Source organism: Euphorbia lathyris, chromosome 4 (assembly GCF_963576675.1).
Source record: "Euphorbia lathyris chromosome 4, ddEupLath1.1, whole genome shotgun sequence".
Lineage (NCBI taxonomy): Eukaryota > Viridiplantae > Streptophyta > Magnoliopsida > Malpighiales > Euphorbiaceae > Euphorbia > Euphorbia lathyris.
Window position 1 is genome coordinate 81,978,908 of NC_088913.1, and position 72,089 is coordinate 82,050,996.

The 72,089-nt window shown below is 34.5% G+C and overlaps 3 protein-coding genes, 1 non-coding gene and 1 pseudogene across 5 annotated transcripts; 2 read left to right on the plus strand and 3 right to left on the minus strand.

Annotated features, from left to right (window-relative positions):
* Positions 1-12,354: 12,354 nt before the first annotated feature.
* On the minus strand, positions 12,355-13,442 carry LOC136226905 (protein EMB-1-like). Its single transcript, XM_066015587.1, has 2 exons — positions 13,230-13,442; positions 12,355-12,806 (listed from the first exon to the last, which is right to left on the minus strand). The coding sequence occupies exons 1-2, from the start codon at positions 13,348-13,350 to the stop codon at positions 12,643-12,645; spliced, it is 285 nt and encodes a 94-aa protein (XP_065871659.1). The 5' UTR covers positions 13,351-13,442; the 3' UTR covers positions 12,355-12,642.
* A 16,004-nt stretch (positions 13,443-29,446) lies between these two features.
* Positions 29,447-29,519, minus strand: TRNAF-GAA (transfer RNA phenylalanine (anticodon GAA)). The gene has a single exon. It is a non-coding gene; the product is annotated as a tRNA-Phe (tRNA).
* A 25,760-nt stretch (positions 29,520-55,279) lies between these two features.
* Positions 55,280-55,822, minus strand: LOC136226907 (late embryogenesis abundant protein EMB564-like). The gene has a single exon (XM_066015588.1). It carries the CDS (start codon positions 55,766-55,768, stop codon positions 55,484-55,486), a length of 285 nt encoding a protein of 94 aa, XP_065871660.1. The 5' UTR covers positions 55,769-55,822; the 3' UTR covers positions 55,280-55,483.
* A 3,738-nt stretch (positions 55,823-59,560) lies between these two features.
* LOC136226669 (phosphatidylinositol N-acetylglucosaminyltransferase subunit C) lies at positions 59,561-64,159 on the plus strand. 2 transcript variants are annotated; one of them, XM_066015286.1, is made up of 5 exons: positions 59,561-59,744; positions 60,771-60,891; positions 61,017-61,128; positions 62,711-62,886; positions 63,056-64,159. In XM_066015286.1, exon 5 carries the CDS (start codon positions 63,185-63,187, stop codon positions 64,094-64,096), a length of 912 nt encoding a protein of 303 aa, XP_065871358.1. In that variant the 5' UTR covers positions 59,561-59,744; positions 60,771-60,891; positions 61,017-61,128; positions 62,711-62,886; positions 63,056-63,184; the 3' UTR covers positions 64,097-64,159. The 2 variants fall into 2 exon arrangements, with proteins under 2 accessions (XP_065871358.1, XP_065871359.1); XM_066015287.1 differs by lacking the exon at positions 61,017-61,128.
* Positions 64,160-70,468: 6,309 nt separating this feature from the next.
* The window catches only part of LOC136227268 (large ribosomal subunit protein uL6-like), a 22,943-nt pseudogene continuing 21,322 nt past the window's right edge, over positions 70,469-72,089 (plus strand).

The window sequence follows — 72,089 nt, forward strand, 5'->3', positions numbered from 1 at the left end:
AAAAATTAAGTATAATGTTCTAAAAAAAATCAGTAGATATCTGGATCATTTTTGCATTTTTGTATAATATAATTTATAACTCATGTTCGAAAAAATATAACACATGTTCTAAAAAAATATGTCATATGTTCTAAACTTCATAGTTCGTATTTTAAAAGTTAAAATATATGTTCTAACGTATGTTTTAAAAAATATATTTTCTTATATAAATAAAATATTAATATTAAATTTTATTAAAATATATAATATATTTTTATTTAAAAAATATAGTATTGGATTTTTTTTAGCATCAGATGCACTTAATAATATATAAATAAGAATTGTATAACGAACAAACTAAAGCAAACGTATTTTTATTTAAAAATTAGAGTATTAGATTTTTTTTAGCATCAAAAGCACTTAATCTATATATATAATATAAAACAGTAACGATGGAGCCGATGTGTCACTTCCTCCTTTTTTACTGATAAAAAATATAATAAAAAATATAATATATTAACTTTAATTATATTATTATATTTATTTATAAAAAGATTATTTTATCCGTACTATATCTAAGAGTTCTACATAATTTAAATTAATCCCTAAAATCTCTCTAATTCTCAGCATATCTATATCTAAAAGTTATACATAATTTAAATTAATCTCTAAAATATCTCTAATTCTCTGCATATCTATATCTAAAAGTTCTACATAATTTAAATTAGTCCCTAAAATCTCTCCAATTCTCTGCATATCTATATATAATATAAAACAGTAACGACGGAGCTGAGGTGTCACTTCCTCCTTTTTTACTGATAAAAAATATAATATATTAACTTTAGTTATATTATTATATTTATTTATAAAAAAATTATTTTATCCGTACTATATCTAAGAGTTCTACAGAATTTAAATTAATCCCTAAAATCTCTCTAATTCTCTGCATATCTATATCTAAACGTTTTACATAATTTAAATTAATCCCTAAAATCTCTCTAATTCTCTGCATATCTATATCTAAAAGTTCTACATAATTTAAATTAGTCCCTAAAATCTCTCTAATTCTCTGCATATCTATATTCTATATATAATATAAAACAGTAACGATGGAGCTGAGGTGTCACTCCCTCCTTTTTTACTGATAAAAAATATAATATAAAATATAATATATTAACTTGAGTTATATTATTATATTTATTTATAAAAAGATTATTTTATCTGTACTATATCTAAGAGTTCTACAGAATTTAAATTAATCCCTAAAATCTCTCTAATTCTCTGCATATCTATATCTAAAAGTTCTACATAATTTAAATTAATCCCTAAAATCTCTCTAATTTTCTGTATATCTATATCTAAAAGTTCTGCATAATTTAAATTAATCCCTAAAATCCCTCTAATTCTCTGCATATCTATATTCTATATATAATATAAAACAGTAACGATGGAGCTGAGGTGTGACTTCCTCCTTTTTTACTAATAAAAAATATAATATATTAACTTTAGTTATATTATTATATTTATTTATAAAAAGATTATTTTATCCGTACTATATCTAAAAGTTCTACAGAATTTAAATTAATCTCTAAAATCTCTCTAATTCTCTGTATATCTATATCTAAAAGTTCTACATAATTTAAATTAGTCCCTAAAATCTCTCTATTTCTTTGCATATCTATATATAATATAAAACAGTAACGATGGAGCTGAAGTGTCACTTCCTCATTTTTTATATCATTAATTGTAATTATTAATTATATTTTTGTTAATATTTATATATTAAGATGAATCCGTGCATCGCACGGGTCAAAAACTAGTAATATATAAATAAAAGAATTGTATAATGAACAAACTAAAGCAAGTGTATTTTTATTTAAAAAATATAGTATTGGATTTTTTTTACTATCAGAGCCACTTAATAATATATAAATAAAGAAATTATATAATAAACAAACTAAATAAGTGGCCTAAGGGCAGATGGCATGCACGTGTCTCTCTTTCTATGCCCTAATCCCAGGTTCAAATTCCTCGCTATGTTCTTAGTGCGGCCATTGATGTGAATTGAATTAGGTTTTGAATCCTAGGAAGTTAGATGTAGATATTGTACTAACTAACAAATTAATATATCATTTAATACTAGGATAAATTAAAAGAATAAAAATAGTGGAAAATTATGAGTAATGGAGTTGTGCAGTAGGTGGGTGACGGAAAATGTAGGAGATGAGTGAATTTATGTCATTCTTTTAATTTCTTTTCGCAGCTACAATACCAACTTCAATATATTTATCATCCAGCATAATTATGCTTGATTTTGATTCTTGTTTAGCCAATTGAACAAAATTAGCTCGATACATCAGAAGATTTTGATCACTATTGCTGAAAAAAATAGGACAATTTCATGTACTAGATAACTGAGATTTTGACGGAAATTCATCAATTTCTAGTCGGAGTTTAGACTTCAACGAAGGAGAGAGATAGAAACCATGAACCGTTTAAGATTTGTTAAAAAGAGGCGTGAGAAGAAGGAGAGAGACATGAGAAGAAGAGAGATATAATTGTTTAGGATTTTAATTAATTATTTGTTTAATTAAATTAGGATGATGTTTGGTAACTAGTGTAAGTCTATCATTCCCTTAGAATAAAAAGTAAGGGAGTCCCTCTTTATAGCCTCACTATATATATATATATATAATATCCATACAAATCTAAACTCTATATAGATATAACAACTTTGATTTGTTAGTCTTATAGAATAATTTCTTCCATAAACACCTTCCTTTTAAAATGACTATATTTCTACCTCTTCTTACTATTTTCTGTTTTCATCTAAGCTGTTGTGTCCCTTTTCTTATCCCCAATGTCATTGTAGACAAAAAAAACAACAACATCAATGTAGGTTATTACACTAATATAAGCAATGTCATAGAAGCCGCCCCAACAAAATCCATGTACCATTATGTTATATACATTAAGTAAGGTGTATATAACGAAAATTTACATGTTTCCGCAGGAAAATCAAATATTACTTTGGTTGGCGATGGAAAGGGGAGTACTATAATCTATGGTTCTTTAAATGAAAAAAGATTAGGTAAGAGTATTAAAAAAAATTGCTACTCTAAAAATCGACGGCTTTGGTTTTTTAGCGGTCAATCTCACTATGAGAAAAACTGTTGGAGTGGAAGGTGGACCAGCTTTAGCCACTTATTCAAGTTCAAAAAATTCTGCATTCTATCATCTTAGCATTGAAGGGTTTCAAGACACATTATATATCAAGACTGGTCCTTAATTTTATCGTGAATGCGATATTTATGGAACCGTGGATTTTATATTTGGAGAGGGGCCAGCTATTTTCCAAAAATGTCAAATATTGGCTAAGCAATCTCAAATAACAGACCAATACTATAACGGCCAATGGTGTTGAAACACATTTCCACAAGATTTTGATTTGACAAAATAATCCATGATTAAGAGACAATTAAATTTAAGTGCTTTGATTTAATTGTACTAATATGTTTGTTCAATGTTGAGTATAAATGTATATATCAAAAAGTAAAGACAGGACGAAGTCAGCATGACATCACGGCTCAAAGCAGAGTAGAGTGGAACTTAGCATAAAAGAAGATAAGTTGTCTTCAGAACAGAAGCTTAAAGATCAAGCTAATTTATCTCATTAATATGTACGACCTTATACGTGACATCTCACTTTGGTGTACAGCCGGTAGAAATGACCGGTCAACGACTGGTCAACGCTCCACCTCATCATTTTCATTCAAATAATTAGTAAAGTAGGATCCACAAATTAAAAAAAAATCAAATTTTATCATTTTCCTCTTTTACCCTCATCTTTTCATATCTTCATCTTCTTCTCTCTATTTCTTTCTCACTCTTCAAATTTTTTTCTCTCTCTAACCTCTCTCTCTTTAAATTTATTTCTTTCTCTAACTCAACTCTCTCTCTTTCTAACATGATCTGAAAGTGAAATTGAACCTTAATAGTGCAAAAGATTGGACTCCAATTATGTTATGGTGTTAAGATTAAATTGAACAGATAAAAAATAATTGAGTAAATGCATAACATGGAACCTGTACACACGCAACTGTGATGAATCCACTTTCATTACACATAAATATATAATAATATATATTTAACAACTTTAACAAAAATTTATAAAGAGGAAGAGAGTTGATTTCAAATTTGAATCAGGTATGACTTTTATTTGGTTAGCTCGATTTGCTGCAAATATTGACACAATTACTTGGAAAATTGCTTCAACAAGGATAAAAGCAATCTTTGCTGTAAATATAGGTCTAGTTCCATTACCACAACCTCTCTCTCACCCTGAAAATTCATCTAAGGTTTGAGACATCTTCGGTTGCTGAATCAAAAGAAAAGTTATCTAAAAAATCTAAAAATAACACGAATCTAAAAAATTGTATAACCGGCGGATCAGAAACTTGAGATGGTGGAAGGAGAAGATTTCGAGAGAGGAGGATAGTTTGCAGAGATGGCGTCGTAAAGATGCCGAGGACGGTTTGTAAAAATGATATCGTTTTTGGTGGGGCGATGGATGGAGAAGAGATGACAAGAAAACCGCAAAATTTGAAGTGGTGATTAGATATATGATTAAAAAGAGAAGAAGGTGATTATATATATGATTAAGAGAAGAAGGTGATAGATCATGGTATAAACTAACACTACAAGAAACTGAACTTTTTGTGGGGAAATATTAGTGGGGAAAATTAATTCCCCACTAATTGTAATACATCTGTGGAGAGTTAAAAATTTCGCCACAAAAGATAAACATTTGTGGTGAATTTATAATATCGCCACAGTTAATTCTAAATTGTGGGGGAGTTCTATATTTCCCCACAAAATATGATATATATAGTGGAGATTTTTGTATTCCCCATTAAACTATATAAATATTAGTGGCGATTGAATAAAATCTCCACAAAAACTTAAAAAAAATAGCGGGATTTTTTAGCGCTTAAACTAATTTTAGGCAATTTTACATTGTTAGAAAGAAAAAAAAAGTCAAAGAATTCCACGACCTAACTCTGAAACCCTCTCTCCCTCTCTGGCTTTCTCTCTTTGCAGTAGGTAGAAATTCCAGACGATTCACCGTTCTCTATCGTTCAATGGGTCTGCTTCATTCAACACCTCTGCGCGCATTATCTCCTCAATTAGAGGTATGAATTTGATTATTGAAATGATTTTTTCAGTTTAAGTTCCCTTTTATATGATTTAGGGTTAAGGAGATTAAAAGCTTAAGTATTGTGTGCAGGACAATTCCTGTTAACATCTTGCTTATGCAGTTGAAAAAACATCTTTATGTCTCTGTCTCTACCTTTTTCATTCTTCAGTTTTCATTCTGATTATGCTTGGGTTGTTTTTGTTTCATTTTGCATAGTGATACTAAAGATATATATGCCTCTAGAGAGGTAATTAATTTACTAATTATCAAGAGTTAAACCCATTTAAAGAGGGTTAATAAGTTCTGATTATTTATGTGGAGTACCAGATTACAGGAGAGAATGTAGGGGAAACAAGACTTGTATCAGGCATGCACCATCTCAAGGCTGAAATGGTTTGCCAAGCTGATGCTTTTGTATCATTACCAGGTAATTAATAAATATAAAAACTAGCTTATCATTTTATTACATAATAGTAATTCATTTGATATTGTAGAATTCTGAACCAGATAATCAATGTAATGTTCAAGATTATGGAACAATTGGTAATACAAGTTGGGGACACGTGAAGCAGGGCTTGGTACCAGGTGACTCAGCAATAGCAGAAATGTTAAAAGATCAAATGAGAAATGATGGAAATGGTGGCAAGGAACATTAGGTAATTTGAGTTTCTTGGTCGTTGCTTGTTTCTAAGTAACCAAATAGAACTTAAAAATTCAAAATAATCAATTGGATTTTTACTTGAAACTTTAGATCTCTATTCCTCAATTGAGATCTTCAAATTCATCTTAATCTACAAATTAGTATATGTACACAAACTATATAATTTCATTAACCTATAAAGTCCAAAGTCCACTTCCTCGACTAAATATAGGAAGAACACTGACTTGAGCTTTCTTAAAGAGAGAAGGCAGGTTGGCTGAGTCTTTCCTTTCCTCTTGTTATGTTTTCGCCATATGGATTCTATTATGATATTGCATTCCCGCCTTCTTAATCTTCTGCTAGGTATTCTAACCATCAGGTAAAATGTGATTACTAGAATACCATCTACAGTTAAAGAATGTATACTAGTTAAGTGGTCAATAAGTCTTTTTTTAAGGGCTCCTTATCTAAAGCAGTGTGCCTCTGCGTTGCAGAAAGCTTATGCCGAAGGCAGCGGGGCTCGGGGATACAGTCATCTTAATCATGACAACGAAGTAAAATGGCAACTATGTAAAATCTGACTTGATGTGTCTGCCCCAGATCGCACAACAGCAACCTAGCGCTAGAAGAGTGCGTGGTGACGAAGCCTCGTGATTGTCCAAGTAGGGAGTTTGGAGCTGTACTGTCCCTGGATTGAACATATTTTCAACCTTACCTTCATGTAAGGTTACACAGGCTTCTTTAGTTTAACGTTGCAGAGTTGATTTGAAAAGGGCTTTAAAAATGAAATCTCATTTCTTATCATTTCAGTTTGAGTTGGCTAATTGTAAGGATTTGTGTACCTTCACAAATACACGGGGTGAGCTTTCCTCACTCTCTACTTTCTAACTTTCTTAGTCTTCCTAAGCATACTTACTGCTTTACTAGTTTGTGACTAAAAGAGGCCAAATTCCTCAACTAAATATAGGAAGAATGCTGACTTCAGCTTGTTCAGCAGAGATAACTTGCTAAAATGATTTTGTTTACCAAAAGGATTAAATTACCCATATAGATTTTGATTGGACGAACCATTCTATATGATTGAACGAACAAGATTTTATTTCTAGATAATTGGAAATCAAGTTTACCCGTATAGTTTACCTGAGAGGTGAAATACATTGGGGGGAATGTGTTTCTTATAGCCCAAATTTTGTGTCATTTGCAGATGATTGAAGAAATGATTTTCAATATGAGTTACGATCATTGCTCCATATATAGCATGGTATATGTATATCTTTTAAATGAATATTTATCCCTAAATTACATTAATTAGATAATATGCATTTACACCAATATTTTGACTTGATTGAAAATCCTGCAGCTCATTCCATATAAATTTATTAAAAGATTTGGGGATGAACTCACAGATGTTGCTGATTTCATTGTCCATAATGGCCGTGCTTTGAAAGTAGGGCTGTCAAAAGCACAAAATAATATATGGTTTGCCGATGGATAGCAAAACTTTACAGAACATCATTCAATCGGCAATGGACACTTTCTAGTATTTGGATATACAGGCTTATGCAGTTTCAATGTTTTCATATTTTGATGCAACTACTTTTGAAACTGAATATCCATGTGATAATGAAGGCTCGAGTTATGATGAGATCTGTCTAACAAGAAATGAGGTTGAAATGCTAGATGATAGCCCTTCTAAGATGTTGAACTCTGGTCCATCTAGTGGTTCTTTTGAAATCAAACTTTCTGACGCAGGTGCAAATAAAAGACACTCCGGTGAAACACACTCTAAATCGAAGCAGAAACTTCAATTGAAGAGAAGTAGAGGTGCTGCTTCTATGGTCAGTCCATATTTTGAACATCTTAGCATAAAGAACAACAGGCTGAAGTTGGATCGGTTGGTTTACACAATTGACATTAACGACAATGAAACAAAAGGAGATAAATTGGGGAAACAACAGAGTTAGAACAGCTGTTGACTACGGAACAGGGAATCGATGGAGTTAAATGTGATCTGGTAAGATCTTTACAGCATTTGGATTCTCTTTCCCACCAAATGTTGCTCTCAAAATGCTTTTCTCTTGTATTTAGTTCTTTCCTAAATATTGAATTTATCAAGTTCGGGTGAAATAGAATCATCTGCTGAATGTGAAGGCAAAGAAATAGAAATTGTTACAGAGTAGAAAGTTCAAATGTGCAAGGTTACCCCAAAAAGTGAGAGGGCAATGACTTCTGCTAGGAAGTACATGCCTAAAAATCATTCTTTATGGTTACATTGTATAATTTTCATTATACCAGACTGGTAAGCCTTTATATGAGATGTCAATGAATGAAGCCTTTCAATTTTTCCAAATTGAAATAAGATTTGGCTGTAGCTCATCCTACATTATACTGCAGTATGTGTCGATTAATTTTTCCTTCTGTAATTTATAATTTGCTTTTGTTTTTTGGTTCGCGCGGAAATGGGGCACTTAGTTATTTTGTGGTAGCTAAAGTAAAAAAATAAATAACTTAGCTTAGGGCTTAATCTGCTTTAATTTAGAAATTAAACTAAAACCTCTTTTATTCATTCATTCTTAAAAAGTATTTGGCTTTGTTTTTTTATAAGTTAAATTTCTTGCTTATATGTTCGTACTTTGTTGTTCGCATGCTTCAGACCATTAATGTTCCTCTCTCTGAAAATATGTATTACGTATTTATGAGTGGTCTGAATCACATGCTTGTGTGGTTATTTGTTTAAGTCACCTAATGTTTTCTTTACTTGTTGATATTTCTTAAGATATTAACTGAGGTTACTTGGTATTTAAAGGTCTATGGGTTAGTGAAAGTACATGACGCCTTTCTTCATAGGCCTAGAAACAAGCCGCTTTTGACAATAGAGTTTTGTTACCCGTAAAGGGTTTTAATCACCATATTAGTAACTTTTATCTGCTTTAGTTGGTCCATACTCCATGCTGTGTAATTTTAGGTTATTTATCCTAGTTTGCTTTATATTTTTATATAACCGTTTCTCCGTAATAGATCATGGACCATGGTAACGAGTTGGTTAACATTAATATGTTTTGCCTTTTACAGGTGGGCAATCATGTTGCTTCTATTGATCCATTTGTTATAGCTTATTACTTCTGCCAAATGTACTTTTAGATGCTTAGAACTTAAGGTGGACCATTTATGCTACTGATTGATGTTTTATTAATCCAGTAACTTCTGCATTTTCCGGTGGTGATGGAATTTATCAGGTACTGTCATGAGATTGGTTGTGGAGCTACTGAAGATTCTACTAATCGATAATGTGGTTTCAGGGGCCAGTTGCATCTATGGGTGTGCCAGACTATAGACCATGACGAGACTCTCTTTAGACGACAAGTCTTTATTATCAGGTTTTAATTATTTCTATTACAAAATGGCTCGCCATTTGGTTTTATAGATTCAGCAGAGTTTACATTTGGATTCTCTAGTGCATTATTTATGATTATATATGAATGATTACTGGTTCAGTTTATGACCTTATTTAGATTTTTATGCTAAAGGATGATTAAGGTTTAGAGGTTGGATGATTGCCATATGTTTAATGTTTTGCATAGATGGTAAAATATGTGAAAATTGTAAGTCAATTTGTTCAGTGTATTTCTTATTGTCTATCTTCTTATATTTGGGTCAAAAACCAATAATTAATGTCAGCCACTGGGAATTAGCAAGATCTCAAAAAATTTCCACTGGTTTTATTTGGATATTTATAATGCAAAGATTAGTTGAAGGGAGAGATTATTCAGCAAGTGAAAATATGATGGCAAAGGAAGATGGCAGCAAAGAAATTTGAAACCAATTACAAATGGTTAGCTTGATGTATGTAAACATTAATGTTTGCACATAAGGGATTTAATATTCATTTTAAGATTGTTAATTCATTTTGCAGTTGTAAAAGCAAAATGTAACTTTCTTTTTGTTCGGTTGCTTCTTGTGCTAGTATGTATTTCAGCAACTAAAACACACAATTTTCTATTGATCACACCAGCTTTAAATTTCTATTTGGCTTCATTTGATAACAATAATTTCTGGATGATTTTTGTGTTGGAAATATAGTCAATCATGTAGCCTTTATTCTCAAAAGTTATTCTTTTATGGTTGTACAAGTCATAGCTTTCAACATTGTATTGTATGGTACATTTTGTCTTGCATTTTACATTTAGGATGTTGAAATACTTTCAATTAATATACATTTGACTGGAATCACAACTATTGCTTTATTTTTCTAATGTGAACAAATGAGATTCATGTAGCTTACCTGTACATGAAATTTCAGTTTTACACACTTTTAGTTACATATGAGTTCCCTTCAATCCAAATAAATTAATCAAAACTAGAAAATATTACGTATTATTTGTTGGGATATAAATATTTGCAAAATTGTGAGGAAAATTTCCCCACAAAAAGCTACATATTATTTGTGGGGCTACTAATATCTCCCCACAGTTTTTTTTTGTGAATTTGTGGGGATATAAATATTTCCCCACAAAATAGTAGTAAGATTAGTGGGGATAACTAAGCGCCATAGAAAAAAAAACATTTTGTGACGAATTGTGAGTTCGCCACAGAAAATAATACATTTTGTGGCGAACTGTGAGTTCGCCACAGATGTGTATCTATTGTGGCGAACTAAATTTTCGCCAATCTTACCTTTAACGTCGCTCTAACAGTGACGATCATGTGGCGAAATTTTTTTCGCCAAAAAAGGGTTTTAGTGGCGAAATTTTTATGTTATGTGGGGAATGTTTTCCCCACAATAAATCAGATTTCTTGTAGTGTAATTTATATTTAAACTCACAATAATGTGGTTGCAGTCATATGATTGTGGGTGGGTGGGTGAGCTTACAAGGAGAAAGGGAATGGTAGAGGGGAATTGCAGGAAGAAGATATGAGATATTTTAGTAATTATAAAAGGATATGGTTTTTTTAGTAATTGTAAAGGAGTTTGTCCCACTTTTTAAATGGGTTAATAGAAAGTCACCTATAAGATCGTAGGTATTAGTAAGACAAAATACACCAAAATGGAAAGTCACCTATAAAATCGTAAGTATTAATAAAACAAAATGAAAATTGTATATCAAAATGTAAAATGGAACAAACGTTATACATCGAAATGGAACAAACGTTATACACCATAAATAAAATTTACCCGATAAAGTGGGGTAAAATCGGATAGCCCCACCCTCTTCTTTACTGTCGAGCTTCTCAGATCCAGGAAAAAGTTATGACTTTGAGATATGCTTTTCTTGTTCCAATTCGAGTGATAAGAGTTGGAGTCCCAAAAAAGATTCAGAAAAGAAATCGAAAACTTGATTTAGCAGCTCTTTTCAAAAGGCGTGAATGTAAATAAAAGACATCTCCTGAATAAGCTTCAGGACCTGTTTGAACTATTGATTTACGTAATTGAAAGTAACCAATCAGGACCTGTTTGAACTATTGATTTACGTAATTAGAAGTAACCAATTAGATTTACGACGAAACCTAAAAATATCGATCTTAACTTATATAAGTTAAAAATTTGGATTTATGATAATTTGTAAAATACATACGCTTGTGTCCAATTTTTTTTTTTTCCTTATCATTCAGGAAAGCTAAGAAAATCTCAGGATAACATACATTCTCTAAAATTTGTCACGATTCGTATATAAGTGGGGCAATCTCCCATCTTAGTAAATCTGAACTAAGAACTCTCAAAGAATCGGTTAATTATTGAATTTCAATAATTATTGAGTTTAATAAAAATTAACAAAGATAAATATTAAAATTGATATAAATAAATATGAACACTGATTATTAAATAATTAGTTCAGTTTAGGTAAATAGTTCAGATAGATAACAGTAATTATCTCTCTTTATATGAGCACCAAATTCTACCAATTTAGAACTTGGACCAAGTCAGATTTTAACTGGATTAATAATCTAATGTCAATTTTAAAGAGAAAAGTTTTGAGTACCAATTTGTACCCATATGGATTTTAGATTTTATTTTGGCTGTCAATTTTGAAGTGCAATGATTCTATAGTCTCCAAAATAAAGTACAACTTACTTTCTAAAGTATAGAAAACACTACATTAAAAACTAATCTTTATTAGAAATATGAGATCACAAACATAAAATAGTTAATATGAGATCACAAACATAAAATAAAAACCGTGAACTGTCCTTAAAGAAATATTAAGACCCACTATCAACTGTCCTTAAAGAAATATTAAGACCCACTATCAATTGATATTGGGTTTCTGACTAAATTTCCTCTTACCTCTTACGATTTTCCTAAGATTAATGATAGCAATTTCACTAATTTTCCTATAAACGTTGAAAAAGTATAAGGATGAAGGATTGAAGATATTTATAACCAAAAAAACTAGTTGTCAAAATACAAATATCTCCAGACAATACAGATGTCTCCAAACATACAGATGTCTCCAAACAAAATAAAATACAGATTTCCTTCTTATTCTTTCTAAAAAATAATATCTAAGAATCTTTGTTATTAATAATTACAACCACACAATTACAGTAAAAACTAATCTTTATTATTAGTAATCACAACCATACAATTACAGCAGAAACTTCATGACACCTCCCTAAAAACAGCACCACCAAACTAAGCCCATCTATACATCCATTATAACCATACAACTAAAAACAAAACAACCTTAAAGATAACTAAACCCTATTACTAGGCAGGTTAAACCACAACCCATCCATCCATGCATGCATGAACACGTGGATCCATCGTGATTTAACAATCATTATTGGCTAATTACTACCATCTAATTAATATTAATATAATTACTAATTAACCCTTGGTCCTGAACTTTGACTCGTCGATCTGGACACCTTCCCTCTCCGCCCTTTCACCACCGGACTCATCGTTCGTGCTCAGACCTCCTTTCCTCCCCATTTCTTGATATCCCTCCGTCCCCAGCTGCTCCTTCCTCACCTGCCCTCCTCGGCTCCTCCCTAAACATATTTTTCATTAACTCATTAATACGTTTTAAATTTTAAAAAAATTATATTTTACAATTTTTCTATAGCCACGTTATGGATCTAAAAGTGCTTTCAAACAGTAAAAAAATACAAATTTCAAATACAGATATAATAAATAACAATCTGTTAACCGAATTTTACATTTAAAATTAATTTTTTTATTAAATGATTTTTTTTATTAAATGAAACAAAAAAAAAAGATCAAGAACTCAATATATACAAATAAAAAATACTAAGACTTACTGAACTAAAAAAAATTAAAAAATCATGGCTTTTTGCCTTCATTAATTAAACCACAATCATTCACTTTTCAAAAAATTAGTGCTCATATTTTAATAAAAACGGTTTTTTATTAAATAATATTAAATTAAAATTAAAATTAAAAAATTCGAGTACCTTCAGCAAGGTGTTCTTGGGCTTCAAGGCTCTTGCCGCCGGTGCCGCCAGGTACGACAGTCTCACCTTGCTTTGCCTTGGCATCAAGTTCCGCCCTTGATTGCTGTTGAGTTGCTGACATTTTGGGTTTTCCTGATTTTGATCTACGCCCTACGATTTTAAGACAGTGTTGATGGATTACCTGATGATGATAATGATTGAGTAGAAACGGTTGTAGACAATCAGAATATATATATAGGGGGAGGAGGATGGATGTCCATAATTTTGGATTACGACACGTGGTGGATGATGCGGCGAAATAGGAGACTACTTCATCATACACGTAATCCATGTCGTAGAAGAATGACACCTGTCGTCTTGGTCTTTTGACACTGCAGTTGTTATGGTTTTATATAGGCGACACAGGTGTATAGTTATTTGTTTTATTTTTTTATATAATGAAAACTAGTTCTGTTATTGTATTCTTTTGGGGTAATTTAGTGATTTTTTTTTTCTTAAAATAAAATAAACTCTATTGTTTGATTATCAGTAGGGCTATCAATTAGATGGGAATTCTCATTTTTGTTGGAGTTTCGTTCCGTTCCGTTACGGACGGATCTGTTTAGGATCCCCATAGAATGGAAATGGTTTGTATATTGTCTTTGATAGCTGGAGATGGAACGGGGATAGTTATAAGTGTCTCATCCCCATTTCCAAATGTCCTCAATGAAGATCCTTGACTAAATATCTGAATATGGAAAAAACTAATATCTATATTATTAATTTATTTTGTACTTATTTTTATTTTATGCTTTGAATTTTTGTGTGTAATTGTTTAGTTAATTTTTGATATCTAGTAGTTCCAAAAAAGATGATTTTCTAAAATCGAAAATGCAGTTCCATAGAAAATATGACATTGAATAACTTTAATTCTTGAAAATTTTCATTTTCAGGTCGTTAAAGATAGTTTTAATAGCATTATTAAAAGTGTGAAACCTCAGTACTTGTTTTGACAAAAAGTAAACCACAGTCCTTTATTTGAAAATTAGTGAAACCACATGAGTTTTATTTGAACTTTACTCTTAAATTTATATATAAAAAAGATTAAAACAATTACTACACCTGCATATTAAATGTCGGAAAATATGTCATGCATAAAAATTAATAAATCAATTTTTTAAAATAGATTAAATACCATTTATGAAAATACTTATTAAGTAAATTTTACCAAATAATTAATACAAAGGGAAAAAAAATTAGATACCACAAAAATAAAAATAAAAAGCTTAATCCAATTAAATACTTAAAATTTATAATTTGTGTTATTGGCCGCTCTATACTTTCCACGTATATTTTAATCTATTATGCACTTTTTTTTAATCAAAGAATAAGCTTTATTAAGATGAATCAGAAGCAAGAATAGAAACAATAAGAGGGGGTGCGCTTTGCCACTCCCTGTGGACAGACACTAAACTGACTGTTCTGGCTAGACTATAAGCAGCACAGTTCGTTGAACGCTTGTACTAAAGATAGACAGTCAGACCGGACTTCTACGTTTCTATAACCATTTTCCTTCAGCCACGATAGTGCTTCTTTAACGGCCATTGCTTCGGCAATAATCGGTTCAAAGTAACCGTCTAGAGCACCATGTTGAGCAAATATACAATCCTCGGTCTGATCTCGGATTAGGAATCCAAACGAGCAATAGCCTTCATCTCTAAAAACTCCAGCATCCACATTGCAAGCTACTTTATCATCCGGTGGAGCTTCCCAACGGCTTGAGTGTGTACTATTTGGTGAAGTTGATGTCTATCGAAGGTCCCGTGCTATTACCCAGTCAAATATTCACGATTTGCTACAGTAACCAGTTCCTCAGCTGATAAGTGTTTTTTTTATTCCAGACTTCGCTGTTCCGATTTTTCCATATTCCCCAGATCAACCAAACCAAATCTTTCTCTACCTCTATCCCTTTATCTGTTATCATTCCTACGAGCCAGTTTATGAAATCCGCCATTGACGACATGCGATCGTCACGAAAGAAAAGACGCCAGACCTGTTGCGAGAGGGGGCAACGTAAGAAGGCGTGATCTACATCTTCAATAGCAGACTTGCATAATGCACACGGTGGTGATAAAGTGTTGTGACGAATTTGCAGATTACTCAAAATAGGTACACAACCCGACACCAGTCTCCATAGGAATTTTTTTATTTTGGGTGCCGTTTTTAATTGCCATAGGAGATTCCAGTTTAGAAGCTCATCCTCTTGTCTGTGATACTGTTCCGATAAACTTCGGTACCCCAACTTTACCTTATACTCACCCGTTCTATCATATCCCCAGAACCAAGAATCATCGGAATGAACATCAACTCTTGGTATGGATAGAATTAGACGTTGGTCTCTAAAATTGAAGGCTGTCTAGATTAAATCTCGATTCCATGAATCGTCTTCCTGCATCAGGTCACTCATGAATCCAGTGGTGATTTCTACTTGCGGTGTGCTGGTTACTAATGGGTTTGACAGATCAGGAAGCCAAGGTTCCTCCTGAATCCGTGTGAGCCTTTTGTTGCCAATTTTTCGTCTTAAAACGTTTTTCAGCATGTTCTGGCTTGATAGAATACTGCGCCATACATACGATGGGTTGTGGCCTATAATAGAGTTTAGGAAGTCTATTGATGGGAAATACCTTGCTTTTAGTAGCTGCGCAACCAGTGATTGAGGCTGTTTAATGAGGCGTCAGGCCTGTTTTACAAGCAATGCCCTGTTGAAGTCCTGCAGTCTTCTAAAATCGATCCCACCAGCATTCTTAGGTGCACATAAGCGCTCATATTGCATCCAGTGAATTCCTGAACTGGAATTGGATTCGCCTTTCCACCAAAATCGGTTTAACATGGGCTCCATTTCCTCACAAAATTGATCTGGTAATAAAAATATGCTCATTGTATATGTTGGTATTGATTGGAGCACCGCTTTTATTAACACTTCTTTCCCGGCTCTTGAGAGAAACTTCTCCTTCCAATTGTAGATTCCGGCTCGGATTCTATCTTTGAGGAAATCAAAAGTCTTTATTTTACTTCTTCCCACTACTGCCGGTGCCCCCAAGTAAAAACCCAACTCATGTACTTCCTGAATAGAGGGACCAGTGTTAGTACTGAAGACCAGAGCGGATTTCTCAGTATTAATACACTGACCTGAAGCTTTCTCATATTCCTGGAGACACTGTTTAATCACACTAGTACAGAAATGGCCTATGACCACGGCTGATTTGTCACGGTTCTATTAGAAACCGTGACAAATAATGTTATTTGCCACGGTCCTACAAGGAACCGTGGCAAATAACACCTTATTTGCCACGGTTTTGTTAGAAACCGTGGCAAATAATGTTATTTGCCACGGTCTTACAAGGAACCGTGGCAAATAATACCGTATTTGCCACGGTTCCTACAGGGACCGTAGCAAATAAGGTGTTATTTGCCACGGTGCTTATAGAACCGTGTCAAATAATGTTATTTGCCACGGTCCTATAAGGAACCGTGGCAAATAAATTTACCACGACTCTTATAGGGACCGTGGCAAATATATTTGCCATGGTTTCATACAACCATAGCATAAAGTACTTTATTTGCCACGGTTGTTATTCAACCGTGACAAATAATATTATTTGTCAGGGTTCCTAACAGAACCGTAACAAATAATATTAATTCAATAATTCATCAATATTAAATATAATCAAATATTCATTTATCTAATCTAATTAATTAATTTACCTAAGGTTTACCTAATCTATTTAATAATTTGTAAATTTTATAACTTAATAGCATATATAAAAAGAATTTTCAAAATTTAGTTGAATATATATAATCATAATTATATTTAATAGTTTTGATTTAATTTTTTTTATAATTTTTTATATATATAATTTTTATTATAATTCATATTTTCATACTTTTATAATTAATTTGGAAATGAGTAATGCAATTAATATATAGAGAGACTTTTTGGGACTTAATCTGATATTTAAGGATAAATTGAAAGGTATAGAGATTTAATTGAATCAAATTTAAACATTAAGGATTTGATTGAAGAATGGAGGGGCTAAATGGAAAATAACAAAAATCTATATATAATATAAAACAGTAACGATGGAACTAAGGTGTCACTTCCTCCTTTTTTAGTGATAAAAATTTTAATACGTTAATTTTAATTTTATTATATATAAATATATAAATATTAATAAAAATACAATCTAATAATTACAATTAATGACATAAATGCGTTATATAAATTAAATATTATTATTTGATTTTCACGTTTACTTTAAATAATATTTTTATAGATAAATATAATAATAAAATAAAAACTAATATATTATATATTATATTATATTTTTTATCAGTAAAAAAGGAGGAAGTGACACCTCAGTTCCATCGTTACTGTTTTATGTTATATAGATTTATATATTAAGATGAATCCGTACATCGCACGGACCAAAAACTAGTAGTATATAAATTCCTACTTTCAGATTTTAGGGTTAGCCATAAACCCATTTACCACACCGCTTCCTCTCTTCCTTTATCCCTTGAAACGCATTTGAGATAAAACAAAAAAACACAGCAGCCCCCGCTCGCTTCCTGCCATTCCGGATTCGTTGCTGCCGTTCGGTGTGCCTCCTCATCTCCTACTATTTCGCGGCTCCGTCGTCGACCTTTCGCTGCTATATCGTCCTCTATTCCGCCATCTGAGTTTGCTGTCGTCGGTCGTAGCTCCCGTAAATGGAAAATTGCTGCCGTCGGTCGGAGCTTCTATTTTTCTCTCCCTCTCTCTCTCTCTCTCTCTCTCTCTCTCTCTCTCTCGCTCTCTCATTATTTCTTCATTTATGCCTTTCTTTGCTGCGTTTTTAATACATATCAATCCCTTAATTCTATTTTAAGTTCTAGTTTTGTTGATGTTGGTTTTTCATTTCTTTTCTTTGATTAGAGTTCTCATCTGGGTTAGAAAGTTGATTATATATTACTTTATTTCTAATTCATTTTGTGAATGTGTTCTTGCTTCTTGTCTTGTGTTTATTTATGGTTCTTCCTTAAAATCAATTTTCCTGATTATAAGATATGTTAATTGGTAAGGTAGGTTAAGACATGGATGCACATATTCTGTGATGGGTCTCTCTTTTTCCTTTTTTCCAATGTATTAATTTATCCAGTAGTTTATTATCATATTGTGATGTATTGTTTTTTTTTTTTGGCAGATGATTTTCTATTTTGAAAAGTTGTGATTCATGAGAAAAAGAGATAAGGGGGTGAAAGATGAGGGCTTTGATATATAGGTATAACAATTTCAATAATAAGAAAAGGATGAATGGGGAGGATTGTGGCAATAAGTCATGGAATACCTATCCAAGAAAAAGGAATGATTGTGAAAATGATAGATTAGAAGGCCCTAATAGTAATAAGTGTTCATTTTGTGAAAGTGAGGGCAGAATTGGTGGCTCCTCAAGTGAAGAATCTCAAGATGCAAATTACTTGGAAGTTCCACAGCTGAGTGATGAGGTGGAGAATCAGATTTTGGCAAGGGTTACAAGATCAGAATACTAGAAATTCCCATTGATGAATAAGCGAATTTTCGATCTTATGAAGAGTGGTGAACTCTTTAAGATTAGAAGGGAACTTGGGGTTAAAGAATCATTTTTATTATATTTACAACCGGAGACGGTGGTTGGTGGGCGTTTGATAGACAATTCAGTTCACATAGGAAGTTTCCTGACTTGCCTGCAGATTTTACTTTCTATCTATTAATTAGCAATTTTACTTTCATTACTGCAATAACTGATTCTAATGATCAGAGCACTAAAGAAACTGAAGTAAAGAAGTTCTTTTTTGTAGACATTAATTTAGGGCAGCCACACAATTCAACTAATGTGTAGGGTTGTAAATGTTGGATGTGATATATTAGAGCTCCATTCAATCCAAAATATTTTATTTTATTTTTTTAATTAAAAACATATCATTGGCCACGGTTGTTTCAACAACCGACTCTAATGGTCAAAGCATTAGAGTCGGTTATTACAACCAACCGTGGCAAAAACGCAAGGTATTAGAGTCGGTTATTCATAAAAACCGACTCTAATGCCCCTTTGGCTACGGTCGAACAATCGTGGCCAAAGATGCCAAGCATTTGCCACGCCCCCTTTTGGCCACGGTCGCGAAACCGTGGCTAATGATGGTAAACGACCGTGGCCATAGGCCATTTTTGTACTAGTGTCATTCTGGCTTCGTCAATTGAGGCTCAAAAGAAGAGATAGCTATCATCCACGAAGAACAGATGGGAGATATATGGAGCTGACCGTGCAATCTGACACCCATGAATTAGCTCAACTCGTTCTTTAGCCTGCAAAAGCGCTGATAATCCATCAGCGCAAATTAGAAAGAGAAACGGACTAAGCAGATCACCCTGTCTCAGCCCATGAGTAGGTTGAATCGGCCCAATTTCTCTGCCTCCCTGACCAATTTTGTAACTGACAGTTTCGACACATAGCCTCATCCATTCAATCCATCTGTTCCCAAATCCCATTTTGGCAAGCATATCCCATAAGAACTTCCATTCTACATGGTCATATGCCTTTCTCACATCAAGTTTAAATGTTGTGATACCTGATCGACCCTGCCTTTTATTCTTCAAGTGATGGATGACCTCATAAGCTGCAATGACATTATCCGAGATGAGCCGTTCCTTAAGAAAGGTGCTTTGGTTAACTAAGATGGTATCAGGAAGGATTTCTTTAAATCTGGATGTCAGCATTTTTTAGATTATCTTATATAAGACATTGCATAAAGCTATTGGGTGGAGGTCAGTAACTTTCTCTGCATTTTCTTTCTTCGGAATGAGTACAATGCGTGTATCATTCAGGTGTGGAGGAAATTGTGTGTTGCGGAGAGCATTTAAGCAAATTGTAGCTACTTCATTACCAATAATATTCCAAAATCGTTGAAAGAAGGCAGGGTTGAATCCGTCTGGGCCCGAGCTTTTGTCGGGATGCATGGAGAAACATGCACTTTTGACATCTTCCAATTCGAAGGGCTATACCAGAAACTGATTTTGAGCTGCTGTTATTCTCTGTTGTACTGCATTTAAGATGCTCCCTGCCTCGCTTCCTTTACTTGTGAAAATATCGTTGAAATAATCTTGCAAAGTGTCTTCAAGCCCGCTGCCCCAACCGCATAAGATACTGTCACTATTCTGAAGTTCACTGAAACTGTTGTACCGTTTACATGATGAGGCGTATGCATGAAAATGTCGTGAATTACTGTCTCCGTCTTGGAGCCAATGCTGTTTAGCTCTTTGTTTCCAAAATTCTTCCTGCATCTGCAAAGCATTGACATAATTGGTTTTGACAGTCCGAAATAGCTCCATCCCCATCCGATCGGTTCTATGACGTAGCAATTCTACCTGCCTCCTTGCCTCATCAATCCGTCTCTATAGATTGTTGTCCAAATTTTTGCTCCATTCCTGAAGCGCATCAGTACAGGCCACTAACTTCTCCGCTATGGATTTCCCAATGTTTGCCTCCCAGGTCGTCTGAATCAATGTCGCACAGCTGCTGTCCCTGAGCCACATATTTTCAAAACGAAACCTTTTCACCTTAAGAGCTGCTACCCAGACTTTAAATTGTAAAAGGAGTGCCGAGTGATCTGAACATGCTGCAGTTAAATTACGAATAATGGAGTTGCCAAAGTTCTCTCTCCAGGCCGTGCTAGCCACCACTCGATCCAGCCTCTCCTCAATCCATCGATTGGAGCCTCTACCGACCTCCCAAGTAAACTGATAGCCCTTCATCGGGATGCTGGTTAAGTCACAATCTCCCAAAGCCGTCTGAAAACCTTCCAGCATCAAATACGGTCGTGCTAAGCCACCTCGCTTTTCGTCTACCGAGACTATGTCGTTGAAGTCTCCTACACAACACCACAGAAACTGATTAGATGAATCCAAAGACCTTAACAATTGCCAAGACTCTTTCCGTCTGCTCCTTTCCGGGAAACCGTAAAAGCCTATTAATCTCCACTGCTGAACATTAGGGATTGAAACCATGCCATCTATGAAATTTGGTGAGGCATCAAGAACATTCACTGCAATACTGCTTCGCCATAGTAAGGCAATTCCTCCTCCGTGTCCCTTACCGTCAACAATAAAATGATTCTCAAATCCCAACTTTTTACAAACCATCAGAACTTTTGCCTCCTTAATCATAGTTTCCATTAGGAAGATAATTAGAGGCTTGTGAGCTCGAACCAAGTCCTGAAGGACATTAACTGTGCGAGGGTTACCCAGCCCCCAACAGTTCCAATTGAGGAGACTCATACTCCTGGGCGGACCTGTCCGCCAGGTCTCGCCTCTCCTTTATTTTGTGTTTTCTGGTTGTTGTGTGACTCCAGGTCCATTTGTTTTGTGAATGTTCTCTGACGCTTTGGATCAATGCTAATACCTTCGTCAGAAATGCTGCCTTTTTGTGCTAGGGTACTCGCAACGTTTGCTGGTGGTTTTGGTATACCTCCTGTTTTGCGATTTTTCTCTTCTGTTGTACCTGATCCGCTGCTATTGCACATGCTTGTGTGTGATTGTCTGAGCGGGATTATCTTTTCAAATTTCTCATTGTCGGCCTCTACAGAAGGATCCCTCAGCCATTCTTTTCCTCTCTGAATGCCGGTTTTCCTGATAGTAGCCCTTAGCCAACTACCGAACTTCCTCTCTATTGTAATCTCCCTACTGTCGAACAATAGGGGGAAGAACTTGTCTGCATGGCCTATAATTCCATAGAAAAAGCAAAATTGAGGTAGTCGTTCATACCTGATATTTACCCATATCCAATCCCCTCCGCTCCTTTTAATTTTCTAACCCGTTTTGAGATTTTTCCTGACATCATCTGTAACTTTTATACGTAGATAGCTGCGACAGAGTCCTGTGAAAATTTTAGGATCAGATTCCACATACTTGCCTACCTGATTTCCAATAGCTTTGCAAACCGCTTCAGTTTGAAAACCGATTGGTAGGTCGGATAGCTGTAGCCAGATAATAAGGTCCGTAAGAGTAGGGTGCAAGGCTTGTTCTGGTATGTCAAGCTGTTTGATGATGAGTAGGTTTTGGTTGAACGTCCAGGGGCCGTCATTCAAAACTCATTGCATATCGAGTACATAATAGAATTGGAATAAATATCTCCCCTCCATGTTTGTTTCCGTGATTGTCACTCATTTGACAGGCTGCCATATAACTGCTAGGGTTGTTTTCATTGACTCAAAGTGGGTAGCTTTTGAAGTGAGGAATTGGCCGACAATGAAGAAAAGCAGCTTTTGGTCGTTTAGTTGAAGCGTCTCATCAGCAAGTTCAATACCTTCTTCGTCATTTGTAAGACAGAGCTGAGCATATTCTTCGACGAGTCCTTTGTTCTTTTCCATGATTTTGGTTACTGCAGAGAAAAGGGATGCGTGGTTGAAACTGGTTGGAGATGTGAGCAGGGAGGGATGAAGGGGATAGGTTAATGATGATCTCAATCGGAATCTGTGAGAAGTTGCGGCTGATTTTGGTGGTAATTTAGGTTAGGTTTGGTGTAATTAGGTTTAAACATCTCATTAGAGAAGACGAAACACTCCAGCGGGAGAGACTATATCACACATTTAGGTCTATCACACATTTTAACTTATCAATTTTAAATTTTTTACAATCTTACATACGATTAAAATTTTAAAGTTTTAATATAATTACCGTCAGTATTAAAAATGATATTGACTATTTGAACTAATAAAAACTCTGAAATGATCGCTAAATTTATTAAAAGTGGTATCATTTAACTTCCTTGTTAACCATCAAATTGTCCATGAGATAAAAAAAAAAAGCCTGATTTTTTTAACAGTCAATTTATTTATTTTTTTTTCACTAACTTTTTTTAGTAGTCCATTTATTTCTCTTTTTTTTTAGTCCTAGTTTATTTCTTAGTTTCAAGTGTATTTATACCTAATACATATTCATTCTAAATCAAGGAAATCAATTCTAATAAAATACTATCTAAGAGTCTTAACTTTACACGTGGACTTGTCGTTTTCATCTTCCGATTGACCTCGTCATGGATGATTTCATTAGAAAATTGTTGGAATTGATGACATTCATATAAAAAAATACATACCACATTTTAATTCTTAAAGAAGTTAGACATTCCTGATTTGAGGATCAATTTAATTTCTTATGGGATTGTATATTGAAAAAACTTATTGAGAATTTTTTCGGGAGTAAGAAATGGAAGCTCAACATAAATTCCTTGGTGATTGCAAAAAGAAGCATGTGACATATTCTGCACAAGACAAATGCAGTCATTTTTAAAGATGGAGAAAGGCTTTTATTCCTTCTAATGGTATAACATTGTCTGCTACAAGTAGAGAAGATGTACGAGTTCAATTCAATGATAAATTAGGACCGAAATGATACATATCAGTTTTATCTGAAAGTTTTAATCGTAAACTTACAAAGATATTTCTTCTCTAGCTAAACTAGAAGGAGTGAATCCCGGGTTTTACGGACTAAATCCGTAGGAAATCAAAGATCCCCCATTGTTGAAGGTAAAAACCTTAACAAATCTTCTTGAAGAAGATTATAATTTAATTGATAAAAAGTTAAAACATTACAAAGAGAAAGAGATGAATTTATATCATCTCAAAAACCCTAATTGCCAAATTACAAAAAGGGCAAATTGCATAGCTAAATTAAAACATAAAGATAAGGGGTAAATGGGTTAAATATAAAGGGGTGGCATGGATGGTAAATAGGGAGTGGTATAGTTATAATAAGGGAGTGGCAAAGGTGTAAATAAGGAGGGAGTATGGAGTAATGAGCAAGTTCCTTAAGCTGAAGGTACGCGGGGCGTGCCTAATTCTACGTGGGGACGTAGTTTGGCTAATGAGCCATTCTCAGTATCAGTATTCATTCTACACGGGCGTGCCCAATTCTACGCGGGACGTGCCTTGGCTGCTGAGCTCCTCTCTGGATCAGTACTCACTCTATCCGGGGCGTGCCCAATTCTACGCGGGGCGTGCCTTGGCTATTGAACTCTTCTCCGGATCAGACACTCAAGTACGTGGAGCGTGCTATAAGGTACGCGGGACGTGCCTGAGCTGTTGAGCTGTTATGCGGCCCTGTTTTGGCCTCTTTACTCGCTTGTTGCTCGTGCTTGGTTCTTCCTCCGACTTCCCTCGTACGGACCCGGTCCTAGGAAAAGATGCCCCGTATCATACACTCTCTCTTAAAAAGAACTTGACCCCAAGTTGCTTGCCACATATTGATGAGACATGTTCGTTGTGAATGAACCCAAGCCCTCAAATCGAACCAAAGTGTTATTCGAGATGAATTCAAGAAGTCCACTCCACATATTGTCGTACTCACCTTCTCCTCACGAGCTTTTCCCTATATCTCCATAAGTGCCTCACCACGAACTTCATCTTCCGTGGTACTCATCTCCCCATCTCCACCAATATCGGATGCTCTTCCAATATCGAATGGTATGTCTTGGCGAAGCTTGTCAAACCACTTCCCAATAAATGCTTGGGTGATCTTCCAACGCCCCTCATTTGGTTGCACGGACCACCCATGGATCCTCTTAATCTCCCCATCACGAACTTGAGGAATCAACACACTCTTCTTACGCTCTTGGCCTACCTTGAATTCAATGTCCCGACGACACGTATCAACCCAATTAGAATCGATCTCACAAATATTCTTCAAAACCCCAACATGATCTTGAGTCAAATATGCCCGAAACTCAATGTACCTCACGCCATCAACCTGGATGCTAGGCTCAATCTCCACTCACTCATAGCCAAACTCAAATGACATGTCTCGGTACCATATATCAACCCAAATTGGAGCGATCCCTTGAGTACTCTTCACAACCCAAACATGACTTTGAACTGAATATGCCCGGACTTGGCTATCACTCATTCCACTAACTCGGCTATCATGCTCATTCTCTCATTGCCCATGGCCCACATCAAACGGAATATCCCAGCGACATTCGCCAACCCACATTATAGTGAACCCAAGCACACACATAGTAGCTCTTCCCTCACCTTAGGGTTAACAATCTCGAAACTTCAAGACTTGCCCCTTTACTAACTTGGCTATTATTCTCCAAGCCTTGAATTCCGTCAATCTTCTCAACATCTCTCGGGCGGCTATTCCCATTCATCAAAGACTTCATAAACCCCACTCTCTTCATCATAAGATCGCTTCTCATTGACTCCTCATAAGGTTGATGCTTCCTCAACAAGCACAACACATACCCGAACACATTCATGTCAGTAAGGCACACAATAGTGAATTCCGGATTTACCAAGTCTTGACTTCCTTCTATCTTATCTATATTCCACGGGAAGCCATTGCCCTTCAACAAACAATCACCAAAGCCCACAACAAGATCAACCCTCATGGTCCCATCATAGGAAATGTTCTCCCTCAACATAAAGCTCACATTCCTCACAACAAGCTTGCCTCTCATAGGCTTATCATAGGGAAGGTTCTCACTCAACATAGAGTCCACATTCCTCACAACAAGATCATCTCTCATAGGCTCATCATAGGGAGTGTTCTCCCTCAACATGAAGCTCACACTCCTCACAACAAGATCACCTCTCATGGGCTCATCATAGGAAAGATCCTCCCTCAACATAAAACTCCCATTCCTCATGACAAGATCACTCCTCATGGGCTCATTATAGGAAAGATTCTCCCTCAACATAAAACTCCCATTCCTCATGACAAGATCACCCCTCATAGGCTCCTCATAGGAAAGGTTCTCCCTCAACATACACAACCCAGCTTCCAACAAATATATTTCAACAAAGCACAAAAGAATAAGTTCAGATTTTACCCAATGAGTGACTCGATTCTTTTGCATGTGGCATGTGCTAGGCATCTCGGTGCTATCAATAGGCTTCATAGAGTAACCTTCCTCTTCCTCTCTAGAGCTCAACTCACCATATGTAGAGCTAGGTGCACTATCTCCCGGATCCCATGCTATGTCTCGTGGTAGCTTTCTCAAAGGTGGAAGCCCTTTAAGAAGCCCTTTAGGTGGCTCGTTGGAAGACATGTGCTTGTCACCCTCGGACATCGGCTCAACTTCCTCACTTCCAACTTTGCTCTCCCCTCTCTCAACTTCATTCTCCTCTTTGGATTTGACTTCATTAGGAGAGTGGATAGCTAGCTCATCCATGGAACTCAAGCGAAGATGATTCAATGTCTCACCCGTTCCACCAATGCACCCATTCACATTCAACTCCCGAGTTGGACAACCTTCCAAAGTGGTCTCTATTTTCTTACTAGGAGAACTCTTCAAAGGTGCAAGGACATATTGGATTCCGCCTTTGCGTATGGTGTAGGTGTTGCTTCTTCCCGCATGTGAGGCATCACAATCAAATTGCCATGGCCTACCAAGTAGCACATCACAAGCACCCATCTCCACAACATCACACATAGCTTCATCCCCATAAGCTCCAATAGAGAAAGAAACTTTACACCAATGAGTAACTTGAAGCCTTTCCACCTTGTTGACCCAACCAAGGCGGTAATGTCTAGGATGTGGCTCGGGAACCAACCCAAACTTGATCATGGCGGACCGACTAATGATGTTCACTTGGCTTCCTCCGTCGATCACCATCTCACACTTCTTCCCAAGAACTAAGCATCGAGTTCTAAATAATCGATGACGTTGACTAAGCTCCTCTTCACTAAGCATTGGCACCCTAGTCACCAAATACACATTGTGCTCATCGCCATCATCATCAACTTCATAGGTGTCTTCATACTCAACACTTCCCGACTCATCCTCATCTTGGACCCGATTTTCTTCACCATCATAAGCATCTTCGTTCCGGCTCCACTCTACATTTTCCATCTCATAGTCATCTCGGAACCGACCTTCATCATACTCATAAGTGTCTTCATTTCGGTTCCACCCAATATTTCCTGACCTATAGTCGTCTCGGAACCGATCTTCATCATCATAAGCTTCTTCGCTTCGGTTCCACTCTACATTTCCCAACTCATCACCATGATGGAACCTACCTCCATCATACTCATAGATATCTTCATGGTAGTTCCGTTCAACATCCTCCAACTCATCATCACAGTAGAATCTACCTTCATTATCTTCATAAGGAGCCCCGTGTTGATCCCACTCAACACACCGACACTCTCATCATAGTAGACTCTATCTTCGCCTTCCTCATAAGCGGCCCCATATTGGTTCCACTCAATGCGTCGACGTTCATCCTCCCCATGGTAAACTCTACCATCTTCATCATAATCAAACTCATATGCACTATGACAAAGTTCACCATCTTCACATATTTCATCTTCGGAAGCGTGCTCTCTCTTTTTAACCTCATCCTCGAATTCACCTTCATAATAATCACACTCCTCATGTCTTACTAGCTCATTCTCTGATTGGTTCTCCTCTCCATCAATCTCCTCTTCTAACCACTCTTCTTCATGGTTGTATTCAAATTCATTTCCATCTTCATCCACGATCCGTCTTTTCCCACGACCTCTCGTTTCCTTCCACTTCTCCATATAGTTCAAGCCGGCTACCTTATTTGAATAGCTACCCAATCCAAACGACATGTTACAACCAATTATAGTTGAACCACCAACATCTCTCCCATCTCTATAGCCATCAATCTCCACACATAATGGAATTTCATCATTCTTCTCAAAGAGATTAATAAGCCCAAGGTCACTCTCCCCTTCCTCATGAGTAATGCCTTCACTTTCCACAAACTTACAAATAAGATTAGGCTTAAGAGGCATTTTATCAAACACTTGGGGAGCATCACTTGCTACATGGGCTTTCCCAACATTCTCACCTACAAACACTCCTTCCTCCTCACCTATACATGAACTCACATTCTCATTCACAACATCATTATCAACAAATCCACAATGAGAATCTAAATCCACCTCAACATCATAAACAATATCACAAACATCCAATCTCTTCCTAGCAATAGGACTATCCACAACTTCAATATGAGAAATTGGAAGTTTAGGATTTACCTCTTCAATGTGTAAAGGAGAAAAGATTGGTGATGGATCTTTAGGAGGAACTTCCATGGTTGGTTGGGAGCTATTTCGACATTCTTGCTTGAGACTCATTACGGATGCCGTAAGATTCCTCGTTAGCTCGTTTATCACCCGAAAATCCTCCTTAGTACTCTCTATACCTCATCACCATAGCTTTGAGGTTTTCCAACCCCTTGTTGAAGGTTTCTTCATATCTTGGAGATAAATTTGGTTGAACCATAGTCGAAAGAAGTCTCCGTTCAAGGAAAACGATCGGCTCTGATACCAAATGATACAGATCGGTTTTATCTGAAAGTTTTAATCGTAAACTTACAAAGATATTTCTTCTCTAGCTAAACTAGAAGGAGTGAATCCCGGGTTTTACGGACTAAATCTGTAGGAAATCAAAGATCCCCCATTGTTGAAGGTAAAAACCTTAACAAAGCTTCTTGAAGAAGATTATAATTTGATTGATAAAAAGTTAAAACATTACAAAGAGAAAGAGATGAATTTATATCATCTCAAAAACCCTAATTGCCAAATTTCAAAAAGGGCAAATTGCATAGCTAATTAAAACATAAAGATAAGGGGTAAATGGGTTAAATATAAAGGGGTGGCATGGATGGTAAATAGGGAGTGGCATGATTGTAATAAGGGAGTGGCAAAGGTGTAAATAAGGAGGGAGTATGGAGTAAGGAGCAAGTTCCTTAAGATGAAGGTACGCGGGGCGTGCCTAATTCTACGCGGGGCGTAGTTTGGCTGATGAGCCCTTCTTAGGATCAGTATTCATTCTACGCGGGGCGTGCCCAATTCTACACGGGGCGTGCCTTGGCTGCTGAGCTCCTCTCTGGATCAGTACTCACTCTACGCGGGGCGTGCCCAATTCTACGCGGGGTGTGCCTTGGCTGTTGAACTCTTCTCTGGATCAGACACTCAAGTACGCGGAGCGTGCTATATGGTACGCGGGGCGTGCCTAAGCTGTTGAGCTGTTATGTGGTCATGTTTTGGTCTCTTTACTCGCTTGTTGCTCGTGCTTGGTTCTTCCTCTGACTTCCCTCGTACGGACCCGATCCTAGGGAAAGATGCCCCGCATCACGAAATGAAAAAAAACAATCTAATGCTATTGAGGAATTGAAATTAACTTTAAAAATGCGATGAACGTGGATCGAATACGTGACCTTCAGATCTTCAGTCTGACGCTCTCCCAACTGAGCTATCCCCGCAATCCATTTAGTTTCAATTTGTCAAATAGATATACTATAATTTTCATACATAAATAAGAAAATAGGTGAAAGGAAGTCTTTTTTATCCCAATACTAAAAGTTATTGTATTGTATCTCTCATTATATTAATGGATAAATTGTTCATATTAATCTCCTAATATAAGGGTCAGTTTGGTTTGTCTGTTGTTTGCTGTTAGAAAAAAACTGTTTTTTCAAATAGCAGGATTCTCTGCTTTTGTAAAAAGTTACTTTTCATCAAGCGGTTCCTAACCAAACAAAACATCTAAAATTCTTGCTCTTAAAGTGAAAAGGCAAAACAAAAGAAGAAAGCAAACAAGATGACAAAATGAGATAAACAAACACCCCCTAAATATATAATTATGTTAATATCATACGGCTTATGCTTGGAAGTTATCACTAGTCAACATGATCTTCAGATAAATTTAACAAAATCATATAATATTGAGACTTTTTTATTTTTATTTTTAATGTATTGTGGTTCCGTTAAAATTTTCTAAATAGAGTAATAACTAATGGTTAAAAATCAGATCGAACCAACCGATTCAACTGGTTTGAAGGTGAACCGGCTTGCATCCAGTCCAATTTTATATATTTCGAATCAATATATTTGACTCATTAAAAACCAGGATTAACCGGTAAACAGGAATAACCCCGATTTAAAGCAGGCAAACTGCACACAATACTTTCCGGACAAAGTTCTTTGTCATTTTATAAAATAATTTTTTTAATTGGCAAGTTCAATTCATTCGATGTGAAGTAATGTTGTGAAATAAGAAGGTAAAAAGTATAAACCTCACATTGAATGTATAATATATTAATAGAATAATAACCAATATCTTTTTATATTAATGGTTTTGAGACTTTCTCGATAAAAAGTCACAATTAATTTATTGGTATAATAAAACTCTTTTTATCTCCTCAACTATCGATTTCATCTATATATTTACTATTTACTTTGTTTTTTTACAAAGTAAATATTACTTTGTGTATTTTCACTATTAGATTAATTTCATACTCCATCATCCAATGATGAAAACACACCAAATAATGGTACTTTATAAAAAACAAAGTAACCATAGAAAGCACTCTAATAATAAATATAAAATAAAAATAAACATATTGATAAAATTTAAATAATATATATATTATAAGTAATATCGTCCGGTTTAATCAATCTGAATCAACCGACTAAATCTATTAACTCAATTACGATCTAGTTTTTAAAATAAGTTAGAAGAAACTTCATATTTTAAAGTAACCCGGACGAAACTTCATATGTTTCATTATCAATTATTGAATTTATGTGCAGTTATTTTCTATTTTCTTTTAAATATGTAATTTTAATCCAATTATAATTCGTGTGAATAATTTACCAAAATGCTCTTAAATTTATGAAATAGATTGCATCTTAACCCCCAAATAGATACTAGTATGGATGGGATATTGTACCCACAGATATTCGACACTAGCCGACCCTAATATGACTATTCGTACTCTGTGTAAAACAATACAGGACAGGTATAGAATCAAAACCATAACCTATTAACGGATATGGAAATACTGCTTAAGATACTCTTGATACCCATTACTTGTCATAACTCTTTTATATATTAAAAAATATTATTATTTTTTAGATGGAAGACATGAGATTTGACACCAATATTTTATTTTTCAACCATTGAGCAAGACTACTAAGCTATTTTATTTTTATTGATTAAAGTTCAATTTGTTCAATTTTTTTAGATGGATGATTTATTAAATTTATAAATTGTTAAATTTCTAGTATTTTTTGTTTTATTTATTATTTTTTAATGGATAAAAATACTCACAGATACTCATGAATTAAATAAAAAGGACGGATAAGAAATGAGAAAAAATATATCTGTTAAGATAATAGAACAGATAAAAATAATTAAAAAATAAACAAATAAACAAATAAACAAATAAAGATTTAAAATTGGCACTACCTATGAATACTCTATCCGTTATAGAATCACATTTAAATATCAAAATATAAAATAAAATTATGATAAAGTGAATGATATTGAAATAATTATTCACTCATTGAACTGTTTGTTGGTAACTAGTTATTTTTGAAAAAATAACTTAGTTCTATAATCAAGTTACTAAAATCAATTGTATTATAATTAATAATTATTAAAATAAAATTAACAAAAGTTAATTAGGTCTCCCAAAAAAAATTAATTACATTACTATCAATTATCTTTGGTTTGCGGTTGGAGAAGAGAGAATGAAAGTCCTTCTAGAGATGGCAATGAACTGTGAGTATCTGACACTACTCGATCCTAATGGAACTATACGTACTCTATATAAAAGGATATCAGACGGGCATGGACGGATCCAAAAATTTTAACCAATGGGGACAAACTATATATCTATTGTAAAATAATTTTTTTTAATAAAATTTAATGACAATATAAATAAATTATTCCAATATGTTTTTTTTACTAATTTTGGGGTGTCCAAAGGTCTTTAATTATGGTTCGAGACTATTTTTTTTTAATTTTTGAAACTTTTTTTCTTTTTCATTTTTATACGTTTCGTTGATCGACTTAAATTGTTTGTAAATTTTATTAAATCCATTCTTATTAATTTTATTTCCTATCTATTTGAGTTAGCAATGGAGGTAGAAACTCACTGCATTGAGAACAAATTATAAAATGTATTCCTATATACTCCAGTATATGTAGGAATCAATATTGATAAATATCGTATTTAGGTATAAAGACAAAAAAAAAATGAGACTCGATATAATTTTAGTGAATTTTAATATGAAAAAACATTCATAAATCACAGTTTCATAAATAATATTAACCATTTCAATTCACACATAATAGTGTAAAAAAATCTCTAAGAAATACAAATCAAGTCACCTTATCGAATTATAATATTAATGAAAATTGGGTAAGTTACATCCATACCACTAAGCTTTGGGTTTTTTTTTTTTTTTAAATCACCACGAGACTTCAAAATTTAATATGAAAATTACTCAATTTTACATGTTTTTAATATATATAGCCACTAAACTTTAATTAACTTATCAAAATGACTATTAATGACTTCAAAATAAAAATATTCAATAATTAAAATTGTTCAGAACAATAATTATCATCAAACCGTATTTTCTATTTTTCAAAATCACCAATTTTAAAGCCTTCTCTTTCTAAAAATTCACTTCTCCTAATCAAACAACACCTAAATAACCTCAAAATAAAAAAAAAATTAAAAATTAAAATTGCTTAGAATATCATTAAATCTTTGAATTTTTATTTTGAGACAGTCAACAGTCGTTTTAAGAGTGACCACAAGTATTAAAAGTGTAAAATTGAGTGGCTTTTCTGTTAAATTTTAAAGTTATGTAGACTTACAGTTAAAAAAAAAATCAATGTCCGTAGATATAATTTACCCAATGAAAATTATTATAAATTCATTGACTGATGTAAAGTAAAAAAAAAAAGGAAAAAAAAAAGTAAATAAAGTAAATAGGCTTATTATTCTAAATATAATGGACTAATTTAGGAAGAAAAAAAAAACTAATTTAGGAAAAAAAAACTAATAATGGTTACACAACTGTTTAACGTATTATGATGGCCAGCCATAGTTAAGAGAACAGAGAAGATATTCGCACTCAATTTTATCTCAAATTAACGTTGGTAATAGTGATCTGTCAGGTATTCCTCTTACTGATTCTCTTGGGAAGTATCTGGGCATGCCCCTCCACAGTGAGCGAGTGTCTAAAGTCTCCTTCAAAGATACTTTGCATAAAGCCAATACCAAGTGTGCCGTGTGGAAAGCCAAGACTCTTTCTCTCGCTGGTCGCCTCACGCTTATTCAATCTGTTAATTGTGCTGCTCCCAACCATATTATGCAGGCTTGTCAGCTTCCGGCTCCTGTGCTTAATGATCTTGACAAGATTAACCGTAGGTTCCTGTGGGGGGAAGCTGCCGAGGGAAGAAAGATCTATCTTGTTCCTTGGAATGAGGTTTGTCAGCCGAAAGATTCTGGTGGTCTGGGCATTAGGAAAGCTAAGGATAATAATAAAGTTTTATTAATGAAACTCCTTTGGCGTATGTGGCAATGCCCCTCCGCTCTTTGGGTTCGCCTTCTTCGTGGTAAGTATCGGAAAGACAAAATCTTTGGGGGCCCAAAGGAGAGAGTCGTCAATTGTTCCTTCCTTTGGAAAGAGCTTAGCACTGTGTTTGCTGAATTCTTCTTGGGGGTTGGTCTGGAGGTGGGTAATGGTAAGACCATTAGTTTCTGGTTTGACACCTGGATTGGGGATAAACTGCTAATCGATGTGTGTAACTCCACCCCGCCTAGTGATATCCGGAACTGGAGGATTGCCGACGTGGTGGACTCTGAGGGGGACTGGATCTGGTCGAAGTTTGAAACCTTCTTTAGCCTGGAGACTCTCCTCAGAATTCGGGGAATGAAGGTTAGTAATTAAGAGGAGGACATGGATAAGCACTGTTGGGCACTGACTAATAATGGAGTTTATTCTTGCAAATCTGCCTTTGAAGCTTTCTCCCTCAACAGGTTCGATCCTCCCTCGGATGTTTGGAAATCCATTTGGGCCCTCAAAGTCCCCTACCGTATTAGGAGCTTCCTGTGGCTGGGAGTTAAGGACAGGTTGCTTACTAATGCTGATAGGCACAGACGGCATTTGGTGGATTCAGGGGCGTGCAGTAGATGCAGAGGCAATGTTGAGACTTTGGTCCATGCTCTTAGGGATTGCTCTAGGAGTAAAGAGGTTTGGAATAAAATTCTCCCAAACCATACTCTCTCTTCCTTCATGTCCCACTCTGTGGATGACTGGTTCTCTGATGGTATTAGTGGAAAATTACTGTCTTACATGGAGCATGGGGACATTTTATTCGCTATTATCTGTCACCAAATTTGGAAGTGGAGAAATGAGGAGATTTTTGGTAGTAAAACAGTGTTTGTTCCAAACTTAGCTGACTTCTTCTCGAAAAAGTTCTCCTCTATTATTGAGAGTTTCAAATGGGACTCCCTGGCCAGGTCTATCAAGATTAGGCATGTACATCTCGTGGGTTGGAGCAGGCCGAGAGATGGGGTTGTAAAGTTAAACTCGGATGGCTCGTGCCTTCTTAATGGTAGGATTGCTGCAGGAGGTGTTCTTAGAGATGCGGGGGGCGCCTGGCTTTCTGGGTTCACCCAGAATTTGGGGTTGGGCTGTTCCTTCTCTGCGGAGCTCTGGGGTATTCTCTCTGGTATCAAGCTTGCTAAAAGTCTAGGCTTTAAGAGGCTTTCTGTGGAGTCGGATAACATGGAGGCCATCAAAATGATTTCTGATAATCATGCTTTTGGTATTAATAGCCACAACCTTATCAAAGCTATTAAAAGGCTTTGCTCTTCCTTTGAGATCGTAGATTTCAGTCATATTTTCAGAGAGCAGAACTGTGTTGCTGATCGCTTGGCTGCTGCCGGCCATGAGGGGGTGTTAGGTGTTACTACCCTTTCTGAACCCCCTAGTTATCTCTCTTCCCTTCTTCTTGAGGATATGATTGTGGTTAGCTTCTCTGGGCTAATCCCAGGTTAGCTTGTTCTTTGTTTGTTTTTTTCTTTCCTGTTTCTACCAAAAAAAAGAAATAAATAATATAAAAAGAATTTGTATTGAGAATCTGATAAAAAAACTTAACCAACAACAATAAAGATTAAAGGGACTGCCTACCAAAAAAAAAGATTAAAGGGACAAAACGGATCAAATTTTAAAGTTTTGGATTTTTTTTACTTGGAATTCTATGAATTATCACAGTGGAGAAAAATACTCCTATTGCCCCTATTATAAATCCGCTCCTGAAGACGGATATATAATGATAATAGAATCAACCATTATCCGTTAGGATAATAAAATGAGTATAAAAATACTCTCAAAATATTCGGTACCCATCATAAATTTTTTATATATTAAAAAATATTTTTTTAAAATATAAAATATAAAATTTGAACCTATCCATTTGTTATTTAAATATCGAGTTTCTTCAATTATTGAAATAAAGTTCAATTTTTTAAATTTTAAATAGATAATTTATTAAATTTATATTTATTGTTTTAATAGATAAAGAAAGATATCCGTAAATTAAATAAAATAGAAATATAAATTGTAAAAAATATATACATTAGGATAATAAAACAAATAGATAAGAAATCGTTAAACACTAAATTGGACGGACAGAATCAATCAAGTTTTTTTTATAGAAATTGGGACGAGATAGAACTTGGACGGGGTGAGCACCTATGGCCCAAGAACTGTCAAACCTGCAATATATTAAAAAAAGAAAAAGATAAGTATTTGAACAAGAGAATACGGAGGAGAACAAATAAAAGAAGGGGGAAGGAGGAAAAAAAAGTCAAGAAATACGCAAGTGCGAAATACTATAAATGTCATCATTGATAAACCTGTGGCGAAAAGCAGGAGCAGAAGGCCACCAATTGATCACTGGGGAAGAGACTCCAAATTTTTGTCAATGCATCAGCAACTCTATTTCCTTCCCGAAAGATGTGTGAAAAGAGAATGTTCATCCTAGAGCAAATGCTGAGACAATGCAACCACTCTTGTCGAATACTCCAAGGAACATCCATGGAACGATGTTTAAGCAGATTAACTACGTATATTGAGTCTGACTCAACCCAAAGCTAATGCTAATTTTTCTCCCAAACAAGTTCAACTGCGAAAATAGCGGCTCTCAATTCAGCCATATAAGCAAAAGAAAAAGGGGTAGAAAAGGCAAAGCAACCTTTGGAAAAGCCTCGAAAGTTCTGAAAAATACCTCCCGCACTAGCCTCGCCAGGCGTGCCAAAAGCAGAGTCGTTCACATTGACTTTAATCCATCCTAGAGGAGGTTTAAGCCAATGGATCGGGATAATATTGGGAGCAGGAGGCGGCCTAGGAGAAGCCAAAAGCCGGGATAAGATAACAACATCTCTCCTTGAAGAGCAAAACCCTTTAGAAGTGGCAAAGGACTCTTGAATCATTCGAAAGAGGGTGATCTTCGAGTGCTGAATAGAAGGAGAAATTTCCTTAAAGATTGCTTCATTCCTGCAATGCCAGATTAACCAGATGCAAGTGACAGCGGCAACACGCCAGATCGTCGACACTTGAGAGCCAAAATGAATGTTACGAAGAGCGCTGAGGAAGTGGATGAATTGGGAATGACGAGTCAAAGAGCAGTCAAAATAAATCTCAATGGCCCTCCAAAGAGAATCTGCAAAGAAACAACTAATGAATAAGTGATTAATGGACTCAGCATCCCTACCACATAGAGCACAACGAGAGGCAATGGAGAATTCGAGACGCTGCAGGAGGTCGTGAGTCGGAATCCGGCCATGCAAAACTCTCCAGAAAGTGAAGGAACGAGAAGGGGGAGTGTGGGCATTCCAAACAAATTTGTACCAGTCCAGCGATGAGGAACTAGTACTGATAACTGAATAATACTCTTTGGCAGTGAAAATACCCTTCGTAGAGGGCTGCCATGCGCAGAAATCAAAATCATCTCTACCCCGGCGAATAGATCGAATACTGTCTTGAACAACCGAAGGAAGAGAACCTAAGTCAAGCCACTTCGAATTTACCAAAAAATCGTCAACAGATTTATAACGAGAATGCTTATCCTGCTGATCAAGACCCAATCTGTCCGCCACCGATGGAATGATCCACCTATCAGTCCAGAAAATTGAGCTTTGAAGACTAGCCAATCCACCAAAAGGTCTGGACCCAAATGCAAGAATAAACAAACTTACAAGAAGACCAAATCGAGGAAGGAGCAATGGTAGCTTTAGGCAAACCAGAGACAGCCATAAATCTAGACTTCATCAGAGTAATAGCTAGACTGGTGCTTTGAATTAATTCCCAACACATCTTACCTAAGAGAGCCTGGTTAAAGATCCTAAAGTCCTTAATGCTCAAACCTCCACCCTCCAAACGTTTGCAACAAGTCTGCCAGGGAACCGTGATTAGCTTCCTCTGATCAATACACCCCGTCCAAAGGAAATTCCTAACACTTCTATTGAGCTTATTGAACAAACCCACTGGCCACTTATAGATCAAGAAAGAGTGAACCAGAGAACCAGTAATAGCCGATTTAATTAGAGTTAAACGCCCTGCAAAGGAGAGGGAGCTACCTTTCCACTTGCTAAATTGAGAGAGAAATTTGTCTGTAAGGCCGCTGAGATGACGAGCCCTTGGCGCACCTTTAAAAAGAGGGACTCCTAAGTAACTAAAAGGGGGAGACTCCAAACGGATGCCAAGACATTGAGCAAGACGAATCCTCCTCAGAGGACTCGACTGAGAACCAAAAAAGATAGCGGATTTGTCCCAACTAACCTACTGACCGAAGATCTGTCCATATAGCAGGAAGAAATCCTTTACAGCCTGCAAGTTGCTCAAGGATGCCACTCCAAAAAGGAGCATGTCATCGGCAAAAAGAAGATGAGAGGGAAACGAATTTCCTCCATAATAATACATAGGAGAATAAGAACCCTCCTGCACCATTTTAGCAACCCAACGAGAGAAAAAATCCTCAATAATGTCAAACAGAAGAGGAGAGAGGGGGTCCCCTTATCTAACCCCTCTAGAGCAAGAAAAGTAACCCTTTGGAGAACCATTAATCATCACAGAAATACGGGCAGATGCCATAATGTTTAGGATCCAATCCCTGAAAGTGAGAGAAAACCCAAAGGAATCCAACACAGCCAATAGGAAGTTCCAATCTAAAGTGTCAAAAGCCTTACGAATATCAATTTTTAAGGCCATGTGTCCACCAAAATGTTTTCTGTCAAGCATATTGACTCCCTCAGAAGCTAAGGCAATGCACTGATGAATGCTTCTACCTTTAAGGAACCATACTGGTTGGGGGAGACAATCCTTGCTGCAATAACTGTAAGGGAATCTGCAAGAATTTTTGAGATGATTTTGAAACTAAAGTTACTCATCACAATTGGGCGAAAATTCTCGATTCTGTCAGCTTCAGCAACTTTAGGAATTAGAGCCATAATACTAGAATTTAAACCAAGCAGGATGCAACCATAATCAAAGAAAGCCTGAACCATATTGCAAACATCCTTCCCTATAATATCCCAATAGGCATGATAAAAAGTTCTCCTAAAACCATCAGGGCCAGGGGCACTGTCCGGATCCATGGAAAAAACCGTGTCTTTAATAACTTCAATGGAAGGTTTAGAAATTAATTCCTCATTCTCCAAAGAAGTTACTAAGTTGGGAATTACCTCATTAATTGGAGAAAGATCCATATGATCCCTAGAACTACGAAAGAGATTAGAGAAATACTCAATTACATGATCAGACAATCTTACCGTGTCAGAAGTGGGACCCCCCCATCGTCGATCCTCAAATGATGAATGCCGGCCCTTGTCTTTCTAACTCTAGCAAACCTTTGGAAAAAACTAGTGTTCCTATCCCCCTCTTTCAGCCATTTAACACGGCTTTGTTCTCTGTACATCATCTCCTATCGAAGAAGTTGTAAATCAAGGTTAGAGCAGGCGACAGAAGCAGCACTACTCAACTCCGGGGAATCACCTTGATCAGAAATTTGCTTTTGAATATCAGCCAGATGCACTTCTGCCAAGTGGATATTAGAATCAATTCTGCCAAACACATTTTTATTCCAATCCCTGAGAATAGGCCTAAAAGTGCAAAGTTTATGATATAATAGTTGCGCAGGAGGGAGAGAGATGTGGGATGTTGACCAGTGATTAGCAATTACCCCCTTTAAAGAATCATTAGTAGTCCACATGGCATAGAATCTGAACCTAGCTATCCTAATTTCCCCAATTCTGCATTGAAGGAGCATCGGGCAATGATCAGAACTATATCTTGCCAAAGCCGTGCAAGAGATAGAGTCACAAGAATCTAAAAAGCCCTCTGACACCAAAGCTCTATCCAGGCGACATTCAACATGAGCCACCCCATGCCGACCATTGGACCAAGTAAACCTCTGACCCAAAGTATCAATATCAATAAGATCACAATCATCAATAAAATTTCTGAATTCCCTGCAGGATCCGGCAGTAGGAGGGGAACCTAGCTTCTCATGAGAGCCCGTAATAGCATTGAAGTCCCCAAACACCAACCAATTATTATGTGGAAAGTCACAACTATAAAGAGAAGACCACAACTCCCTTTTTTCCGAAGCCAGGTTACTACCATAGACAAAAGAAAGTAGAAAAGACTTATCAACCAGCTGTTGTTGAACAGTAACATGTTGGACATGAGAAGAATGAAGAGAAAGAGAAGAAGCATCCCTAGAAAGAAGCCAAAAAGTCGGTGAATTCTTATCATTCCAAGCAAAGAGAGATAAACCCAGAGATCTCCAAAACCTATCAGAAGTGTCACTAAAACAAACAAGAGGTTCAACAAGACACAAAAAATCAGGACGATGTTGCTGGCATAGAAGCTTCAGGGCTCGTTGAGTGCGATCATTACCGATGCCCCTACAATTCCAAAATAACACAATCATTGAAACAACACAGGAGGCTTGCTATGCCGTTTACCACTGACCTCAAGGGGGATGTTGTTATCCTTGTGCTTCTTCCTTTTCTGGACTTTAGACCAAGTCTTTTCCTTTGGATCATTAACCACTTGCAAACTGTCCCTGTTTTCTGAATTCTCAATGATTTGTAAATTAGAAAATTCAGAAACCTGAGGAAAGGGGTGAGAGGTTTGCCAGCCCAAGATTCCCAGCTCTTTATCAAATTGATAAGAAAGAACCCCAAGAGAAGGAGAGGCGGGGGCCGTGCCCGAATCAGAATCAATAACCGACTCATTAATCTTGACAAAACTATGAAGCACCATCTGTAAGTCACAGTTATTAGGTTTGTCGACTCTCCTTTGTCAGGAGCCCTTTTACAAGATTCACCAGATTCATTGTGAACTCCTGGCTTCTGTTTCCAAATCCGAGTAACAGACCTACCTCGGGGCTCAGGAGATCCCATCTTTTGCTTCCCATTTCTTTGCCTTGTGTCAACATGTTCTTCATGACGAAGGTTCCTCCTGCAAGCTCCAGCAGAATGACCAATGGAATGACAAATGAAGCATAAGTCGGGAAGCCTTTCATATTCAAGAGAAATCCAATGCATTGAAGTGTCAGTATCCACCCGAAGTTTGTATTGAATTTCCTTAGAAAGCTCCACATCAATAAAGATACGAGTATAATGACCCATTTCACCCTCCACAGTATTCTTATCAAAACGAATGGGCACCCCAATTGCCCTTGCAATGCTTGCCATGATCCGCTTATCCCAGAATTCCCAAGGAATATTGTAGAAACGGACCCAGACTTGAGCAGAAGTGGATTTGTGAGAGTCCGGATTAAATCCCGGGCTCCAAGGAATGAAACGCATAAGCCCAGGCCTAAGAGTAATGGCACCGCGACTCCAAACAGATTGGAGAGCCTCTGTGGACGAAAGAATGATGTGGTAAAAACCTCTACCCAGAGAAATCAATTTCTAATTAGGAGAGCAACCCCAAATAGATGAAAGTTTGTCATTCAAGTCTGGCTGCTTCCAAAGGGATTCCCCTTTAGCGAGAGTGATACGCCCGATAATAGAATGTTTACAAAGATTGAGCCTTTCATTATAAATATCCTGCTGTATTTTGACGGCTTTAAAACCGCCTTCTTCAGATATAAGAGATCGATCCACGAGGGGAGGAACATCAGGAGAAATAGCCACAGAAGGAGTAGCATCAACAAGAATAGCCGCATATGACCGAGGACCAACAGAAAGTCCAGATTTCGAAGGAGGACAAATCTCAGCATCACAAGATCCAGACAAAGCATGTTTCATAAAAGAGGATCCAGAAAATAGATGAGCAATGGAGCAATCCATTGCCATCAAGCTTGCGAGAGCCTCACAAAACCAAGCCGTACAAACCCGAGGGAATACAACCCAAGCCTCACAAAACCTGAACTTGTATAATTCTTATTTTATATTTCTATATTTAATGTTTATTTTATAATATTATATTTTATTATCAGCAAATTTATATAATTATCAGAGAACTAAAACCGCGGCAAAGAATCGAACGCGACAGATCCGCGAAAGCAAGACAACCACAGGCGGTGGTATAGATCCGAGAGAACATCCGTGAAAGCAAAGCAGGCGGTGGTATAGATCCGAGAGAACATGAGCGGCAGATCCGCGAAAGCAAGACAACCGGCGGCGGGGAACGGCGGAAGAAGAGAAAACGGTGACTAGATCCGCGAGGACTCTGCGAAATCCAGGCGGCGGAGCGGCGGCAGAAAAGGGCAGCGGCAGGCAGATCCACGAGAAGCGGGATCGGCGGACAGATCCGCGAAAACCCAAGCGGTGGAGCAGCGAGAACACAAGGAGAGCGGCGGTAGAGAGCAGAACACAAAGAGGGCGGCGGGATCTCCAAACCTTCACAAAACAATTTACATTCAAGATGACATTACAACAATAATTAATCTTTTAGCAATGAGAAGTTAACCACAGAATCAATCAACTTAAAAATTAATAAAAAATTAATCTAAAACTAATATATATTATTTATTTATTAATTAAAAAATTATTTTATAAATTCAATTAAAAAATATATTATACTTATCTAAAAATAATAATATAAAAAGATTTAATATAAAGAAAATACAACAATATCATTATAATAAAATAAAAAAATAAATTTACAATTAAAAATACCTTTATTCATTATCGCTTAGACAGTATCTAAACAATCTAACGATATTGAAACGATCTAACCAAGACCCAAACGACGGTCTAAAAGTCAATAGAACTCTAGAAAATTCTAATCATAGAAAATCAGAACGGATTCTCGATTTCAAACATCTAGACAGAATCTAAACAATCCAAACAGCCTTCGTTTGGACAAGTAAATACGTATAGTTAAAAAATAAACAGATAAAAATTTAAAATTAAGATTATCACTATCCGTAATACCCTATCCATAGAAGATTGATTCACATAAAATTAAAATAATTTTTAAAAACATTTCATCAAACACTTTAAAATTAATCCTCTATAATAAATTGCCTATTAGATCAGAGACTGATACCATACATTTTTGGGTTAATTATAAAAAACTACACTGTGGTTTCGCCGATTTTGCGATGTGGTACCTGTGGGTTTTTTTTCTTACAAACACCTCCATGTGGTTGTCGCCGTTATACAAATCAAGGAAACGGCAAAAAATCTGTTAAAAATCTGACGTGGAACAGGGGCAATTTAGGAAATTCGATTTTTTTATTTTATTTTTCTCTCTCCTCCTCTCTCCTTCATCGTTGATTCTCTTCTTCCACGATTTTCTTCTTCTTCACCTTCACCTAGAATCTTTTCTTCTTCTTCTTCTTTCTCTTCCTCCTCCTCCTCCTCTTTCTTCTTCTTCCTCTCTTCTCTTCTTCTTCCTATTTTTCTTCTTTTTTTTCTAATTTTTTTTTAATTCTGGATCCAGATTTCTGGAAATTCCAGATTCTGGAATTTCCAGATTTCCGGAATTTCCAGATTCTGGAATTTCCAGAATCTGGAATTTCCAGATTTCTGGAATTTCCAGAACGTGAAGAACGTTCTTCACGTCTGGAATTTCCAGAAATCTGGAAATTCCAGAAATCTGGAAATTCCAGAAATTAAGAACGTCTCTGGACGTTCTTGACGTCTGGAATTTCCAGAAATTAGGAATTTTCAGAATTAAAAAAAGAAAAAAAAGAAAAAAGGGAAAGATGAAGAGAAGAAATAAGGAAGAAGAAGAAATGAAAGGAAGAAGAGGAGAAAATGGAAGAAGAAGAACATAAAGTGGAAGAGAAAATGGAGGAAGAAGAAGAAGAGGAACGAAGAAGAAGAGAAGAAGAAGATGAAGTCAACCTAAAAATTAAGAAAAAAAAAGTCAAAATTTTTCTTTCCCAAATTGCCCCTCTGATTTAACAGATTTTTTGCCGTTTCCTTGATTTGTATAACGGCGACAACCATAGGGAGGTGTTTGTAAAAAAAAAACCACAGGTATCACATCGCAAATCGGCGAAACCACATGGTAGTTTTTTGTAATTAACCCTACATTTTTAATGCTACTATAGCTAGTTAGAATTTCATTTTTGATACTCTCATCTACACATTTTTATCGCAAATGTGTAGATGCGACAACTCTTGTCGCATTTGTGACGCATTCGTCACAAATACGACATCGCAATAGTTCAATTGTTATATTTTTTTCTTTCTCAGTTTTTGAACTTTCCATCCTAATCTTTTTACAGACACTAATTTTTCAAAGGTTGAACGAAACATAATCTCTTCTTTCTATAAATCACCTTCTTTTCATCGATTTAAAATGGTGAAAAAGACGTTGAGAGTCTGAGAAAAAAGGTGAATTGAAATAAATATATTCTTGTCCAAAATAGATGAAAGTATCTAATTTGGTAAGATAGAAACAAATATATTCTTGTCCAAAATAGATGAAAGTATCTAATTTGGTAAGATAGAAACAAAGTAGGTTAGATATGTAAATGAATCCTTTTTGTTGGGCTAGATTTATAATTAATCTAAAAAAATGAACTAATGGTGGTGGACAGCTGTTTAACTTATTATGATGGTCAACCATGATTACAGCACGAGAAGAGAGCAGAAAAAATATTCGTACTCAATTTTATCTCAAATTACTTTAATAATAAGAAATAAATAATATAAAAAAAACATGTCTTATTACATTGAGAATCTGATAAAAAAAAAAAAAAAACCTAACCAATATCAATAAAAGATTGAAGGGGTAAGACAAGTCAAATTTTAAAGTTAGATTTTTTTACTTGGGATTATTTGGATTTTTATATTTGAGATTATCTAAATTATCAGAGTGAATAAATGCTCTCATTGCTCCTATTATAAATCCACTTCTAAAAACGGACATATAATGATAATAAAATCAACCATTGTCTATTAAAATAATAGAACGAATATAAAAATACTTTTAAAATATCTAATATCCGTTATAATTTTTTTTATATTAAAAAATATTTGTTTGAAATATAAAATGTAAAATTTAAACCCATCCATTTGTTCTTCAAATATTTGAATTTCTTCGATCATTGATATAAAATTCAATTTATTAATTTTTAAATAGATAATTTATTAAATTTATAATTAACGAATAAAAATATCCATAAATATCTATGAATTAAATAGAGTAAAAATATAAATTGCAAAAAATATACCCATTAAAATAATAAAACAAATACAAATAAAATTATAAAAGATACTAATCGAAACACTGAACCTTTAAAAATTAATCAAAAACTAATATATATTATTTATTTATTAATCAACAAATTATTATATATAAAAAATATATTATATTTATCAAAAACTAATAATATAAAATTACTTAATATAAAAAAATTCTAACAATATAATTATAATAAAAAAAATAATTTTTTAATATTGTCATAAAACAAAAATATACAATTCACAATTAAAAATATTTTTATTTAGGATATTGATATATACCGCAAAAGTTATACTTTTGAGATTTATACCATCCTCACAATTTCAAACCAATAACCAAAAACTCTCAAATCCTCTCTAGCTTTTGAAGCTTTTCATAAAATCCGACCTAAAACGACATACCGCCGCCAAAAGAAGGAAAGGAAAAAGGCTTAATGAATCTTCCGATAAGTTTTTTTTTAAAAAAATATGTCCGAAATCACGAGTTCCACCTCCGAAATCGGAGACGGAACCCATTTTCTTTTACCTAAACGGAACTCCGACGCCGTTGCCACCACGGACAAAACGGACGAACTAGATGACGCATCCGTTTAGGCTTATTCCTTCAAAAAAAATCAAAATTTAAAAAACGAATTTTTAATTTAAATTTATATCGTAAGATTACTTCGTATTCGAAAAAAATGGTCTTCGAAAATACTCGGATCCATTTTCGTCAAATTCGGGTTTTTAGACTTGGAAGTAGGGCTGTAAATGAACAGAGCCGCTCATGAACGGCTCGGTGATCGGCTCGATAAAAGCTCGACTCGACTCGGCTCGATTTGTAAATGAGCTGCTCGTGAACACGATTTACTGGCTCGGTTCGTAAATGAGCCAAGCTTGAGCAGGCCAAAGCTCGGCTCGAAAGCTCGCGAGCAGGCTCGATTAGAACATTTATGAACAAATTTTAGTTTTGTAGAAAACTATATAGTTTTGTGTTAGTTCATAAATATCTAAACTTAATATTATTTCGTTTGCTATTAGATGAGTTCGTTCACAAACATAATAAATGAGTAATAGACGAACTATTTGTAAGCATCTTGTTTATTTATTCACGAACTTTACTTGTGAGCTTGTTTATGTACACAATTAAAGAGTTATTTGCGAGCAAACTTAAAAAATATAATTAACAATTTACTCACAAACAATTCATGGTTAGATAATTTTTTTTTAATGAACCAAATCCAAAAAAGGATTTTGGACTCGAAACAAGCTCGAAGCTCGGCTCAAGCTCGTTGAGCAAGCCAAAGCTCGGCTCGAACTCAGCTCGTTAATTTTATAGCAAGCTCGGCTCGGACTCAAGCTCGTTAATTTTATAACGAACCGAGCTTGAACAGGTCAAAGCTCGGCTCGGCTTGATTACAGTCCTACTTGGAAGAGAAAGGAAAAAAAAAATTGAGTTTTTAAAAAAATTAAAATGAAAAAAACATAAATATCAAAAGAGTACTATGGATAAAAAAAAAAGTTACGGAACTCACTTTATTTATTATTACTTATTAATCATTATCATGCTTTTAATCATTATCACTACATAAGACGATCTAATCAAAACCAAACAACTGAAAATCATCTAAAAATCAATAACACACATAAAAAAAACTAATCATAGAAAATCAAAATACACCTAAAATCAATATACTTTTAATGTCAGAAGCAATAAAACACCTAAAAAAATACACCTAAAATCAATATACATTTAATATAAAAGCAGAATCAACTAAGACAATAAAACACCTAAAAAAAATACACCTAAAATCAATATACTTTTAATATCAAAGTAGGATCAACTAAGACTTTATGTAGCGCTTTGCATAATTTTGCCTTCGTTTCGAAAAATGATTACATATAATTAAAAAATAAACTAAATTAAAATTTAAAATTAAAATTAATACTACCTACAAATACCCTACTCATACCCTCGCCTACCCATACAATCCACAGTAATCCTACTCGACTTCTCACCTTCGTTTCGAAAAATGAATACTTAATAATTAAAAAATAAAGTGAATAAAAATTTAAAAGTGAAATTAAAACTACCCAGAATACCCTATCCATACCATCCTTAGTCCCTCCAGCTCGAGATTTTATATCGTGCTAATAGAGTTACAACTAGGATAGCTAGTTGGAACTATCAGCCAATAAAACCTATCCAAGTGTATATGAGGAGGGTCCACACTAATTAAAAACTTAAATTTTTGTTTGGCGCTACTCGTAGAGTTCTTCCTCTTTCCCATCTCTTTATTGTGCAAGATTAGAAAATTAAAAAAAACCTAAAACTAAATTTTCTACAGTTGCCAATTTTCTTGCGCACATGTGTTTCTTTCTCGCCATCAACTATTGTCTTGGATTTATTTTCAATTCCTCAGTGTTGGCTGGTTCCAGAATTCTCAAAGGTGAGTGGAATTATTTTTATTTTTATTTTTAATGTTTTTCATTGTTTAAAAGGATAAAAAAAAGAGAAGATAGACATAAACTCCGATTAGATGATAATTGAATTTGTTTAGTTGTAAATAAATGGATTCCCAATAAATTCTAGTGCTGTAACTGAAGAGGAAAAAAGAATAAAGAAATAAAGTTATGGAAAGATGTGAACATGATAATGGAAAAGAATTACAATCAATCACTCATCCATATATACGATCCAGAAACTAGGAATTATTAGATGCAAATTATCTATAAACTATTAACTTTATTTAATTAACCTTCAATCTTAACTTTATAAAAATACTAGCTCTTTACAAGATTAGTAATCTAGCAAATTTCTCATTTTGTTCATTGTTTTTCTTCTTGGTAAAATATATATTTGGTAATTGAATATTGTTAACTCCTCCATTGCAATATTAGCCATCTATTCCATTAGTCAAATATATAATCAGAATAACATGAACTTTATTCATTTTCTTAAATTTGAAGTTGTTTCTCCTATTTGGTAATAATTTTATTTTATTTCAGCAATGTTCTGACTATTGTTATATTTGTTTTTTTACTTGATTTGGATCGAATTATGGTCTATGAATCAATCGATCGTTGTCAACAAACGAACGTTTATTATTCTCGTTCGTTCTTCACAAAAAAATTGCAGTCCTCAATCACATTCAAAAGTACAATGGAAAATATAAAAGGTACCGTTTTTATTTACATACCTTTTTCTTTATGTTATTATTATAATGATTATTATTTTTTACTTATAGATATTAATGAAAATGGAGACAATATCTTAATTGATGAAGAGAATAATTTGCATATTATTCGCAATGATCAATTTAATGACAATTTGATGGGAATGACGGTAGAAAATGAGGATGAGGCGTATAGTTTGTATAATGAATATGCTATTCGGAAAGGGTTCAGTATTAGAAGACATACATATAGATTTCGTGCAGGGACAAGAGAGATTTTGATGCGTATATTTTGTTGTTCTAAACAAGGTTATAGTACAACAGATCCTAATAGTACAAGATACCGTAGCAGAATGGAAACTCGAACTGGATGTGAAGCAATGATACGATTTTCAGTTAAAAATGGTTTATTGGAAGTGACCAAATTTATTGAAAATCATAATCATGAGCTTGCAGTGCCTTCAGAAGTTCATCTCTTAAGATCTAATAGGGATGTAACTATTGACAAAGGAAAAGTTATTGATACAATGGTTAATTCAGGAATAAGCACAAAAAATGTTTATTCATACATGTCAAATGAGGTTGGGGGTAGTAAGTTTATTGGTTTCACAAAAAGAGATTGTTATAATTATGTGAACAAGCAAAAGATGGTATTGATTGAAGCTGGTGATTCTCAAAGTTTAGTTAATCATTTTAAACTTAGACAAACTGAGGATGCAATGTTTTTTTACACGATTCAAGTTGATCAAGAAAACAGAATGACAAACTTTTTTTGGAGAGATGGAGGTAGCATGCATGATTATGATTCATTTGGAGATGTTGTTATTTTTGATACCACATATCGTACAAATAGGTATAATTTGATTTGTGCTCCTTTTGTTGGGGTTAATCATCATTGGCAAAATATAATGTTTGGTTGTGCATTTTTGCTTGATGAGACAACTGAATCTTTCATATGGTTATTTACATCATTTTTGGAGTCAATGGGGGGGAAAGCACCCAAAACAATTTTTACAGATGAAGATCAAGCTATGGCTAATGCAATTAAGGAAGTTTTTCCGCATACAAGCCATCGGTTATGCTTATGGCACATATCAAAGAATGCATCATCTCATTTGGGAAGTTTCAATTCTAACAAGGAATTTCGGAAGTTATTTTATGAATGTTTGATGCATTGTGACTCGGAACTTGAATTTGAAAATACTTGGACGAAATTGATGACTCAGTTTGAAGATTTGAAAGATAATAGTTGGCTGCGTAGGTTGTATGAGAAACGAAAGAAATGGTGCACAGGTTTAAATAAGGATTGTTTCTCGGCAGAAATTAAATCCTCACAACGAAGTGAAAGCACCAATAGTGTTTTGAATGGTTTGGCAAATAAAACCACTTCATTAACCAATTTTGTACTTGCATTTGAGAAATTGATTGCAGGTTGGCGTGAAGGTGAAGCATCAGAAGACTTTCGTTGCAAACAAGGTATTCCTTTAATCAAAATTAAAAATAGCAGTATATTAAGGAGTGCAGCAGGAATTTATACGGTCAGGATGTATAAGGTGTTTGAGGATGAGTTTTTAAATGGTATTGCAAAAACTTGGAGAGAAGTTTCATCACATGAAAATATATACACTTTTGAGTTAATTGGTGAAGAGGGCAGAGGTTCTAAAACTCGAATAGTGGTTTTTAATGCATATACAATAGACATTAGTTGCAGTTGTAAGAAATTTGAGTCTATGGGTATACTTTGTTCCGACGCATTACGAATTCTCAGTGTGAAAAATGTGAAGATGATACCTGAAAAGTACATTTTGAAGAGATGGACTCGAAGTGCAAAAGCAAATGTGATTAAGTCTATAGAGTTAGAAGAATCAAGCAAACATGTTATTCAAGAGACTGAAACTATATTCCGGAATCACTTAATGTCTCGTGCATATAATCTGTTTTGTAGAAGTCAACGATTTGAGACAACAAGAAAAATTTGTAAAGATGCATTGACTAGAATTGAGATGGAAGTTGAGCGCGAATTAGAAAAATTAAACTTAGAAGCTGACCAGGTTGATGATAGAATGAATACTGACCCTTATTGTGATAATAATGTTGCAATTCTAAATCCTCCACGGGTTAAGCCAAAAGGAGTTGGGAATGCAAGATTGAAGGGACATTTTGAGAAAAGAAAAATAAGAGCAAAAAAAGAATCACGCAAATTAGGTATGTTTTCTTATACTAACCACAATTTCTACTGTTTAATATTTTGTTATGCGTACCAATTAATTTTGCTCTAAAATTTTAGTTAAACAAAAAGTTACAAACACAGAGGATGTTCTGATTCAACCAGTAGAAATATCTCAAAGATTGGTTGTACCGTCACAGGTAGTATTGACTAGAAGCATAAATGAATTATTTTTAAAAGTTTGGCTTTAACTGTTTTTTTTTTATGAAATAGTACTAATTATTAGTTTTATTGTTTTTATAGAGTTTTTTTGGTCCTGTCATGTCGCCTCAGAATATTTCTGTAGCTACAACATTGCCATTTTCAATGCAAACAATGTCACAGGTACATGTAATGCTTTCGAATTTTTATTTGTTTAAATATATATTATGTGCTAATACTTTTGTGATGCTTTCTGTAGAACATGCAATATAACTACAATGGTATTGAATCAAATATGTCTTTCACGTCCATGATGCAACACATTAATCATAGGACTAATTTGAATCAAGTAAGTATTTAAACTTCTGTGATAATTTTACAAATATACATATTCGTTAAACTAACTATTAATTTTTGTTACAGGAACGAGACAGAGATCCAAGTAGTTGATTTCGTGGCTCTTAAGTGTCAAAGACTATTGATTTAGTTTATTTGCTTTCCATAAATACTAGTTCAAGTAGTAATTTTTGCTTTGTTTCATGTATTAGATATTGAGGAAATTACACCATACCTCATCTTTCAATTTAATTTTACAATTAATGCAGGCTTGTTTTTGAATTTTGTCACAAACTAATATTTTGTTTTACTTTTATCAAATTAGTTAAATTACGTGGTTCAAATAATATATTTAAATTAATTTATTATTTATACTGAATTTAATATTAAATTATTAACACTTCTATGGATACATAGTCCCATTAATTCTTTTTCTTTATACTTTCTTTGTTTTTCTTTTTCATTTTTCCTCTACTCCTAAAGAACATATTATCTTCTGCCATTAATTTTTTTCTTTCTGTATTGCAGGAAAAATAAGAACATATATAGACTCTTCTTACTCTCTTCTATTCATGTACGGCTCTAGAATACATCGAAGAATATATCGAAAAGCAAGTTCTATAATAAACTTATTGTTCCAACTGTAACTGATCTTGTATCTAAAACCGAATTTATATCTTGAAAGCAAAACGTTAAAAAGCATAAAACTCATAAAAAAACAAGTGGATAAGAATCTACAAAAGTCTTTAAACAATTTTAATATTCCCAAAAAGTCTATGCGGGTTTGGAAAAAAAAATATTTTATTCTCACGCCATGCATATTTTTAAGATCCACTTCCTCCTATTTCCTTTGCGTTACAAAAAAAAACTTTGATTCATCAAAAAAAAAAAAAATTTTCAAGAAAACTGAATTTCATAATACTAAATGTAGGAAACATATGAATTGCAACATGTTAATATAAATGCAAAATTGAACTTGTGGTTTGAATAAAAAAACAACAATAATAATAATAACAAGAAAAAAAAGACAGCAAAAAAAGGAAGATGAAAGTAGCAGTTATATTTTTTTTTTTAGGGGAAGCAGTTATAGAATAAGTGGATATTTAACTTTTCTTTTGTGAAATGATATTAATTGATATTATCCACCTAAATATAAGGAAACATGACTTTTTTTTTTGAAGAAATAAGGAAACGTGACTTTTAAAGTTTTAAATGACAACTACAGTATTATTTTACTTATATTTGACAATTTTAAATGTAATTCATCACTCATGACACAATTGTCTATATTTACATTATATCTGAGTTATATGTAACTTACCCTTAGATATTTATACAACTTGTTAGACCTTTTTCATTGTTAATGAAAATTGGATTTTGTTTATGCATAATGTTATTTCTCCATTAATTTCTAATCGTTTGCTTTATGGAATTTCCTCAGCTCATTGTTTAATTCACTTCCAATGATACACACTACAAACATGAAAATTCATGTGCATTCACGTGTATTAGATTATTTGTAATGGTTATTGGCTTTTTTTATCTTTGTTAAAAAAATACATGTACAAAAGCATTGAATGGTTAATATGCAAATCTTGTATCTATATAATTATAATGATATGCTACATGTGATAATAATAATAATAGTGAAGGATAAGAAGATAACCATCCAATATTAAACTTTGAATTTATAAAAGAACAATAGTACAAAATTAGAAATGCAATTACAATATATAATAAGTCTTATAAAAGAAAAGGTAAAGACATACATATTCAGGTAATATGTATGCTTATTCTTTACAAGCATTGAAAGGTCTGAAATTTATGAATATGAAAAACAATCACTATCTGAACATATACAGGGTAGCTTATTTATTGACACAGTCTATTGAACTCTTTATAAGTGTCCTACTCCATTTTGCCACTCGTTGATGTTTACCTTCAATTATAAGATACAATATGCACAAAAAAAACCTTTAAAAGAGACCGCTTGAAGGATGTCTAAGCATTCTCGAACCGATCAATCGAACCTATAAAAAAAGAGGGCAAGCCTTGGCGCAACGGTAAACGTTGTTGTCGTGTGACCAAGAGGTCACGGGTTCGAGTCTTAGGAGCGGCCTCTTGCCAAATAAATTGGCAGGGGAAGGCTTGCCCCTAGTACACCCTTGTGGTGGGACCCCTCCCCGGACCCTCGCTCAGCGGGGACGCGTAGTGCGACCGGACCGCCCAATCGAACCTATATAGAAAAAAAAATTACAATCAGAAAGGTAAACAAATGCAAAATGGCAATACATTTAACTACTTTTACACAGTATAATAGCAGTTTAATCTTACCTTACGAGTCTGGCTAACCAAAATATTAAACCCAGTGTTAATCATTAAAAGATTAATATATTGCAATACCCATATAACTGAATAAGAAGAAGATTATCCACAAAGATAAGTTTGTGAATTAATTAATTATTGACTCTGCAACCACATGATGATGGGAAACATTTCTCATCTACGAAGCTATGTTTGGAAATTAATTAGTTATTACAGGAAAAGATTTACCCACTAGTTCACGAAAGCATAACATCAAAAGCAAATTTAGTTTCGGCTAACTCATATCTTACTCGTATAGATATTTAATTCAGCATCCGACGCGTCATCTAAAATTTCCATAAATATTAATTGATGCTTGAATGAGAGTTCCATATAAGAGTTCAATTGTGACTATTAATTTGTGCATGAATTGATGTATGGAATTGTACTTACATAGAGGTTTAATTTGAATTAATGTGAGTGGTCAATATGGAAATGTAAGCTTAGCCTTAACCTGGAGTTACTTATGAAAAAAGAGAGCAGATGTTGGTGTAAGTAGAAAGTGGACCATGTGATGCATTACTTGGTGGAGGAAAAGAAGATAGTGAAGTTAAACACAATGATAACTAATTGAATTTTTTTTATCATACCATAAATAAATCCTACAAGATCTGTGTGTGAATCTAGCTATCTCATCCTCCATAAGAACGGACAATGAATGATCAGTTCAGCTTTAGCGGAGCAGCTAGAGCTATAGTAGCTTCGGTGTGGGAGTTATGGTATAATTTTGGTCTAAGCCCTATAGTACTGTATTGACGAGTATAAGACGTTACAGAGTTAGAGTAAGAGGCTACGAACCTATGGTATAGTCTAGCTAGATAATTAGTTCTGGTTTTCTAATTGAACTGGTACAGGTCCAGAACTATCTACCAAGGGTATCCAGGCCTAGTTAATGAATCATACCTTTATTGAGTCGGTCAAAAAATTAAGGCTTGTCGTACTAATCTTAATTTTTGGCTCTAGACCAAGCACTCGTTTGGATATATTCAATGTTCTTTACAACAGAAGTAACAACAGCCGGTGTCAGTTCGGCACAGGACAGACTCAACAGATACCTAAGTGAAGGAGAAGCAATTGTTGAGGGCAGCATATTCGATTAGTCTCGTGATGCAGATCGGTATTTTCCAATCTGCCACTAAGAAAGATATTGTCATGATAACTAAATTTACTTGTTAACTACTCGAGCTCTCTATGGTTTAGTAAAAGGGAGGGGAGCCCTTTTCAGGTATTCATTTCATTCATTATTCATATGAAGTAAAAAGTGTAAGACTAATCGGTGAGGTTGTAAAAGCTTTATATAAGAAATAACCCTGAATTCATGGAGCTTGGAAAAAAAAGAATTAGCATACAATTAAATTACATCTGCTATAATTAAATCAACTACATTAACCTAGAGGAACCATAACAGCCCAACATTGTTCACACCAGTTGTTTGCAGAACATCTATTTGAAATGAGGAATTCTATGTATTTCAAGGAATAACAAAAAGGAACCAGTTAATTGTACCATCAATTAATAATTTAACTCCACTGGTTTCATTAAAAGTATGATGAATATTCTGAATTAAACCATAATTTAACTCCACTGGTTTCATTAAAAGTATGATAAATATTCTGAATTAAACCATGAAACGATTGAATACTTTAGTTTAAGAACTAAATTCAAATTATCCACAAGACCCATTGCAATCTGAATACAAAGAACAAAATAATAAAAATTAGGATCCAACAAATTGAAAATTGTCAAATTTCGATATACCACATAGTTTATCGAACAGGATTTAGGGATTAGATTCGTATAAATAGAAATTATATAAGAATTTAGGGATTAGGTTCGTACCTTCGTTACACCGCATAATTTATCGAACATGAAGACACACGAAGGAAGAGAATAGCAGAGGTGAAGATGTAAGATGAGAGAATGAGCAGGTGGACGCAATCGACACGGTAATTCACACGAGCAAATATTCTAAATTCTATCCCAATTGGTTTCGTTGAGGAAGACCAACAAAAGAGAAAAAACGACAATGCTTTTATTTTTTAATTTAATATGTATCCTGTTTATATGTATTATTTGATACAAATAGATCGTTTATACTGGTTAGAAATACCAACTAGTTATCTTTCTGTTAGAACAGTATAAAAACTCCTCCAGCTCGGAAGCCATAGGAGATTGATTTTCACATAAAATTAAAATAATTTTTAAAAACATCATCAAACTTCAAAATTAATCCTCTATAACAGGCAATTTAGAATTTCTTTTTTGAAAGACTCATCTTACCCAAAATACTGAAACATACTATAAACTTAATTATTATTACTACTTACAACACTGCAAAGTTTCATTGGTACCTCCCTAAAAGGATAATAGGATACATTACATGTACGGCAGCTAAACCATATTAGCTAGATTAAACCTAATTATTGCCTTCCTAATTAATTACTACATCTAATTAAAGCTTAATATAATCTAATCACTAATTAACCCCGGTTTGTGAACTTAGACTCGTCGATCTCGACACCTTCTCTCTCCGCCCTTTCACCGCCGGACTCCTCATTGGTGCTCAGACCACCTTTCCTCCCCATCTCCTGATACCCCTCCGTCCCCAACTGCTCCTTCCTCACCTGCCCTCCGCGGCTCCTCCCTTCCGCAAGGTGCTCCTGGGCTTCAAGGCTCTTGCCTCCGGTGCCGCCAGGTATAACTGTCTCACCTTGCCTTGCCTTGGCATCAAGCTCCGCCCTTGATTGCTGTTGATTTGCGGACATTTTGTTGATTTTGATCTATGCCGTACGATTTTTAGATGATGATGATGGAGGAACTTGCGGTTGTAGAGAATCGGAATTTATAGAAGGGGAGAGGATGGATGGATGGATGGATGGATGTTCGATGATTTTGGGTTAGGACACGTGGTGGATGATGTGGCAAAATAGGAGACTACTTTATCTTACACGTAATTCATATTGGAGAAGAATGACACTAGGCGTTTTGGTCATTTGACACGGATGTGGTTAGGGGTTTTATCAGATGACACGTGTATTTCGTTACGTACTTGGAAAACGGTTGATTAAATGCTGCTGTTGTTTCCGGTTCATTGTATGCATGGTAAGTGTACTTTTAATGTCTGATTTCTAAAACCGGAAGTTAATCCGAAGGTTTAATACATATTTACAGGATAAATGATCATTTTCATATTATGGTCATTGAACTTCATTTTTTTCCGGTATGGTTACTGAATTTTATACTTTTTAACACCTGTGATCATTTAACGTCTCAAAACGACCATTAACGGTTAAAAAAAAATCCAAAGCGTTATTGATTTTTTAAGGAACTTTAATTCTTGAAATTTTTTGTTTTGAGGTCATTTAGGTATTGTTTGGTTAGTAGAGAGAAAATGAATTTTTAGGGAGAAAAAGCATCAAAAAAAATGTGATTTTTGAAAATAAAAAATGTGGTTTCATGGTAAAATGTCGTTCTGAACAACTTTAATTCTTGAATATTTTTATTTTTGAGATCGTTAACGGTCATTTTGAGAAGTTAGTTAAAATTGAGTGGTCTTTGGTGTTAAAAAGTGTAAAGTTCAGTGGCCATACCGGGAAGAAATGAAGTTGAGTGACCATAATGTGAAAATGTCAGTAGCCATGGATGTAATTTACCCCATATTTACACTCTTAAATTTGACAAGTTTTGTCTATTGGCACCCTAAACTTTTTAAATAACCTATCACATACTTATATTTGGTATTAAAAACCTATCACACACATAATTGGTTTTAAAAACTTATCACACACTTAAAGTTGACTCATTCGGATCTCTTACGCATAAAATCGTTGATTTGTCATATTTGGTAGACGATGTCGTTGTGTGCGCTATAGAAAAAAAATGTATTATTTTATTCTGTATGTTATCTCATATCACAAAGATGACAGATCAACAATTTTATGTATATGAGGTTTGAATAAGCCAACTTTAAATTTATGATAGGTTTTTAATGTTAATTATAGATGTATGATGAATTTTTAAAACCAACTATAAATGTGTGATATGGTATTTAAAAAGTTCATGATATCAATAGATAAAGCATATTAAATTTAAGGGTGTAAATATGCATTAAACTTTAATCCAAAACACCATAGTAATTTGTAGCTTAAGAATAGTTTGACTTTCTTATAAAGAATAGTTTGACTTTAATATTGTAAAAAAAATTTAATTTAAAATAATGATGTGGATTTTTTTTGTGTGAGGTGAGATAAGAAAAAGAAAAAAAAATTCAAAGTTGGAGATCACAACGTCTCCATTTCGATGTTCAAATTAGCAAAATGAAAATGGTATAATTAGGATATTTTAAAAGAATGTTACCTTTGTAATGTTTGTATAGGATAATAAGATTGATCTAAATTAGAGAGTTTACGTCTCAACTATTTAATGGAAGAGGGTTTCTATCAAATTCGAACGGTATTGTTGGCCGTAATTTAAAGTATTAGACCAAAGTTAAATGCAAGTGACTCTGGGATTTTTTTTATTGATCCATGTGGTACTAACGATAACTTCTTTAAAAGATGTTATCTCATTGGCCTACGTGTAATATGGTTATTATACATGATATCACATGTCTCCTCTATTCATTAGCTGTAAGCTAAAGTTTTTAATGTTAAAGATAATTATTGTTAATTATCTATTTACTTATCCTCAAGTATTAACAGATAACTATTAGACTTATTTAGAGTTACTATTAATAACTAGTGTTTATATTTGTTTATATTATGTATTATCAATCTTAATTAAACTCTAACTCATGTGTTCCACTATATATATAAAGTTGCGTGTTCAATGAGAGAAATTCATTAAACATTATATTTTTCTATCTATTTATATAGTATATTCAACATGGTATCAGAGCTACCGCTTCCGCTTCGTTTTCCTCGGTCGACCTAGTAGTCGCATCCTCCTCCTACAATCCGGCCTTCACAGGTGTCTGATCTATCGTCCCTCCGATCATTGATGTCTCTGGTTTTCTTCCTCCCCCATTCACATATATTATCGACTCAACATCTTCTCGGGATGGAGATTTACTTCTCCGTTCAACACTGACTCGCGTGCTGCACCATCGCCGACCATGGCAACAAGGACGGTTGCCCCTAAAAATTACTCTACTACCGCGACTGATAGTAACATTGTGGCTGCTGGAGCTCCTAGTCGGTCTGCCATGGTGTCTCGTCTTCTTCGTTTCTGTTTGCACACTAGAGGACTGGCTCGTGACTCGAATAAGAATCGTTTGATTATTTCTTCTTTAAATGTTCGTGAAGTCGGGATTAATCTTATCTTTACTAAGTCAATGTCGATGGATTTGAACCACGAGGCGCTGGCACTTCTGGTTATGCTTCCTTCGAGTGAATCAGAGTGTATGATACCATGCCATGCAATTAAATCAACTAATGGAGCTGACAGAAATCAAACTGTAGACCACTTGGTCAAACTAGTTCTTATACCATGTCATGGAACCAATTGAACTAAAAGTTCAAATTAATAGTTAAGACTCAATCATATATCTTATATCAATCTCTAACATTTAGGACTTTATTGATGTGGATAGAAAAGATATCCTCATTTGAGCTTTAGTCTACACCGTATCGAATCAAAACTTCGGTGGATGTACGAGATGAAAACATCTTTGCATTTTGTTGACTTTGTGTTGTTAGGATTGTGTTGGCGCGAGCTTTCTACTTCTTATGTCAAGTAGATAGGGTAAATGATGGAGACGCGGGGATAATACAATTTTCAGCATTTAATCGAGGGTTAGGGTTCCTACAATACAATTTATTTTTTTGCTCTTTTGGGGAAGAAGACGACCCAAACGCAAGGGCTGCTACGATTTTTTTTTGGGATAATGTGCAAACATACCCTAATATTTACAGGAATAATTTTACTTCTAACGTCTAAAATGATGCAATTTTACCCTTAACGTTGGTCACCAAGAACAATTTTACCCCTAACGTTGATAAGTTGGATCAATTTCATACATTATTGTAAAACACACGTATCTTACTCATTATGCACCAATTACATACCAATTCGTTCTAAAGAAAGATTTCATATTTTCTGTGATTTAATAATAGAATTGGAGATTAATATTTATTAATTCGGTAAAATATTTTGAATTTTTTTGTCCAACTCGTAAAAGAGATGGTATATTTTTTAATATTTTTTTAATTTTTTTTTCCACGTCTAATTAGATGTTTATGATATGTCACTAATGAGTGATAAAATGACTCACATGCGAAGTATAAATGACAAAATTTATGATCGAGAAATACAGTTTGATAAATTATTTTTAAAATTGATTCAATATGATAATGTTAAAAGTACTTTTAACTACCAACATAACTACCAACATTAGAGATAAAATTGTTCTTGAATAAAATTGTTCTGGCTGTTTTTTAGAAATTGGATTAAGGTTGCTCATGCGTATTTTGCACATTTTCCTTTTTCCAACCAAAACGACGTCGTTTTGGTTTATGGTTTATTTTAAAAAACAACAAAAACGCAGCGCACCATTTAATCCTCTTCTCTCGCGTTCCTTCCTTCGTCGATCTCGCAAAGCATCGCCTCCTCCTCTGCAGCAAACGCACGCGGCACCATCTCCTCCTCCATCCAGCAGCGACGGCACCATCTCCTCCTCCATCCAGCAGCGTCGACGACGCCTCCTCTCCTCTCCGGGTAGCCGGCGGCCACCATCTCCAACAGGTTAGTTTAACTTATTTTTGTCCTTTAACTTAAATTTTAGGTTAAATTAAATGTTAGGTTCAATTAATTTTAGGTTAATGGATATTGTGAATTAGTTAGTTTGTTCTTAATTGTTAGTTAGTTTGATAGTTTGTTCTTAATTGTTATCTTTAATTTTAGGTTAATGGATATCGATTGATAGATTGTTCTTAATTTTAGGTTATCCTTAATTTTGGGTTAATGGATTGAATTTGTTGAATTGATTTGGCATTATTAGTTGAATTGATTTGGAGGAACCTTTTTATCAACTTAGAAACGCATTAATTTGAATCCAGGTTGCTGTATTTAACCAAGGAACAGTTTGATTCTAACTTCAGTAGGCAGTGACATTTTATGGTGAACTTCTGAATAAATGTTTAACCCCTTGTTTGAAACCTTCACTTAAATGGATTTTGAAGGAATTCAATTCAGTTGAATTCTATTTTAATAAATTTATTGTTTGGGAAGAAATAAAAATGAAAGGATTCTTTTAATAAATTTCTTGTTTGGAAGGAAATGAAAATGAAAGAGTTCAATCATTTTATTTATAAAGCAAGCGAATTTGATAGAATTGTAAATCGTATAGAAAGCAATTGAATTCATTTCTTTCAAGTGATTTCATTTGAAGCCATGCCAAGGAAATCAGTTTTTGCCTTTGAGTTTCAGTTGAATTTTTCTGGCCTTGGATATATCCTTACCTTTTTTACTTTTGTTGAGATAACTATGATGCATATGTGATAAATTGGGAATCTTATGATGGTGGAACGAGACTCAATGGGGTTTTCTCTGTGAAATTTTTCAAGTGCTAGTTTTAGTTTTTTGTTTCACAGGAATGTTACTATGTCATTGTTTAATAGCATATTAACATGATTGTGCAGGCTGGTTGAGGTGTGAACTTAGCTTAGCCTGTTCGCTATTTCCTATCTGCATCTTCTCCTCCTCAATCTTATCAATGAATACATTTCAAATGTCTTTTTGTGTCACCAATTTTCACGAACTTGTTTTCAGGTCATTCCAATTGTCAATCATGCTACAATGATGGGCTTTGTTGTTCAGAATCTAATGGAGCCACAAGCTCCTGGTTCAGATCACCTATTGATAGTCGCAAAACTCCTGATAATTCCATAAGGTAATATTCTATTTTCAAAATTTCTTGTTACTAATAGAAAGTCATGAGCATTTTCGAATAGCAATTATGTACTAAAGTATATCTTTTTTAATTAATGTTATTTTGTCTAAAAAATTTTTACATAGAGTTTTGCCCCCCCTCCCTCAAATCCTGGATCCGCCACTGTCTTCCTCTGTCATCGAACCCAATAATTTGTTTCCACGCCTTCTCGGACTTTGAGACCCTCTTTTCCTGAAGGTAATTTTGAGGTTCTCTGGTTCAATTGGAGCTTACTTTTAAGGTTTTGAGTTGGCGTTTTGCTTCTTTTTTTTTTCGCAATTACTAATTGTTCTGAGGTTTGATAATGGAGCATAATTTATCTGCTGAGTCGCATTTAAGATGACATATTCGAGGTTCCGTTAGCCTGCTATACATAGGTTGTGGCTATGGGTAATCCGTAATCAATAAGGGCATAAATTGTAAGATTGGGTATACGATTTGATTTTCTTTTTGTGAACATTCCTAGTTTATTTCAGTTGGATGTATGGCTATTACTTTAGTATCAGATTGGGATTCCAACTTTATGTTTGGATGGTCATTTTCAGAATCTAAGATGTTTGGGAATTTGTGATACTATCTGATTTTGAGTTCTTAGATTGTTGTTTTCTCTTGCTGCTTCTATCAACATAATTCACATCGCCTTTACACTCTTGTCTCTTGGTAGGTATTGCTAGGCCTAGGCATGACTGCCAGCCATCTTCACTTTATGTTCGGAGATAATTTTTTGTTAAAATACAGTGAAAGGAGAGGAAATTGTTGCCCCTAAGAGTTGTTTTCATGTGATAAAACTTCGATATGAAAGTAGAAATGCTAGTTACATTTAAGGTGAATTCGAGTCCATGGTGAGCATAAAGTGACATATCACGAAATTTACTATAATTTTTAAGCTGGATGCTTCCAAAGAAGTTTCCCGTCTTTATGAAATGTATGGTTAAATCTGGGCTCTATTTTGGCCTTTGAGATGTGGATGAGTAGGTGGCCTGTGAAGTTCTGAATTTTCAATATGGAGCACCCCCATATTTGAACTTTTGAAATGTTGATCAGTAGGTAGCCTGTGAACTTTAGAGATGTTGATGTGTAGCCTCTGAACTTTTGAATTTCCATATGATGTTAACTATATGGAGCACCCCTGTCAGTGTATCCTAGATCCGTCACTGATTACTCCCTTTCTCCTGCAGACTTAATGGTGCTATATGCAGAGTTTACACGACTTTGCTTACAATAATTCATGGTGCTATATGCAAAGTATTTTGATAATCATATCATTGGCTAACCTTATTAGCATCTTATTAAAGTAGAGATCAACGATTAAGATTAAGACATGGTAATTGACAAATTAAGGACTAAAAAATCAACAGTATATGGACCAAAAATTGAACAGATTATTCTTCAACCTGGACAGCTGTAAGCCAATTGACAGATTAAGAACTAATAAATTGAATTCATGCTTCCATTGATGTTAATCTACATGTACCCTTCTTATAGTCAATCACCTATTTCCAATTTACAAACCATCAGACCCTGAAATCTCACTAATTTTATTGGCAGATCAAATTTTGCTATAAATCAAATTCTAATTCTGGATTTCTTTGTGATTCCTTTGGTTTTTGGAAAAATACAATTTCTGAGTTAAGGATTTTTGGTTTCTTAAGCATCAATGCAAGAAGAAAATTGGAGAGAAGCAAAAGAGTTTACATCAATTACAATTTGGAGAATCAATTTGCAGTTAGGATTGCTAAAAAATACAGGTCTAATTGGGCCCTCTGCATTTATTTGACAGGTGATTATGAAATGGAGAGGGCAGATGGCATGTTATTCGACAACTAGTTCGCTTGAAAAGACTGTAGCAGAGTCGTTAAACTTGTAAATAGAGCAGTCATCTATGTTGTTTTTCAACTTGTGGTTGAGCATCAAATTTAACAGGGACCTAGATCTTTGCTGATAGAACTAACAGAGGTTTGTTTCTCCTCTTTACCCTGCTGCATACATGTCTCATTAACTTTATCTTAATGGTTTCCCATTTCATTTTCGGGGATGTGGACAGGGATCCCATGTAGACCGGGGAACGAGGTATTCCCCATCCTGCTCCATTTGCAACCCTATAATATTTTATTGCTTGATGCAGGTTTTTGGCAGTACCAAAATTGCCTGATAGATTTGAAGCCTCCAAGAAGAGGAAGATTTGGAATTTTACTATGCCTATTATCTTGAAATGTGATAATTAGCTTGCACCAGAATAGAGTGGTTGAATTGAATGGCAATGGATATCAACAACGAGAGCTCGTTTCCTCAGTCAAAATGGAGAAAAGTGGCGTATGGAGGGATGCAGCCTGGATTTGATGACAATCACACAGATGATTCATTTCTTGAAGATATGGTTATGAATGCTAACGTCGTTAAACGGGACCTATTGAAGGTGATGCAGGACTCAGTTTCCATCTCACAATATCTATGCATTGTTGTACTTGTTGGCTTGGTTTGGTCTTACACTTTGCAATCTATCCTTAACGAGAATTCCCTTCTTCTTCTCGACGCCAGCCTTCTTGGATCAGGTTTCCTTGTTTTAATTTTAACCAAGGAAATGCTTTCTCTTACTCTTCTTATCCGTTACGTTCTCAATATCTCGTTTTTCATAACCGGATTATACGTTTTAGCTCCTATATATCATACTCTCACAAGGTCAATAAGTTCAGATTCTATATGGGCAGTTACTGTTTCACTAATACTCCTTCATCTCTTTCTTCACGACTATTCAGGATCAACGATAAGAGCACCTGATGCCCTAAAAGACCCAATCTTGACAAGCTGTGTCTCTCTAAATGCCTCGGTTGTTGCCTCTGTTTTCATCGCATCCCGCCTTCCGTCGAGGCTCCACGTCTTTGCTGTAATGTTGTTTTCATTGCAAGTCTTTCTTTTTGCTCCATTTATCACTTTCTGCATCAAAAAATACTCCTTCAAGTTGCATCTTTTATTTTCTACTGTGTTGATGGTTGTTACTTTGGCCTTTGTTTACATGTTGCATAGCTTGCTTTTTGTGTTGTTGTTAGGTTTGTTGGTTTTTGTAAATGTGGTTTGTCCTTATTGGCTGATTAAAATTCAGGAATACAAGTTTGAGATAAATGGTCCTTGGGATGAGGCTAAACTTTGTTTTGATATAACAGATTGAGATTCCTTTTATGATGTATGAATCCAAGGAAACATAGATTTATTAGTGGAAATTTTGTGTTGATTTCTTTTCTTTATATTTTAGGCATTATAGCCATTTGGATCCCTAAACTAAAGCTTCAAAATCAATTAGGACCCTAAACTATTAAAATCATCAATTAGATCCCTGAACTAAGCAAAAATCATCAATTGAGTCCCTATCATATCCTAAAATTTGAAAATGTGACTATTTGATATAGACTGTAATAATATCTGTGTTGATTCAAAATGAGTTTGAGAAAGAATGTATGAAATTGTTCAACCGAATGATTTTCGATGAGGTCTCAATTGAAGATTTTTGTTTAGAATGAAGACTCAATTGATGATTTTTAGGTAGTTTAGGGATCTGATTGATGATTTTGATAGTTTAGGGTTCTAATTGACTTTGAAGCCATAGTTTAGGGACCTAAGTAGGTGTTATGCCTTATATTTTATATTGCACCATATATAATTCAATTGTGAAACTTTATTATGATAAAACAGCACTTGTGGTTTTGATGTTAGCAAATTAGAATTCTTTTTCTGGGTATTCTATTTTATTTTTGTCCATTTATTCTTTTTTCTGGGCTTAAAAACTTCACAAACCACATACTATTCTTTTTGTCTGGTATTTTGTGAAGTTTTTAAACGATTTGGAGTAATAAAAAAAAGCTGACTTTGTAAATTAACAAATACATAAAGTTTGACTTTGCAAATTAATAATATCATAAAAAAAATTGACTCACAAATTCTGTAGAGTTCTACATATCCAATTTCTCCTTTATTTGTAAAATATTTTAGAGACTCGTTAGTTAGGATTGAATTACTAGATAAATGAGAGTATGACATGTGGATTAACTCTAAATTGAACAAGGACTTATTGAGAGTATGACATGTGGATTAACTCTAAATTGAACAAGGACTTATTGAAAATACAGACAACTGTATGGATCAAAATGTTGATTTGTCATATTTATGTAAACAAAACTTAGAAATGGAGTGTTATTTTCCTCGTTAATAATAGGCATTAGGCAATAAATTCACATTCACTACACCAGTTTTCCAGCTATTGAGGCCTATCTTTTAAGGATCTGGGTCTCATCATACACACGTATATATTTATATTACAATATATATACATTTACTTTTATATATACAATTTTGCATTTATGAATATTAAAACATATTTATTACATTTTATAGCTACATTTTTAAATTTGATGTCCAAAAACAAAATTTATTTCTTAATAAATAAAACTACTATAAGATAAATTGGATTAAATTTTGAAATAAATTCTTAAGGTTCAGCTGAATCCAATTAGCCATGAATAAACTTTGTGCTTTTTTTTTTTTTTTCTTAAAATAATAAATATAGAATCTTTTGTTATAATTGAAAAATAAATATTGGCAACTATTTTGAAAAAAAAACAGGTTTAGTTTGATTTTGTATGTCTTATCATAAATAAATATAGGATTCGTTTTAGTGTGATTTTTGCAGGTCAATGCGAAAGGGGTAAGACCGTTTGTGCAAAAATATGAAATAATTTTACGCAAGAGACCTCTTGAGGGTCAGCTCGGCGAGCTGGCCCATTGTAAGACTGACACAGTCCCTCTGGGGTCTAACTCGGTGAGCCTCAAATGAGTGAGGAGAATCTTGGTCCCCAGAAGGATAAGCGTTTTAGTGGCTCTGTGAAATTACTGCACATCCCCCAACCTCAGATGAAGATTTGCATGCTGGGAGATGCTTAGCATCTGAAGAAAGCTCAAACTGGGGCCTTAATCGTGGTTCCCTTTGAAGATCCTCGAGTTGCTGCTGTATAAGCTGTTGATATTGAGAGGACTGATAAGTCCCTTGGAAAATCTATTGTATAGAAAGATTCAGTCAAGAAGAAGTATGCTCAGGGCAGGGCTTACACTTCTCAAGGCGAAGCTCCGCCCCCGATAAGAATATGAGCTAAACGAAATTGTCTTTATGCTTGATCCGTTATCCTGATTATGAGTTTTGACATTAGTCTTTTATGCGGTCTTTTATCTTAGAAAGGGGCTGATCACGATGTTATTAACATGATGCCATTTTGCATGGAATCATTAAGTATGAATAAAAATAATTAAAATAGGTGTAAACAATACCTAATTAGTCAATTAATATCACAAGTACACTTTTATATATTTAGCACTGATAATTTCCCATGAAATAGTATGCAAATAATATTTTGAATTATTGAGTTGATTTATTTATTTTTATTTTTATTAGAGAATTGGTTGAGTTTATTACTTCTACAAGTACAAAAGTTAAAATGAGAAAAAATTTAATCTTAATTAATTTATTTAGATGGTCAAATTAAATTAACAAAAGAAGAAAAGGGACAGACAAAAAGTAAGATTTTGTTCCTTAATTTTTTATTTTATTTTTCTATAATTTACTTCAGTTAGTATACACTATGATCACTGACAGATTTAAAGTGGTAAGTCTCACCTTACGATTCAGTCTCCGTTATTTTGTTACTGTTAAAAAGTCATTTTACCATTGTTTCTAAATTTACTTAAATATTATATTTAAGGGAAAATTACAAAATTAGGTCAAATTGGAGGCCCATTTACATATTTAACCCATTTACTCAACCTACTACATATCTAGACTGATTTTATGTGACTTTCCCATAATACCCCTAACCTTCTCACTTCCCGCCACTCGCGAACGCCCGCTCCCCCTATCTCCTTAGTTACGTGAAAAGTTGGCTCCTGCATTAATGATTTCAAGACTTTTGATCTTCCTTTCTTTCTTTAAATTGCACGAAATCTGCACCATTTCGCCAAATTACAATGAATTTCTCTTTTTCCTCTCTTCATCTCTTGATTCTGCAACTTTCTAACCTTAGAAAACGAAGCCATGGTTCTTCATCTTCCTGTTCGTTACTTGGTTTCTTTCTTCTTGTTACAATGTTAGAAATGATTATTCTACGTTATTTCCTTCGTTTTTCCCATGTTATCATATTGTTATTGTCGCTTTTGGAGGTGAAATGGGCGAAAAATGTAAGTATCTGTTGTTTTTTCTGCGTTTTTTCATGAATACATTTCGCAATCGATGGTTTCGCGAAACTTTACGAAGAGAAAGAGCCTTGAAAGTGACGATCTACTTCGTGAATCGATGATTTCGCGAAGATCTGCGAAGAGAAAGAGTTTGAAACGTTTGGATCTACCTCGCGAATCGATTAGTTTGCGAAGTCTGTGAATATATCCTCACGTTTCAGTCCTCGCAAACTGAAAGCATCGATATGCGAAGTAGAACATCACGTTTCAGACCTCGCATATCTCGCGAAAAAATCGATTAGCGAAGTAAAATCACCTCTTTCCCTGCACATTTACATTCGCATGCTTCGTTAATCCTCATTTCGCGAAGCCAAAATCGTCTCTGTCGCTGCCTAACACGATTAATTTTTTATGTCGGTGGTTGAATACGTAACATCCCTTTCTGGAAGGCGGCGTACTGGGCTGCAGGGGAGATGACTTTCCTTCCTGTATAGGGATGAACTTCCCCAAGATTGACACATTCACTCCTGAAATGGTTAGTTAGAAGAGATTGTGCCAATCTTTGGGTGCACCATGGGACACGTCCATCCCATGGTGCCAGTCTTCAAAGTGAACCTAACTAATCTGGTACCAATTTTGAAGCGGATGAGTAATCTTGGTGTGCACCGTGAGACACGTCCATCCCAAAAGGTCTGGACTGCCATTTTTGGGATGAGAAATGGAAGTCCATACCTTTTGGGATGGATGTGTCCCACGGTGCACACCAAGATTACTCATCCTCTTCAAAATTGGTACCGGATTAGTTAGGTTCACTTTGTAGTGATTTGTTAGGAGTTTATTGTGGCAATCTTGTTGTAATTTTTGATGTTGTTGTGATTTTAATGTTATTATTGTGACAATCTTGTTGTAAATTTTGATAATATTATGATTTTAATGTTAGAATCCGTTGTTGTTTGCCCTTTTTTGTTATATACCACTTCACGAATTAGCTTCAAAACACATCTATGCTTCGCATATGCGAACTAAATTCATCAAGTAAACCAAACTTTCGCTTTGCAGACTTCGCATATGCGAACTAAATTCATCAAGCAAACCAAATATTAGATTCGCAGGCTTCGCAGTATTCGTATATAAACCCAAACATTTACTTCGCGGACTTCGCATAATATGGAATATGCGAAGTCAGACGGGAGGGGGCAAGCCGCGCGTAAATATTGAGGGTATTATAGGAAAGTCACACAAAATCAGTCTAGATCTGTAGTAGGTTCAGTAAATGGGTTAAATATGTAAATGGACTTCCAATTTGACCCAGTTTTGTAATTTTCCCTATATTTAATTGTACGAATTTATTTAAAGTGACATATTAGTCACCTAAACATGCTTACAATACTACATTACCTACTAAACTTGCTTAAAATAATATAGTTTTAATTTAATTGAGTTTTCTCTTATTTTTCATGCGAATTTAGCGGGTTAATCATATCATTTTAAATAAATTAGTAAATTAACGAGACAATCTATAAAATGTTGCTCCCCTCTAAAAAATTTATGGATTTGCGACTAATTATGATATCATCTTTAATCATTTTTATATAATTGAAATGTATAAAAAAAGAAATAAATGTGGTCTCGTATTGACCGTAAAAGTAGATTTGTTTACAACCTCAAGTATCCGCCTAAATAAATGTGGTCTCATATTGACCGTTAAAGTAGACCTGTTTACAGGTCTGTGTCTCCTGGGCTGGACTTGGACAAGAAAAATTATCCTTCGGCCCAGCCCGCCTAAATTTTGGCATGTTTGAGATTTATAAAAGTAGCACGGACCAATCTAGCCTGATCCGCCTATTAATATTAATTAATAAATTTAAATACTTATATGTTAATATTTATTTTTAAGTAGGATAACAACCCAAATTATTTTTGAACAAAGAATAAGGGAAAATTAATACAAATAATGGCAAGCCATTATTCCTTCTAAAAGAGATATTTATGCATGATTAATATGGAATTAATGATAATTAATGCACGATTAATACAGGGGTGAATATGCAAATACTCCCTCCGTTTTTTATTATATGACGTTTTGGACTTTTGAATTTGTTCATTTTTATATGTCGTTTTGTATTACCAATGCACTTTTTACAATACTTTCTCTAATTTGCCCCTATTTATTGTAAGAGAGAGATATAATTATTAGTGCAAATTATCTTAATTAAGTCATAAAAATTAATAAGAGAGAGAAATTTTGCATAGAAAGTAGAGATCCAGGATAAAAGTATTAAGGGTACATTAGTCATTTTAATAGTCTCATTAATATTGTCTTGGTCTTGATGAAAAACCTTAAACGACATATAAAAAAGAATGGAGGGAGTAATAAAGAAAAAAGAAGGAGTTTCTAGCATTATGCTACGCCACGTGGACCATGGCGAGACACGCCATAACAAGATATGCCTGATGAGAACGAGTAATGGAGACCCGTCATTGTTCTCAAGAAGAGCGTACATAGTCCAATAATCGATGACCAAACCGATAACCGAGCGGAAATTCTTGTTTGGTTTGGTTCGGTTGTCAAATTTTCCTAGTTCGGTATTCGGTTATCGGTTTGGTTATTCTGGAAAAATATTGGTTTAACAAAAAACAGAACTAAATATATATTTAAATAAACATAATATAATTTTACTTATTTATTTGTTTTTCATACTTTAATTTGTACAAGAAAGTCTAAAATTTTAGTTTTAAATATTATTGAATTAATTTGTAATATATAAGGTATTTGACTAATTGAATTTGAAATTGCAAATTCTAAATTAACGAAGGTTAAATTTCATAATTTATAACATTTTAAACATTTAAATTAGAAATATAAAAATTTCGGTTATTTGATTGGTAATCAAACCGAACCAAAAAAATTCGGTTCGGTCAACTTCGGTTATTTTAGTTATTTGGTATGATTCAGTTTTTAAAATTATACAAAATTCGGTTCGTTTAACCGATAATTCAGTTCGGTTATAACCGAACCGATGCTCACCTCTAAGCGTACATACACTTAAGAATACTAAAAGGCGTCTTTATTACTATCAATGAATGAGAATAAATACAATTAAATGGTAATTAACAGTTATTAAAGGGAATTATGAGGTTTTGAAAGATAATGGAGAATTTATAACAATTAAAAAGAAAAAGAGTTGTTATTTTTAATAAAGGTAGAGGATAAATATGTCATTTGCAGATGGCATTAAGCAATAAGTAAATAGTATATATATAGTGTTGGAGATTAAGATTTTAAGGTTTTGTAGTAGAGAAGTAAAATCACAGCGTCTCCTTCTCCCAATCTAAGAAAATGAAGACGATCCTTTCCTCCGAGACGATGGACATCCCCGAGGGTGTCAAAATCAAGGTGAACGCCAAGGTAATTGAGGTTGAGGGGCCTCGAGGAAAGCTCACCCGCAACTTCAAGCATCTGAATCTCGATTGGGTTATGCTTGGTTTGCCTCTAGGAAGACCAGCGCCGCCATTCGTACCGCTCTTAGCCACGTCGAGAATCTTATCACCGGTGTCACTAAGGGATACCGTTACAAGATGAGATTTGTGTATGCTCATTTTCTGATCAATGCTTCGATCCCAAACACCAATAATGCAATTGAGATCAGAAACTTCCTTGGGGAGAAGAAGGTACTTATTTCACTTCACATAGTGTATGTTTTACTGTTTAAATTGATTATTATTGGGATATTCTGTTGAAACACCGTTCCACAAGATTTTGATTTGACAAAATCATCTAAGTTTAATCCATGATTAAGAGACAATTAAATTTAAGTGCTTTGATTTAATTGTACTAATCCGTTTGTTCAATATTGAGTATAAATATAAATGCAAAAAGAAATAAAGATTAAGACATGACAAAGTCAGCATGAGAACACAACACAAGCTGAGTGAAGAGCAACTCAGCATAAGAGATGATAAGTCTTCTTCAGAATAAAAATGAAGCTAATCCAAGAAGCTGAGTAAAATGAAGCTCAGCACAGAAGAAGTCTGCTCCAAGGAATAGATTCTACAAAACGAAGCTGGCCATGGAAGCTGAGTGGAAAAAGAACTCAATATGAGTATTGGTGAAAATCAAAGACAAATGATTATCGAAATGAAGCTGGGTAATCTTCAGGATAGCTTGAATGATCCGTTAGCTAAATGACAAATTCGACAACTGTCTGCACCAATAATAGAAGCCTTGAATTACGCAAAAGCCAAATTCCAAGATGCATGGGTCAACTGTTCGATGCTATAAGACAAACTGCCGCAAGAAGACAAAGTCTGTAGGAAGAAGACAAATCTAACGTCTGAAGAATTCAAGAGACAGGATTGGCCTGCACATCTGAAGCTGACCAGAAGTTGTCTCCCCAAAAGAGTCGTTTAGGACTCAACGGACAAATCAATTTCAAATGATTTCTTCCTCACATTTCAACTATAAAAGGGACAAAGATATCATTTGGAAGATTGCCGATTTACAGAAAATTACAAGTGAGAAAGATACAAATTCAAAGCACTCAAAACAAAAGAGAAAGCTTACACCAATCTTCTATTATTTGTGTAAATGCTAGATTGATTGTCTATAACCATCTAAAGTGTTCTTTATCTTAAAAGGAACAAGTTTGTGATCAATTGTAATATTGAGAGTGTGTATGCTGAGTACTTGGTATTAAGTACTTAGTGGTAGAGAAATCTAAGTGCTGGGTTGTAGCGCTCAGTAGGAGTTGAGTAGACGAATAGAGGAAGGTACTCTTGCATATTCAACTGCCTGTAACCGGTTTGTGCTCTACCCTTAAAGAGCTCAGTATTGGATTCTAAATGCCCGGAGGATTCTAGGGACTGGACGTAGGCAGAGAAGCCGAACCAGGATAAGTGATCTTGAGTAATTTCTAACTCTCTTAAAAATATATATATATGTGTGT

Excerpts from the sequence above, each read along its gene's own strand:
- LOC136226905 (XM_066015587.1), bottom strand. The coding sequence starts at position 13,350 with ATGTCAGCAACTCAACAGCAATCAAGGGCGGAACTTGATGCCAAGGCA. Across the intron at positions 12,807-13,229 it reads CCAAGAACACCTTGCTGAAG|GGAGGAGCCGAGGAGGGCAG; the intron begins GTACTCGAATTT and ends AAATATGTTTAG.
- LOC136226907 (XM_066015588.1), bottom strand. The coding sequence starts at position 55,768 with ATGTCCGCAAATCAACAGCAATCAAGGGCGGAGCTTGATGCCAAGGCA.
- LOC136226669 (XM_066015286.1), top strand. The coding sequence starts at position 63,185 with ATGGCAATGGATATCAACAACGAGAGCTCGTTTCCTCAGTCAAAATGG.